At 46.0% G+C, this 72089-nt stretch overlaps 1 long non-coding RNA gene across 1 annotated transcript; it reads right to left on the reverse strand.

The window, feature by feature from the left end:
• Positions 1-13130: 13130 nt before the first annotated feature.
• Positions 13131-44481, reverse strand: LOC134921850 (uncharacterized). Its single transcript, XR_010177502.1, has 3 exons — positions 44237-44481; positions 26094-26319; positions 13131-13510 (listed from the first exon to the last, which is right to left on the reverse strand). It is a non-coding gene; the product is annotated as an uncharacterized LOC134921850 (long non-coding RNA).
• Between the last annotated feature and the right edge of the window lie 27608 nt (positions 44482-72089).

Genomic DNA, 72089 nt, shown 5'->3' on the forward strand with positions numbered 1-72089 from the left:
CTGGAGTCAGTTGTTTAACCTGCACGGGTTCTTTTGCTATTCTGTGAACCCAGCAGGTTTGCGGCTGTACTCTCAGACCTGCTTGCTTAATCCTCCCTCACTGTGCAGGGCGTCCAGGTGTCAGTTTAGTGGCAGTAAGCTGAACCTGTGCCCTGCAAGTGGGGTTTAGGATTGTGGATACTCTCCTTGTGTCTATATTTCTATCTCTGACCAGGGAGTTTATTCCCACACCCGTTGGTAACCCTTTGGGGTTTTTCCTGTTGCTCTTAGCAACATCATTTCGGGTGCTCCACATGTTAAATCACTACATCTCGCTTCATTGTCCGCTCTATTCCATCTGAGCATTCCTGACACTAGGGAGACACCCAGTTCCTGAGCCTTTGGGCTTCTCCGTTCACTTTGTGTTTATTAGTTATCCCATCACCTTCTGTGTATGTTATGTTATACTGTCTGTGAGTTCGTCTGCTTCGCATCCCTCTCTGTTCATACACCGGTATACTCCTGTTAGCACTGGTGTGCGTAACAGAGGCTTCTAATTAGAGATGAGCGGGTTCGGTTTCTCTGAAACCGAACCCGCACGAACTTCATGTTTTTTTCACGGGTCCGAGCAGACTCGGATCCTCCCGCCTTGCTCGGTTAACCCGAGCGCGCCCGAACGTCATCATGACGCTGTCGGATTCTCGCGAGACTCGGATTCTATATAAGGAGCCGCGCGTCGCCGCCATTTTCACACGTGCATTGAGATTGATAGGGAGAGGACGTGGCTGGCGTCCTCTCCATTAGAAATTAGATTAGAAGAGAGAGAGAGATTGTGCAGAGTCAGACAGAGTTTACCACAGTGACCAGTGCAGTTGTTGTTAGTTAACTTTTATTTATTTTAATATATATCCGTTCTCTGCTATATCCGTTCTCTGCCTGAAAAAAAACGATACACAGCAGCAGCCAGTCACACAGTGTGACTCAGTCTGTGTGCACTCAGCTCAGCCCAGTGTGCTGCACATCAATGTATAAAAGGCAAAGCTTATAATAATTGTGGGGGAGACTGGGGAGCACTGCAGGTTGTTATAGCAGGAGCCCCCAGGAGTACATAATATTATATTAATTTAAAATTAAACAGTGCACACTTTTGCTGCAGGAGTGCCACTGCCAGTGTGACTAGTGGTGACCACAGTGCCTGACCACCAGTATAGTAGTATATTCATTGTTGTATGTATTGTATACTATCTCTTTATCAACCAGTCTATATTAGCAGCAGACACAGTACAGTGCGGTAGTTCACGGCTGTGGCTACCTCTGTGTCGGCAGTCGGAACTCGGCAGGCAGTCCGTCCATCCATAATTGTATTACAATATATACCACCTAACCGTGGTATTTTTTTTTCTTTCTTTATACCGTCATAGTGTCATACTAGTTGTTACGAGTATACTACTATCTCTTTATCAACCAGTGTACAGTGCGGTAGTTCACGGCTGTGGCTACCTCTGTGTCGGCAGTCGGCAGGCAGTCCGTCCATCCATAATTGTATTATTATTATAATATATACCACCTAACCGTGGTTTTTTTTCCATTCTTTATACCGTCGTCATAGTGTCATACTAGTTGTTACGAGTATACTACTATCTCTTTATCAACCAGTGTACAGTGCGGTAGTTCACGGCTGTGGCTACCTCTGTGTCGGCAGTCGGCAGGCAGTCCGTCCATCCATAATTGTATTATTATTATAATATATACCACCTAACCGTGGTTTTTTTTCCATTCTTTATACCGTCGTCATAGTGTCATACTAGTTGTTACGAGTATACTACTATCTCTTTATCAACCAGTGTACAGTGCGGTAGTTCACGGCTGTGGCTACCTCTGTGTCGGCAGTCGGCAGGCAGTCCGTCCATCCATAATTGTATTATTATTATAATATATACCACCTAACCGTGGTTTTTTTTCCATTCTTTATACCGTCGTCATAGTGTCATACTAGTTGTTACGAGTATACTACTATCTCTTTATCAACCAGTGTACAGTGCGGTAGTTCACGGCTGTGGCTACCTCTGTGTCGGCAGTCGGCAGGCAGTCCGTCCATCCATAATTGTATTATTATTATAATATATACCACCTAACCGTGGTTTTTTTTCCATTCTTTATACCGTCGTCATAGTGTCATACTAGTTGTTACGAGTATACTACTATCTCTTTATCAACCAGTGTACAGTGCGGTAGTTCACGGCTGTGGCTACCTCTGTGTCGGCAGTCGGCAGGCAGTCCGTCCATCCATAATTGTATTATTATTATAATATATACCACCTAACCGTGGTTTTTTTTCCATTCTTTATACCGTCGTCATAGTGTCATACTAGTTGTTACGAGTATACTACTATCTCTTTATCAACCAGTGTACAGTGCGGTAGTTCACGGCTGTGGCTACCTCTGTGTCGGCAGTCGGCAGGCAGTCCGTCCATCCATAATTGTATTATTATTATAATATATACCACCTAACCGTGGTTTTTTTTCCATTCTTTATACCGTCGTCATAGTGTCATACTAGTTGTTACGAGTATACTACTATCTCTTTATCAACCAGTGTACAGTGCGGTAGTTCACGGCTGTGGCTACCTCTGTGTCGGCAGTCGGCAGGCAGTCCGTCCATCCATAATTGTATTATTATTATAATATATACCACCTAACCGTGGTTTTTTTTCCATTCTTTATACCGTCGTCATAGTGTCATACTAGTTGTTACGAGTATACTACTATCTCTTTATCAACCAGTGTACAGTGCGGTAGTTCACGGCTGTGGCTACCTCTGTGTCGGCAGTCGGCAGGCAGTCCGTCCATCCATAATTGTATTATTATTATAATATATACCACCTAACCGTGGTTTTTTTTCCATTCTTTATACCGTCGTCATAGTGTCATACTAGTTGTTACGAGTATACTACTATCTCTTTATCAACCAGTGTACAGTGCGGTAGTTCACGGCTGTGGCTACCTCTGTGTCGGCAGTCGGCAGGCAGTCCGTCCATCCATAATTGTATTATTATTATAATATATACCACCTAACCGTGGTTTTTTTTCCATTCTTTATACCGTCGTCATAGTGTCATACTAGTTGTTACGAGTATACTACTATCTCTTTATCAACCAGTGTACAGTGCGGTAGTTCACGGCTGTGGCTACCTCTGTGTCGGCAGTCGGCAGGCAGTCCGTCCATCCATAATTGTATTATTATTATAATATATACCACCTAACCGTGGTTTTTTTTCCATTCTTTATACCGTCGTCATAGTGTCATACTAGTTGTTACGAGTATACTACTATCTCTTTATCAACCAGTGTACAGTGCGGTAGTTCACGGCTGTGGCTACCTCTGTGTCGGCAGTCGGCAGGCAGTCCGTCCATCCATAATTGTATTATTATTATAATATATACCACCTAACCGTGGTTTTTTTTTCATTCTTTATACCGTCGTCATAGTGTCATACTAGTTGTTACGAGTATACTACTATCTCTTTATCAACCAGTGTACAGTGCGGTAGTTCACGGCTGTGGCTACCTCTGTGTCGGCAGTCGGCAGGCAGTCCGTCCATCCATAATTGTATTATTATTATTATAATATATACCACCTAACCGTGGTTTTTTTTCCATTCTTTATACCGTCGTCATAGTGTCATACTAGTTGTTACGAGTATACTACTATCTCTTTATCAACCAGTGTACAGTGCGGTAGTTCACGGCTGTGGCTACCTCTGTGTCGGCAGTCGGCAGGCAGTCCGTCCATCCATAATTGTATTATTATTATAATATATACCACCTAACCGTGGTTTTTTTTCCATTCTTTATACCGTCGTCATAGTGTCATACTAGTTGTTACGAGTATACTACTATCTCTTTATCAACCAGTGTACAGTGCGGTAGTTCACGGCTGTGGCTACCTCTGTGTCGGCAGTCGGCAGGCAGTCCGTCCATCCATAATTGTATTATTATTATAATATATACCACCTAACCGTGGTTTTTTTTCCATTCTTTATACCGTCGTCATAGTGTCATACTAGTTGTTACGAGTATACTACTATCTCTTTATCAACCAGTGTACAGTGCGGTAGTTCACGGCTGTGGCTACCTCTGTGTCGGCAGTCGGCAGGCAGTCCGTCCATCCATAATTGTATTATTATTATAATATATACCACCTAACCGTGGTTTTTTTTCCATTCTTTATACCGTCGTCATAGTGTCATACTAGTTGTTACGAGTATACTACTATCTCTTTATCAACCAGTGTACAGTGCGGTAGTTCACGGCTGTGGCTACCTCTGTGTCGGCAGTCGGCAGGCAGTCCGTCCATCCATAATTGTATTATTATTATAATATATACCACCTAACCGTGGTTTTTTTTCCATTCTTTATACCGTCGTCATAGTGTCATACTAGTTGTTACGAGTATACTACTATCTCTTTATCAACCAGTGTACAGTGCGGTAGTTCACGGCTGTGGCTACCTCTGTGTCGGCAGTCGGCAGGCAGTCCGTCCATCCATAATTGTATTATTATTATAATATATACCACCTAACCGTGGTTTTTTTTCCATTCTTTATACCGTCGTCATAGTGTCATACTAGTTGTTACGAGTATACTACTATCTCTTTATCAACCAGTGTACAGTGCGGTAGTTCACGGCTGTGGCTACCTCTGTGTCGGCAGTCGGCAGGCAGTCCGTCCATCCATAATTGTATTATTATTATAATATATACCACCTAACCGTGGTTTTTTTATACCACCTAACCGTGGCAGTCCGTCCATAATTGTATACTAGTAAACTATCCAATCCATCCATCTCCATTGTTTACCTGAGGTGCCTTTTAGTTCTGCCTATAAAATATGGAGAACAAAAAAGTTGAGGTTCCAAAATTAGGGAAAGATCAAGATCCACTTCCACCTCGTGCTGAAGCTGCTGCCACTAGTCATGGCCGAGACGATGAAATGCCAGCAACGTCGTCTGCCAAGGCCGATGCCCAATGTCATAGTACAGAGCATGTCAAATCCAAAACACCAAATATCAGAAAAAAAAGGACTCCAAAACCTAAAATAAAATTGTCGGAGGAGAAGCGTAAACTTGCCAATATGCCATTTACCACACGGAGTGGCAAGGAACGGCTGAGGCCCTGGCCTATGTTCATGGCTAGTGGTTCAGCTTCACATGAGGATGGAAGCACTCAGCCTCTCGCTAGAAAACTGAAAAGACTCAAGCTGGCAAAAGCACCGCAAAGAACTGTGCGTTCTTTGAATTCCCAAATCCACAAGGAGAGTCCAATTGTGTCGTTTGCGATGCCTGACCTTCCCAACACTGGACGTGAAGAGCATGCGCCTTCCACTATTTGCACGCCCCCTGCAAGTGCTGGAAGGAGCACCCGCAGTCCAGTTCCTGATAGTCAGATTGAAGATGTCAGTGTTGAAGTACACCAGGATGAGGAGGATATGGGTGTTGCTGGCGCTGGGGAGGAAATTGACCAGGAGGATTCTGATGGTGAGGTGGTTTGTTTAAGTCAGGCACCCGGGGAGACACCTGTTGTCCGTGGGAGGAATATGGCCGTTGACATGCCAGGTGAAAATACCAAAAAAATCAGCTCTTCGGTGTGGAGGTATTTCACCAGAAATGCGGACAACAGGTGTCAAGCCGTGTGTTCCCTTTGTCAAGCTGTAATAAGTAGGGGTAAGGACGTTAACCACCTCGGAACATCCTCCCTTATACGTCACCTGCAGCGCATTCATAATAAGTCAGTGACAAGTTCAAAAACTTTGGGTGACAGCGGAAGCAGTCCACTGACCAGTAAATCCCTTCCTCTTGTAACCAAGCTCACGCAAACCACCCCACCAACTCCCTCAGTGTCAATTTCCTCCTTCCCCAGGAATGCCAATAGTCCTGCAGGCCATGTCACTGGCAAGTCTGACGAGTCCTTTCCTGCCTGGGATTCCTCCGATGCATCCTTGCGTGTAACGCCTACTGCTGCTGGCGCTGCTGTTGTTGCCGCTGGGAGTCGATGGTCATCCCAGAGGGGAAGTCGTAAGCCCACTTGTACTACTTCCAGTAAGCAATTGACTGTTCAACAGTCCTTTGCGAGGAAGATGAAATATCACAGCAGTCATCCTACTGCAAAGCGGATAACTGAGTCCTTGACAACTATGTTGGTGTTAGACGTGCGTCCGGTATCCGCCGTTAGTTCACAGGGAACTAGACAATTTATTGAGGCAGTGTGCCCCCGTTACCAAATACCATCTAGGTTCCACTTCTCTAGGCAGGCGATACCGAGAATGTACACGGACGTCAGAAAAAGACTCACCAGTGTCCTAAAAAATGCAGTTGTACCCAATGTCCACTTAACCACGGACATGTGGACAAGTGGAGCAGGGCAGGGTCAGGACTATATGACTGTGACAGCCCACTGGGTAGATGTATGGACTCCCGCCGCAAGAACAGCAGCGGCGGCACCAGTAGCAGCATCTCGCAAACGCCAACTCTTTCCTAGGCAGGCTACGCTTTGTATCACCGCTTTCCAGAATACGCACACAGCTGAAAACCTCTTACGGCAACTGAGGAAGATCATCGCGGAATGGCTTACCCCAATTGGACTCTCCTGTGGATTTGTGGCATCGGACAACGCCAGCAATATTGTGTGTGCATTAAATATGGGCAAATTCCAGCACGTCCCATGTTTTGCACATACCTTGAATTTGGTGGTGCAGAATTTTTTAAAAAACGACAGGGGCGTGCAAGAGATGCTGTCGGTGGCCAGAAAAATTGCGGGACACTTTCGGCGTACAGGCACCACGTACAGAAGACTGGAGCACCACCAAAAACTACTGAACCTGCCCTGCCATCATCTGAAGCAAGAAGTGGTAACGAGGTGGAATTCAACCCTCTATATGCTTCAGAGGTTGGAGGAGCAGCAAAAGGCCATTCAAGCCTATACAATTGAGCACGATATAGGAGATGGAATGCACCTGTCTCAAGTGCAGTGGAGAATGATTTCAACGTTGTGCAAGGTTCTGATGCCCTTTGAACTTGCCACACGTGAAGTCAGTTCAGACACTGCCAGCCTGAGTCAGGTCATTCCCCTCATCAGGCTTTTGCAGAAGAAGCTGGAGGCATTGAAGAAGGAGCTAACACGGAGCGATTCCGCTAGGCATGTGGGACTTGTGGATGCAGCCCTTAATTCGCTTAACAAGGATTCACGGGTGGTCAATCTGTTGAAATCAGAGCACTACATTTTGGCCACCGTGCTCGATCCTAGATTTAAAGCCTACCTTGGATCTCTCTTTCCGGCAGACACAGGTCTGCTGGGGTTGAAAGACCTGCTGGTGACAAAATTGTCAAGTCAAGCGGAACGCGACCTGTCAACATCTCCTCCTTCACATTCTCCCGCAACTGGGGGTGCGAGGAAAAGGCTCAGAATTCCGAGCCCACCCGCTGGCGGTGATGCAGGGCAGTCTGGAGCGACTGCTGATGCTGACATCTGGTCCGGACTGAAGGACCTGACAACGATTACGGACATGTCGTCTACTGTCACTGCATATGATTCTCTCAACATTGATAGAATGGTGGAGGATTATATGAGTGACCGCATCCAAGTAGGCACGTCACACAGTCCGTACTTATACTGGCAGGAAAAAGAGGCAATTTGGAGGCCCTTGCACAAACTGGCTTTATTCTACCTAAGTTGCCCTCCCACAAGTGTGTACTCCGAAAGAGTGTTTAGTGCCGCCGCTCACCTTGTCAGCAATCGGCGTACGAGGTTACATCCAGAAAATGTGGAGAAGATGATGTTCATTAAAATGAATTATAATCAATTCCTCCGCGGAGACATTGACCAGCAGCAATTGCCTCCACAAAGTACACAGGGAGCTGAGATGGTGGATTCCAGTGGGGACGAATTGATAATCTGTGAGGAGGGGGATGTACACGGTGATATATCGGAGGGTGAAGATGAGGTGGACATCTTGCCTCTGTAGAGCCAGTTTGTGCAAGGAGAGATTAATTGCTTCTTTTTTGGGGGGGGTCCAAACCAACCCGTCATATCAGTCACAGTCGTGTGGCAGACCCTGTCACTGAAATGATGGGTTGGTTAAAGTGTGCATGTCCTGTTTTGTTTATACAACATAAGGGTGGGTGGGAGGGCCCAAGGATAATTCCATCTTGCACCTCTTTTTTCTTTTCTTTTTCTTTGCATCATGTGCTGATTGGGGAGGGTTTTTTGGAAGGGACATCCTGCGTGACACTGCAGTGCCACTCCTAGATGGGCCCGGTGTTTGTGTCGGCCACTAGGGTCGCTAATCTTACTCACACAGCTACCTCATTGCGCCTCTTTTTTTCTTTGCGTCATGTGCTGTATGGGAGGGTTTTTTGGAAGGGCCATCCTGCGTGACACTGCAGTGCCACTCCTAGATGGGCCCGGTGTTTGTGTCGGCCACTAGGGTCGCTAATCTTACTCACACAGCTACCTCATTGCGCCTCTTTTTTTCTTTGCGTCATGTGCTGTTTGGGGAGGGTTTTTTGGAAGGGACATCCTGCGTGACACTGCAGTGCCACTCCTAGATGGGCCCGGTGTTTGTGTCGGCCACTAGGGTCGCTTATCTTACTCACACAGCGACCTCGGTGCAAATTTTAGGACTAAAAATAATATTGTGAGGTGTGATGTGTTCAGAATAGGCTGAAAATGAGTGTAAATTATGTTTTTTGAGGTTAATAATACTTTGGGATCAAAATTACCCCCAAATTCTATGATTTAAGCTGTTTTTTAGGGTTTTTTGAAAAAAACACCCGAATCCAAAACACACCCGAATCCGACAAAAATAATTCGGTGAGGTTTTGCCAAAACGCGTTCGAACCCAAAACACGGCCGCGGAACCGAACCCAAAACCAAAACACAAAACCCGAAAAATTTCAGGCGCTCATCTCTACTTCTAATACTATGCTGGGGGAAGAGAGATGCAGATGCACACTCTTAGCACTAAGAACACTGATAATAAAAATAATTTAAATAAACCCTCACAATTAACATGGAGTATAATTGAAGTTCTTAGCACACATTTGCGCAAATATGCGGGCCCATGTACCGCGGCCAGGTGACTTCATCACATGGGTCCCTAACATCCCTAATATTGTCACATTCTATAAATTTATACAGGACTTACCTCTAAATAGGGCCTTATCAATGTGTGTTCTGAAATGCAGGAACCCAGCTAATTAAAACACCTGAGGGTGAATGAGAGGAGTGCCAATCCAGAGGAAGGAAGCCTTGCCTTCCAGTGTACAATATATACACAAATATAGTGGAAAAAAGGGGGGAACCTGGATTGCACATCCTATTACTAAAGATATCAAAAGGTGCTATCATGCTGAGGCTTCTAATACTATGCTGGGGGAAGAGAGATGCAGATGCACACTCTTAGCACTAAGAACACTGAGGGTTTATTTAAATTATTTTTATTATCAGTGTTCTTAGTGCTAAGAGTGTGCATCTGCATCTCTCTTCCCCCAGCATAGTGGCCAAAGACCAAAGATACTTTATGTTACATCTAGAGATGTGCTCCTGGCCATTTTTCGGGTTTTGATTTTGGTTTTGGTTTTTTCTTCGTGTTTTGGTTTGGGATTGGTTTTGCCAAAACCGTCCTTGTGTGTTTTGGTTTTGGTTTTAGTTTTGGTTCAAACTTTTTTTTTATCATTAAACTGCCAAAATCACAGAATTTGGGGGCGTTTTTGTTCCTCTAGTATTATTAACCTCAATAACATTAATTTCCACTAATTTCCAGACTATTTTGAACACCTCACAGCTCACAATATTGTTTTCAACCAGTTTAGGCCAAAAGATTGCAGCGAGGTAGCTGGATGACTATGCTAAGAGACAGAAGTTGGTGGCAAAAACATGTGGCACATCTAGGAGTGGCACTGCAGTGGCAGACAGGATGGCCGTTTTATAAACTATGCCCAAAAAATGCTCCAAAGAGCACATAATGGAAAGAAAAGAGGTGCAAGATGGAAATTGTTTGGGGCCTCCCACCCACCCTTATGTTGTATATTAAACAGTACATGCAAAGTTTAACAAACCAATCATTTCAGCGACAGGGACTGTCACTTTAAGTTGTGGCTGAAATGTTTGGTTTGTTTGGGCCCCCACAAAACAAGCTGGCAATGGACAGTGCAAAAACTGGCTTTAGTTTACATCCACAATGTCGTAGTTGTCATCATCATAATCTGATTCCTCACCCCTATCGATTCATTGTCTACATCCTCATCTTCACAGACTATTAATTCGTCCCCATTGGAATCCACCATCCCAGGTCCCTCAGTACTTTTTGGAGGTAACTGCTGGTAAAAGTCTTCCTCGTGCAATTTGTAATTAATTTTGATGAACATCATCCTTTCCACATCATGGGGAAGTAACCGCCTACGCCGATCGCTGAGAAGGTGCCCAGCTGCGCTAAAAACTCTTTCTGAGTACACACTGGAGGGTGGGCAACTTTATGCAAGGGCCTTCAAGTTGCATTTTTGTCCTGCCAGTATTCAAACAGACTGTCTGACATGCTTATTTGGATGCTGTCACTGAAATAATCGTCAATCATTCTTTCAATGGTGACAGCATTTTATGCAGTGACAGTAGACATGTCAGTGATTGTAGGCGGATCCTTCAGTCAAGACCAGATGTCAATAGTATTTTCTGACTGATGTTAATCACCGCCAGTGGGTTGCTTTGGAAAATTGAGTTTTTTCCTTGCAGCCGCAGTTGCCGGAGAAAATTAAGGAGATGTTTGCTTGTCATGTTCTGCTTGAGCTGACAGTTTTCTCAACAACAGCTCTTTGCATCTCTGCAGATTTGTGCCTGTTGGAAAAAAAGATACCACGTATGACTTAAACCTAGGATCAAGTACAGTCACCAACATATAGTGCTATGATTTCAAGAGATTGATGACCCTTGAATCCTGGGAAAGCGATTGAAGGGCTTGATATGCAAGTCTGACATACTTAGCAGTGCAATTGCTCAGTTTCAGATCCTCCTCCACTTTCTCCAGTGGCTTTTGCAAAAGCCTGATGAGGTGCAGTGGCGTAAGTTTATCCCAGTTGCCCGGAGGCAAGATAAATGTTGGTGCTCCCCCTATATTTAGATAAATATATGTATGTGTGTGTGTGCGCGCGTGTGGTGTTATTTTTTTTATCACACATTTCTTAGCAGTCATACCCAGGATTAGAACCCATGACCTGTTACACTGACAGCAGACACTTTACTGATGGAGCTATTTGCCCTTGAACAGTAAGCATGAGAATTGTAACTATATGAAGTAATGTGTAATTGTCAGAGAAGTAACTTCATATTACCGTAGTTAGAATTCTTATATTTCCTATCCAATGTAATGGGTTGTGATATCTAATCCTGGATATGACACTTGTAAAATGTGTATCTACAATATAATAAAAAGCGTGTGATTTGTAAGGTGCAGGGACCAGTGAGAAAGTCGGCCATTGAAGAGATAGCAGCAGCTATCAATTAACTTAATTCAATTGTGTCACAGAATGGGAGGAGAGGTGCCCCCTTCAGAGCAGGAGCCCGGCGACAGATGATTCCGTTGCCTCCCAGAGTTACGCCTCTGATGAGGTGAATTACCTGACTCAAGCTGGCAGTGTCTGAACTGGCTTCACATGTGGCAACTTCAAAGGCTTTGAGAACCTTGTACATGGAAATTAGTCTCCACTGCGCTTGACTCAGGTGCATTCCTGCTCCTTTCCCTATATCATAGGTGGACGTGTAGGCTTGAATGGCCTTTTGCTGCTCCTCCATCTGCTGAAGCATATAAAGGGCAGAATTCCACCTTATTACTACCTCTCACTTTAGCTAATGTAAGGGCAAATTCAAGAGTTTTTGCTGGCGCTCCAGTCTTTGACATGCATGTGCCAAATGGCAAAAATGTCCACAAATATTGTGGGCCACCAACAGCATCTCCTGCACGCCCCTGTCATTTAAAAAAATAATCAGTACTACCAAATTAATCCTTATTCTTTTTTCTCACCATTTTACTGGTGGTTTTCCAAAATGCAGATTGATACATGTTCAGACTTTGGGGGATATCCAACTATCCCCGGAAAAACATCGGGTCCGAAAAACTGCCATTTTCCGGACTTTTTTCCGATGTTACACCAATTTTTTTTACAGGCTATCCAGATGGATCGCCTGTAAAAAAAAAAAAAACCTTATCCCGAAAACACACAGGTACAGTGAAACCCCGTTTTCGGATAATTGGATACCCACTTTGTATTATTATTATTATTATTATTATTATGAAGAAGATTTTAATGTGGTTTGATATTTAGAAAATTGCATAAAAAGAGGCCAACAAATTGTTTAACCACTTGCCTGGCATGGTCGCATAAGATGCGACCATACCAGCAAGTGTCTTATCTGACCTGGTCACACAGGATGCGACCAGTCAGATAGAGAGAGTTTGCAACTTCCCTCCACTGCTGCTATTAGAGGGCCCTGAAGTCTAAACCAACCAACCTCCCCCCCCCCCCTTTGAAGATAAAGTCTTTCCCGAGCATGGGCTTGTTGGAGGGGGCGGGGGTTGGGTCAGCTCTCGCTCCAGTCAGAGAGACACCTCAGGAGGAGGACCAGGGTCGTGGCATAGTTGTGTCTATCTCCACTACAGTGAATGTTGCCTGAGATGGAATAAGACCACATGAGCCATGGGACATTTAAACTGTGATTGCAGGGGGAGGAGAACGGTTCAGAACATTGGACCCAAAGTCTAATATGGTGACCCAAAGTGTTCACTCACCATACTTTGGGCTCAGTGGCTCGCTCCGCTTCACTCGCCACAGGTTACAAAGGAATAGCTGATGATGATGATGCTGGTTATATCGATCCACAGGAGTACAAAGATGCCTACAAAATTGCATACAGGTGAGTGTCCGCATTTACTGTACTTCTGTATAAACAATGCAAGTGTAATTGTGTCTGACTTGACTTCATCGCTGCATTGGCCCCACTATAACAACTGTAGGAATCGCCTGAATTATCCTGCTGCTTAGACAAATCTGTTGCACTGTAATATTGTTGATCATGCAGATATTTATTTGTAAACAGTTTCCTCATACGCTGATACAGTTTCTCAGCAGAGCATCGTTAAAAGTTTGAGGAAAAAAACATGTTTTAGGAAAATTACTGTATGCAAATTAATCAGCATTTGAAATGTTTTACAAAGTTAAATTCCTGGTTAGGTCTCATCTCGTGTTCATTAGCGAATGTTGTTTGACAACTTTTGCTGCCGAAACCATAAATAGAAAACAGTTTCAAACCTGACAATGAAGAACAGGCCTTTAGGTTGGAACCTGGACCTATGACGTAAAGCATACTGACTGCACAAATGATGACTGTAACTGCTTGAGTCAAGTGATGGTTATAGCCATTGACTTTTTCACTTTTACTTAGAATATTTGCCCATTTGCTCCATTTACAGTGGCAGGAGTATATCACTAGGGAGGAAAACAAAAAACAGAAGAATTTTACATAAAATGATCCTTTAAAATGTAAAACTTTTCTCTGATCGGATTATGTGCATGAACACCAGTCCATCTGCATACCTCCAAACTTCTTGAACTCCTTGGGAAGGACATCTGCTCCCCAATGCCCCCCAAAACTGCAGCCCATTATTAAAAGAAAAGTGGTGCAAGATGGAATTGTCCTTGGGCCCTCCCACCCACTTTTATGTTGTATATTAAAAAGGACATGCACAGTTTAACAAACCACATCAGCGACATGGACTGGCTTTTTGTGGCTGAAGTGCTTGGTTTGTTTGGGCCCACACAACCCAATTTTTTGGAAGGCCTACTTCCAATCACTAATGAGGAGGTTGATGATGAGGGTGTCAATTACATTATAATTTTGTCAAATAAATTTAATGAACTCGCCTCAAATGATGTAACATGGAGGAGGTGTCTAGATGGTTAACATCTGTACCTCTACTTACTTTGGTCTCAAAATTTGAGCAGATGACTTCACAAACATTGTCAGGATTTGGGTAAAAATAATTCCACACCCAAGAAGTGGCTTTTTTGGTCTATGCCCAGGCATCACAATGGCTTTCTTTTTATCACGGGCAAGAACTGCTGTCACTGAAGGCTGACTTACACAAACAACATCATCAGCATCCTCATCCTCCTCAGTAGTGTCAGATAGTAGTAGTAGACAGGGCAGTATAGAGCCTGGCTGGGCCCAGGTACTTTTCAGGTGGCATAGCCTAATCACAGGAGGCGTGGCCATGCACCCTCCATGGGTAATTGCCTCCATGGCCACACTACAGCCCAGCACACAGCAGCTTGTGCTGGGCTGAGGGTAAGTGCTGCAGCTGCTGCTGCCATGTAAGGGGGAGGGGTCCCCAGGCCCCTACTGGGGCCCTCCTTCAAACCTAGGCCCAGGTAATTTTGTACCCTCTCCCATCCCCTCTCGACACCACTGGTAGTAGACAAATATACCCTTCATCCTGTTCCACTTCCACACTAGCAGCCTCAATTTATATAATGTCCTTATCATCATCTTTACTTGTACTGCTCCCCATACGTGCAGAAATGGTAGAAGGAGATGAAAGAGGCATCTCTATGAGGACAGTGTGAGAAATGTCAGACTCACACATAGCTAATGTAGACTCCACTAGACTAGCATTTGTGAACACACAGTTTGAGCCTTAGTGTTCTCTTTTTTTTCTTCTTCACTGTTTAAGGTGACACCTCTACCCCTTTTTTAACAGTGTGAACAATTTTGATCTTAGGTGCTCTTTTCTAAACTTTTTGCCCCCTGGACTACCTTTAGTAGATGCTGTACTATCATGACTGGCAGCATTTGAAGCTTTAGTATTTTATTGCTGCTCCCGCTCTTTTCTCGACTGGCCATTATCAATATCAAGGAACCCACACCAGTTGTACAAAAAATAATCATAGTATGTATTTATTTAAACTTTTTTTGCATACTCACACTGCAGACTGAACAGTGCTTATAATTTGAGAACGCAGTGGGATACAACCTGCTTAGTCACAGTACTTATATATTAGGGGAACGCAGTGGGGTAGGTCCTGCAGAGTCACAGTATTATATATAATGTGAACACAGTGGGTTACGGCACCTACACCACACATCAGTTGTATAAATAACACAATTATAGTATTAATTTACCCAAAAAATTGCAAACGTTTCTATTTATGTAAATGCAGTGAGGTACGTACAGCACACACACCAAGCTGTACATAAAAAAATTAAAAAACATTTTTTTTATTTTTAATCTTTTTGGATGGACACTGGATAGATACGTTAGCAGCATTGGAGTGGATGAACACTGGATCGCTAAGTTAGCAGCACTGGAGTAGATGGACACCTTATAGACAAGACAGCAGCACTGAAATGAATATACACTGAACAGGTAAGCAAGCAGCACTGGAGTAGATGGACACTGGACAGATACATCAGTAGCACTGGAGTGGATGGACACTGGACAGGCATGTCAGCTCAGCACTGAAGTGGATGGACACATTGGACAGATACTGTAGGTCAGGTCAGCAAAGTCGTAGCACAGTACAGCAGTCACCGGGATGTATTGACACATCCAGTGGCGCTGAGAGGTGGGAGAGGGGGTACTCTTTATATGGGCCTGTTGGAGGGGCCGGGAGGGGGAAAGGGGTCCCGGGTCTTGTTGCCCCCCTTCACTGTTGCAGACAGCGGCACTTGGAGCAGGGAGAGAGCAACTGCTTCTGCAGAAGCCTCACTCCCCAGCCCAGCACACACGCTGCTGTGTGCTGCGTTGAGGAGAGAGGTAGCTGCAGAAGCAGTGTCCTTTCTCTACTTGCATGATATGTGGAGGGTGAGCGATCACACCCGCAAATACCCCCACCCCCTGAGTGAATAGACACAGCACAGCAGCCACTAGAGTGGATAGACACAGCACAGCAGCCACTGGAGTGTATGTAGTAGATGGACACAGCACAGCACAGCAGCCACTAGAGTGGATAGACACAGCACAGCAGCCACTGGAGTGTATGTAGTGGATGGACACAGCACAGCAGCCACTAGAGTGTATGTAGTGGATGGACACAGCACAGCAGCCACTGGAGTGTATGTAGTGGATGGACACAGCACAGCAGCCAGTGGAGTGTATGTAGTGGATGGGCACAGCACAGCAGCCACTGGAGTGTATGTAGTGGATGGACACAGCACAGCAGCCACTGGAGTGTATGTAGTGGATGGACACAGCACAGCAGCCAGTGGAGTGTATGTAGTGGATGGGCACAGCACAGCAGCCAGTGGAGTGTATGTAGTGGATGGGCACAGCACAGCAGCCACTGGAGTGTATGTAGTGGATGGACACAGCACAGCACAGCACAGCAGCCACTGGAGTGTATGTAGTGGATGGGCACAGCACAGCAGCCAGTGGAGTGTATGTAGTGGATGGGCACAGCACAGCAGCCACTGGAGTGTATGTAGTGGATGGGCACAGCACAGCAGCCAGTGGAGTGTATGTAGTGGATGAGCACAGCACAGCAGCCACTGGAGTGTATGTAGTGGATGGACACAGCACAGCAGCCACTGGAGTGTATGTAGTGGATGGATACAGAACAGCAGCCAGTGGAGTGTATGTAGTGGATGGGCACAGCACAGCAGCCACTGGAGTGTATGTAGTGGATGGGCACAGCACAGCAGCCACTGGAGTGTATGTAGTGGATGAGCACAGCACAGCAGCCACTGGAGTGTATGTAGTGGATGGATACAGAACAGCAGCCAGTGGAGTGTATGTAGTGGATGGGCACAGCACAGCAGCCAGTGGAGTGTATGTAGTGGATGAGCACAGCACAGCAGCCACTGGAGTGTATGTAGTGGATGAGCACAGCACAGCAGCCACTGGAGTGTATGTAGTGGATGAGCACAGCACAGCAGCCACTGGAGTGTATGTAGTGGATGGATACAGAACAGCAGCCAGTGGAGTGTATGTAGTGGATGGACACAGCACAGCACAGCAGCCACTGGAGTGGATAGACACAGCACATCAGCCACTGGAGTGTATGTAGTGGATGGGCACAGAACAGCAGCCAGTGGAGTGTATGTAGTGGATGGACACAGCACAACACAGCAGCCACTGGAGTGGATAGACACAGCACATCAGCCACTGGAGTGTATGTAGTGGATGGACACAGCACAGCAGCCACCGGAGTGTATCATTCAGTGGTGACCTAATTTATTGATTTTGCACCTGAGAATTAATTTTGTTATGAGAAGCCTGTATGGGATCAGTAGCTGGAGGGAATGATGACCCTTTGAGTACCATATTGGAGAACACTGGGGTGCAACCAGGAAAGTTGGCTCTCAGTATAGAAACACATGAATATATGACCGAACGTGGAGCTATTAATATGTAGTGTAGGACCATCAGAGCAGAAACACCTTAACATCATTGGAGACTTACCATGTGTTTGCAAATGTATGTAACTGAGATCTCTTCATGTTATCACCAGGTAGGAAGCATGCCCCTTTTGCTGGCCCATTGTAGAGTGCTGAGAAATTTGTGACTTTTTTTTTTTTTGTAATTAATAATATGAAAACATACATCATTCAAACTGGGAAATAAAGCTATTATATAAACCACTTCTCAATCAAATAAATAGTGTGATAACTGTGGTGCAAATAATTTAAATACATTGGCCCTCATTCCGAGTTGTTCGCTCGCAAGCTGCTTTTAGCAGCTTTACACACGCTAAGCCGCCGCCTACTGGGAGTGAATCTTAGCTTATCAAAATTGCGAACGAAAGATTCTCAAAATTGCGATTACACACCTCATAGCAGTTTCTGAGTAGCTTCAAACTTACTCGGCATCTGCGATCAGTTCAGTGCTTGTCGTTCCTGGTTTGACGTCACAAACACACCCAGCGTTCGCCCAGACACTCCTCCGTTTCTCCAGCCACTCCCGCGTTTTTCCCAGAAACGGTAGCGTTTTTTCACACACTCCCATAAAACGGCCAGTTTCCGCCCTGAAACACCCGCTTCCTGTCAATCACATTACGATCACCAGAACGAAGAAAAAACCTCGTAATGCCGTGAGTAAAATACCTAACTGTATAGCAAATTTACTTGGCGCAGTCGCACTGCGGACATTGCGCATGCGCATTCGCGACTAATCGCTCCGTTGCGGAAAAAAAATAATGAGCGAACAACTCGGAATGACCCCCATTGTATTTTCACTTCAGCACTGATCTGTCCTATTTTGTTACCAAATTCCTGTACTTGATGAGTTACCAGAACCAATCTTGGCGAGGCCTTCTCGTGGAACGTTATGTGGTTACCCAAAGAACATCAACTTGAAGTACTGTAGTAATAGTTAATCGAGGGCAGCTTCACAGAAGTAATGAGAAAAAAAGATACCTTTTGGTACAGATGAGCTGGGTATATAGGGCAAAAAACAGATATCAAACAATGATGTGAATTAATAATAAATCACCTGCAGCTGCTTAAGGAACTCATCAGATTCCTCGGATATATACATAAAACAAGTAGCAGCGCTGGCTGAATCACTTTGCATTAACAAAAAAATTACACGTGAACAAAAGAATATAACCAAATACCGTATATTAGTCATCCAGGTAGCGTTCAATTGCAGAATCAAGGTCGCTTTGCAGATATCAGTCCAGGCAGCGTAAAGTGCGGAGTTGGAGGTCACAAATCAGTGCTACATAAGACACAATGGGCCTAATTCAGACCTGATCGGAGCAGCAAATCTGTTAGCGAATGGGCAAAACCATGGCACTCATTCCGAGTTGTTCGCTCGCAAGCTGCTTTTAGCAGCATTGCACACGCTAAGCCGCCGCCTACTGGGAGTGAATCTTAGCTTAGCAAAATTGCGAACGAAAGATTCTCAAAATTGCGAATAGAAATTTCTTTGCAGTTTCTGAGTAGCTCGGGACTTACTCTGCCACTGCGATCAGTTCAGTCAGTTTCGTTCCTGGTTTGACGTCACAAACACATCCAGCGTTCGCCCAGACACTCCCCCGTTTCTCCAGCCACTCCCACGTTTTTCCCAGAAACGGTAGCGTTTTTTCACACACACCCATAAAACGGTCAGTTTCCGCCCAGAAATACCCACTTCCTGTCAATCACACTTTGATCACCAGAACGAAGAAAAAACCTCGTAATGCCATGAGTAAAATACCAAACTTCTTAGCAAATTTACTTAACTGCGCATGCTTAAGTGTCGAGCTACTCAGAAACTGCTAAGAAATTTCTATTCGCTATTTTGAGAATCTTTCGTTCGCAATTCTGCTAAGCTAAGATTCACTCCCAGTAGGCGGCGGCTTAGTGTGTGCAATGCTGCTAAAAGCAGCTTGCGAGCGAACAACTCGGAATGAGGGCCCATGTGCACTGCAGGTGGGCAGATATAACGTGCAGAGAGAGTTACATTTGAGTGGGTTATATTGTTTCTGTGCAGGGTAAATACTGGCTGCTTTATTTTTACACTGCAATTTAGATTTGAGTATGAACACACCCCACCCAAATCTAACTCTCTCTGCACATGTTACATCTGCCCACCCCCCTCCTGCAGTGCCACATGGTTTTTCCCAATTGCTGACTTTTTTGGTTTGCTAACAACTCTGAATAACCCCGTCTTGCTGAAGGCTTCTACTGAATCAGGAATCAGAATGAGATCAAAATACCCCCCTCCCCCAGATGAGCAGAGTATGTACTGCATATAAAGGACATGTGACCACAAGTGTTAAGGATTTGTAGGGAGACAAATCAGTAGAGATGTGTGGCGGGCACTCTTCATGTTTTGGTTTTGGTTCTAATTCCACTTTCGTGTTTTGGTTTTGGCTTGGTTTTGCAAAAAAAAAAACACCCTTTCCTGTTTTGGTTTTGGATCTGGATGATTTTTGAACAAAACATAAAAACAGCTAAAATCACAGACTTTGGGCGTAATTTTGCTCCTATGGTATTATTAACCTTAATAACATTCATTTCCACTAATTTCCAGTCTATTCTGAACACTTCACACCTCACAATATTGTTTTTAGGCCTAAAAGTTGCACCAAGGTGGCTGTATGACTAAGTTAAGCGACACAAGTGTGCGGCACAAACACCTGGCCCCTCTAGGAGTGGCACTGCAGTTGCAGACAAGATGGCACTATTCAAAAACTAGTCCCCAAACAGCACATGATGCAAAGAAGAAAAAGAGGTACAATTAGGCAGCTGGATGGACAAGCTAAACGACACACGTGTGTGGCACAAACACCTGGCCCATCTAGGAGTGTCACTGCAGTGGCAGACAGGATGGCAGATTTAAAAAATGGGCCAAAAACAACACATGATGCAAAGAAGAAATAGAGGTGCAATGAGGTAGCTGGATGGCCAAGCTAAGCGACACAAGTGTGCGGCACAAACACCTGGCCCATCTAGGAGTGGCACTGCAGTTACAGACAGGATGGCACAAAAATAAACTAGTCCCCTAACAGTACATGATGCAAAGAAGAAAAAGAGGTGCAATGAGGTAGCTGGATGGCCAAGCTAAGTGACACAAGTGTGCGGCACAAACAGCTGGCCCATCTAGGAGTGTCACTGCAGTGGCAGACAGGATGGCAGATTTAAAAAATGGGCCAAAAACAACACATGATGCAAAGAAGAAATAGAGGTGCAATGAGGTAGCTGGATGGCCAAGCTAAGCGACACAAGTGTGCGGCACAAACACCTGGCCCATCTAGGAGTGGCACTTCAGTTACAGACAGGATGGCACAAAAATAAACTAGTCCCCTAACAGTACATGATGCAAAGAAGAAAAAGAGGTGCAATGAGGTAGCTGGATGGCCAAGCTAAGTGACACAAGTGTGCGGCACAAACAGCTGGCCCATCTAGGAGTGGCACTGCAGTTACAGACAGGATGGCACACAAAAAAAAAAAGTCCCCAAGCAGCCCATGATGCAAAGAAGAAAAAGAGGTGCAAGATGGAATTGTCCTTGGGCCCTCTCACCCACCCTTATGTTGTATAAACAAGACATGCACACTTTAACAAACCAATCATTTCAGCGACAGGGTCTGCCACACGACTGTGGCTGAAATGACTGGTTTGTTTGGGCCCCCACCAAAAAAGAAGCAATCAATCTCTCCTTGCACAAACTGGCTCTATAGAGGTAAGATGTCCACCCCATCGTCATCCTCAGATTCCTTACCCCTTTCACTCTGTACATCATCCTCACAGAGTATTAAATCGTCCCCACTGGAATCCACCATCACAGGTCCCTGTGTACTTTCTGGAGGCAAATGCTGGTAAAGGTCTTCCTGGCGGAATTTATAATTCATTTTGATGAACATCATCTTCTCCACATTTAGTGGAAGTAATCTCCTATGCCTATCACTGACAATGTTACCGGCTGCACTAAACATTCTTTTGGAGTACACACTGGAGGGGGAGCGACTTAGGTAAAATAAAGCCAGTTTGTGCAAGGGCCTCCAAATTGCCTCTTTTTCCTGCCAGTATACATACGGACTGTCTGACATGCCTACTTGGATGCTGTCACTCATATAATCCTCCACCATTCTTTCAATGCTGACAGAATCATATGCAGTGACAGTAGACATATCAGTAATCGTTGGCAGGCACTTCAGTCTGGACCAAATGTCAGCACTCGCTCCTGGCTACCCTGCATCACTGCCAGTGGGTGGGCTAGGAAATCTTATCCTTTTCCTTGCAGCCCCAGTGGTGGGAGAAATTGAAGGACGAGCTGTTGACGGGTCACGTTCCGCTTGAGTTGACAATTTACAAACCAGCAGGTCTTTGCACCTCTGCACACTTGTGTTTGCTGGAAAGAGAGATACAACGTAGGCTTTATACCTAGGATCGAGCACGGTGGCCAAAACGTAGTGCTGTGATTTCAACAGATTGACCACCCTTGAAGCCTGGAAAAATGAAGGGCTCCATCCACAAGTCCCACATACTTAGCGGAATCGCTCCATCTTAGCTCCTCCTCCAATTTATCCAGCTGCTTCTGCAAAAGCCTGATTAGGGGAATGACCTGACTCAAGCTGGCAGTATCTGAACTGACTTCACGTGTGGCAAGTTCGAAGGGTTGGAGAACCTTGCACAAGACGGAAATCATTCTCCACTGCGCTTGAGTCAGGTGCATTACCCCTCCTTTGCCTATATTGTAGGTGGATGTATAGGCTTGAATGGCCTTTTGCTGCTCCTCCATCCTCTGAAGCATATAGAGTGTTGAATTCCACCTCGTTACCACCTCTTGCTTCAGTTGATAACGGGGCAGGTTCAGGAGTGTTTGCTGGCGCTCCAGTCTTTGGCACGCAGTGGCAGAATGACGAAATTGGCCCACAATTTTTCGGGCCACCAACAGCATCTCCTGCACACCCCTCTCATTTTTCAAAAAATTCTGCGCCACCAAATTAATTGTATGTGTAAAACATGGGACATGCTGGAATTTGCCCAGATGTAATGCACGCACAATATTGGTGGCGTTGTCCGATATCACAAATGCCCAGGAGAGTCCAATTGGGGTAAGCCATTCTGCGATGATGTTCCTCAGTTTCCGTAAAAGAGGTTGTCAGCTGTGTACCTCTTAAGGAAAGCGGTGATACATAGCGTAGCCTGCCTAGGAACGAGTTGGCGTTTGCAGGATGCTGCTACTGGTGCCGCTGCTGTTGTTGCTGCGGGAGGCCATACATCTACCTAGTGGGCTGTTACAGTCATATAGTCCTTAGTCTGCCCTGTTTAACTTGTCCACATGTCCATGGTTAAGTGGACACTGGATACAACCGCATTTTGTAGGACACTGGTGACTGTTTTTCTGACCTCTGTGTACATTCTCTGTATCACCTGCCTAGAGAAGTGAAACCTAGATGGGATTTGATACTGGGGGCACACTAACTCAAACAATTCTCTAAGTCCCACTTAACTAATGGTGGATACCGGACGCACATCTAACACCAACATAGTTGTCAAGGCCTCGGTTATCTGCTTTGCAAAAGGATGACTGCTGTCATATTTCATCTTCCTCACAAAGGACTGTTGGACAGTCAATTGCTTACTGGAAGTAGTACAAGTGGTCTTCCGACTTCCCCTCTGGGATGACGATCGACTCCCAGCAGCAACAACAGCAGCGGCAGCAACAGCAGGCATACCACTCAAGAATCCTATGGAGCAATCCCGGTTAGGAGAGGACTCCTCAGTCTTGACAGTGACATGGACTGCAGGACTACTGACATTCCTGACTGAGGAGGAAGTTGACGTTGAGGGAGTTGGTGGTGTGGCTTGCAGGAGCTTGGGTACAGGAGGAAGATGGGATTTAGGTGTCAGTGGACTGATTAAGCTCTTCCCCAAAGTTTCACAACTTGACAATGACTTCTGATGAATGCACAGCAGGTGACGTATAAGGGAGGATGTTCCTAGGTGGTTAACATCCTTACCCTTACTTATTACAGATTGACAGAGGCAATAGATGGCTTGACACCTGTTGTCCGGATTTGTGGAGAAATAATTCCACACCGAAGAGGTGGATTTTTTGGTAGTTTGCCCAGACATCACAATGGGATTCTTCATCCCACGTCTCCCCCGGTGCCTGACTTAAACAAACCACATCACCATCAGAATCCTCATTGTCAACTTCCTCCTCAGTGCAAGCAACACCTATATCCTCATCCTGGTGTACTTCAACAGTGACATCTTCAATTTGAATATCAGGAACTGGGCTATGGGTGCTCCTTCCAGCACTTGCAATGGGCGTGCAAATGGTGGAAGGAACCACCTCTTTCTGTCCAGTCTTGGGAAGGTGAGGCATCGCAACTGTCGACACACTAGGACTCTTCTTGGGGATTTGTGATACCATCTCAGAACACACAGTTCTTTTCTGTGCTCTTTCCAGCTTAACTCTTTTAATTTTTCTAGCGGGAGGATGAGGGCTTCCATCGTCATGTGAAGCTGAACCACTAGCCATGAACATAGACCAGGGCCTCAGCTGTTCCTTGCCACTCCGTGTCGTAAATGGCATATTGGCAAGTTTACGTTTCTCCTCAGACGATTTAAAATTTATTTTTGTTTGTTCTTTTTACTGACCTTTGGCTTTTTAGATTTTACATGCCCTCTACTATCACATTGGGCATTGGCCTTGGCAGATGACGTTGATGGAATTTCATCGGCTATGTCATGGCTAGTGGCAGCAGCTTCAGCACAAGGAGGAAGTGGTTCTTCCTGATCTTTCCCTATTTTATCCTCAAAATTTTTGTTCTCCATTATTTTTTGGTTGTTATATAAGACAATATGCGGCACAGGAATGACTGGAATGACTGATGGACAGGACACTACCACTAGTCTGATGCAGCACAACACAAAAACACTGTAAGGGACTTGTGGTTGTTGTTATTATTATTATACGGCAGCAGTGGACATATAGCAGCAGCGTATATTGTCACTGGAATGACTGATGGACAGGACACTACAACTGGTCTTATGCAGCACAACACAACAACACTGTAAGGGACTTGTGGTTGTTGTTATTATTATACGGCAGCAGTGGACATATAGCAGCAGCGTATATAGTCACTGGAATGACTGATGGACAGGACACTACCACTGGTCTGATGCAGCACAACACAACAACACTGTAAGGGACTTGTGGTGGTTGTTGTTGTTATAATTATTATACGGCAGCAGTGGACATACAGTATAGCAGCAGCGTATATCATCACTGGAATGACTGATGGACAGGACACTACCACTGGTCTGATGCAGCACAACACAACAATACTGTAAGGGACTTGTGGTTATAATTATTATACGGCAGCAGTGGACATATAGCAGCAGCGTATATCATCACTGGAATGACTGATGGACAGGACACTACCACTGGTCTGATGCAGCACAACACAACACCACTTTATACAGCTACACTGGATATATGGCAACAGAGGACACCAACACTGTGACTGGCTGGACTGATGCAGCACAATACACTGATTACACTGGACTGGACAGCACAACACAGCACCACTTTATACAGCTACACTGGATATATGGCAGCAGAGGACACCAACACTGTGACTGGCTGGACTGATGCAGCACAATACACTGACTACACTGGACTGGACTGAGCAGCACATCACAGCACAAGACTCGCCACCCCACTTTCCCGCCCCCAGACAGACACTGAACACTGAGGACACGTCCTCTCAATACACTCTCCAAGACTGGAGTGAAAATGGGCATGACGCCAAAATCCAACGAGAATCCGACAGCGGGATGTTGACGTTTTGCCGCGTTCGGGTTTCTGAGTCAGGCAGGAAACCCGAGCCTGGCTCGGAACCGAACTCGGAAGGCAAAGTCCGGTAGGGTTCGGTTCCCTGAGAACCGAACCCGCTCATCACTGCAAATTTGGACCACAAAGCTACTGCAGTGATGTTTTCCCTAAAATACCAGTATGTACCTGGCTTCAGGTTATTTAAATGTATAAAATTCTTATTGTTGCAGACAATTGTACTTATTATAAATATCTTCTTTTCACTCAAATAATTACAATTATTTTTACATATTGATAAGGAATGCACCCATACTTGTTATTATTTTGAAATAATGTTGAAATAATGTACACAATATAATGAAATTATTCATGCAGTAATTATTTCTAATACTGTTAATCTCTGTAGTGTAAAACTACCATAAATCTTTCCTGTGTACTATCCTCTCTTCTTTTTCCCCTTTTATTAAAAATACCAGTCACTGTGTGATACGTTATATTTTGATAGGCACTCATATTGTATTATATTTAATGTTCACTTACTGATGAATCTATGCATTTTATTGCCTTCAGCTGTTGTGACTGTCTCAATAAACTTTATATTTAAAAAAAAAACTACAATAAATGCAAATTCCAACATAATAAAATGCTGACAAGTAGCTTTTCTAGCTCTAATCCCGAAGGGGGAAAAAATTAGTGAACGCAGGAAATATTTTTAGTCAATAGATGAAAAATTAGCAAATTAACGAATATCAAGATCAATTTGGCTACTAAATAAAATGATTGCAGTTCCACTCACCTCTATGTATTGTTTTGTTCTAAGTCAAGGTTTGTAAAAAAAACATTCACCAGTCAATTACTGTAGGTCCGTTCTGCCACCTCCCAACCCTCCACAAACTGCAAATGGCCTACCAGTCTAGCAGTGTGACGTTTTATGCCATTCGCAACTTCTGCTCAGTATTTGGGAAGGGACATCTGAGGATGCTGGCTCCTGCTTGGCTTCCATAGTCCATTGGGTTACCCAACTGTGGGGATTAAGGGGGAGATATATTAAGCCTCGAAGAGAGATAAAGTGGAGAACTGGCTTAAACCAAACAATCAATCAGCTTTAGTAAATCATTATTTAAACTGTGCTAGAAAAATTATAGCTGGGTCTATAGAGAGAGAAAGGAACGGGTGCTCGCCCACCATAGACCTTGCATAAAACTTCTTAAGGTGAGGCTCAGATATGAGGGAACCTAGTGGCTGCACACAATGCTGGATGAAGAACCCAATCCCTCCAACATGACCCCTTCCATCAGGTACAAAATGCTCCACTCCTGGGTTTCCCTCTTACTTTATGATTGCCATCAGGTGGCGAAACACCTTTCTTATCAATTAACTAGCTCAACATAGGTGTTAGCAATCATAAATGAAGAGGAACGCCCAGGAGTGGAGCCTTTTGTACCTGATGGAAGGGTCATGTTGAAGGTCCTGGAAAACCCCCACATCAGTCATGCTAACCCTAAAATCATGTGTCAACAGTATGGATGTCGACATTCTGACAATGTTACTGTATGTCAGTCCGAGGCGTAACTAGGGTTTTCGGAGCCCAGGGCAAGATGGAAAATGGTGCCCCCCCAAAAAAAACAAAAAAAAAACACCAAAAGAAGCATGTGCAAAAAAAATGGGCGTGGCCACACACCAGAAGGGGTGTGGCCACTGAAAATAGCCTACAGTGCCAGTTACATTGCCCCACAGTGCCAGGTACATGCCCCACAGTGCCAGTTACAATGCCCCACAGTGCTGGATACATGCCCCACAGTGCCAGTTACATTGCCCCACAGTGCCAGTTACATTGCCCCACAGTGCCGGATACATGCCCCACAGTGCCAGATACATGCCCCACAGTGCCAGTAACATTGCCCCACAGTGCCAGATACATGTCCCAGAGTGCCAGATACACAAGTCTCTCCTCTCCCGCCCCCCCCGTCAGTCACCCACCGCTGCGGCGCTATCACTCTGCTATGTGAGGGGAGGAGAGCGCAGCGCAGCGCCTCTCCTACCCCTCACCGCTCCAGGTCTCCGCTGGCGGCTGTGTGGCGCCGGTTCGCTAGCCAATCAGAGCTCGCGGACTGGCAGCCAATCAGGAGCCGGTACGCAAACTCTGATTGGCTAACGCCGGCGGAGACCGGACTAGCGCTGCTAGTGCTGGCAGCGGCGGTGAGGGGAAGGAGAGACGCTGCGCTCCCCTCCCCTCACATTTTGGCATGACGGGGGCGAGTGGGGCATGATGCCCTGGCCGCCGGCAGCGCCCCCCTCTCCTGGGCCTGCCAAGGCGCCCAGGGCACGTTCCCCACTCGCCCTACCCTAGTTACGCCTCTGATGTCAGTGTCATGATTGTGAATGTTAAATGTCATCATTTTGATGTAGAATTTCTGAATGTCAACTTTTTTTTTCCCCACGCATGTTCTGAAAGGCCACAGTCTACCTGTCCTTGAGGGTGTTAGAAAGGGAAATACTGTATGCTACAGATGAGCAGCCTTTATTCCTGCCTTTACTTCAGCAGGTCCTGTTTTTCATCCTGACTCAGCGATTAGATCAATAACATGCCACTTTCACAGAAGATAACCTGTAGCCTGTAACATTTCTGAAATTACATCTACTGTAGCTGGTAAAAATCTAAAATAAATTCTGGAATGGGATGAAGATTTGGACTATAGCAATATATTTATTTCTAATTAAAGGCTTTGCTCAGTGAATAAATTCTTAAGCCTATTTAGTCCCTCAGGCAGAAGAAGTCAATCTCTCGATACTAGCTGGTACGAGCTGTGTCTCTACGGGATTACTGACAGTTGAGGTCTGTGTTAGCAAGGTTGCATTGTGCTGCAGACTTTCATTTGTCTACAGAACTGTAGGTAAGAAAATGAAACTTATTAAAACCAAAGTATCCTTGTGGAGTAGCTGGTACGATGAGCTATCTGTCACACAGACTTCTTTCATGGATCTTTTCCATTCAACACATTTCTAAGGTATCCGTAAAAAGGACGACAGTCAATAGGTCGAGCACCAATGGTCGACTTGCATTAGGTCGACATGTTCAAAGGTCGACGCAATCACTGGGTCGACATGTAAAAGGTCGTCGGTGCTTATAGGCGATGGGGCCAAAAGTTCAACAGGCACAAATGGGCAACATGACAATGGGCGACACACATACATTTTTTTGCATTTTTCTCAACATTTTCATACTTTACCATCCACATGAAATACGATTGGGAATACTAACCTGTGCCGAATGCAGCCGAAGCAGAGCACCTTGCCCGCGGCAATGCTGTGTCGACAATTTTCCATGTCAACCTTTTCATGTTGACCTTTTGAACCTGTTGACCTTTTCCATTGTCTACGTTTTAACTGTAGAGTTTTTGAGCCTGTCAACTTTTCCATGTCAACTATATGGGGTCAACCTATTGACTGTTGACCTAATTGACTGTTGACCTAAGGACCCATACCCCATCCCCATTTTTAAAACCTAGTTTTGCTTTTCAATGAAAGTATGTTTCAAACCCTATAAAATTAGACAATCTATGTGGGGTTCAACTCCCAACCAAGGCACTAGCTGAGCAGAATTTGTGGGGGAGATTTATCAAAACTGTACTGGCAGATTAATTGGCGTCTGACAAGACGAATGATGTGTGTACATTTTGATGGAAATTAATATTGTAAACTCCACTGGGGCAGAGACTGATGTGAGTGACTGAAATATTCTCTATAAAGATCTGCAGAATATACTGTATGTGCGCTATATAAATAACTGTTAACAAATAACTGTATCATACAGAAAGTATTAGCAAATACAGTAGTACATAAGCACCTACCTACTTGTTCAGGCCATTCTTCTGGAGATTCTAGAGGTGGAGTATGTCCTGGTGGGAGGTGCAGGAATGTATCACCTTCTAATGTACTTTGAAACCACTGGAGGGTGTGCATTTCTTTTATATTTTGAAGGTGGCTACTGCCTTCTTTTTGGATCTGTACCCCACGAAGAGGGGGGTTGATGGGGACAAATATCCCCATTTGTCACATGAGGAGCCAAGGGGGGCCATGCCTCATAATGCTAAATTTAGTAATAAGAATTAACTATTTCCTGTTTAAGATATAAAGATATAGATAGATAGATAGATAGATAGACATATATATACACACATATATATACACTATGTATATATATATATATATATATATTGTCATGACTGTAATTTTGTGAACCTGTGTTAGTGCAGTCTGTGCGGGCAGCTGGAGAACTATGTGAATATTAGGCTGGTCTGTAGGAATCAGTGAGAAGAAGGAGCAATCCCTGACCAGGGATCGAACCCGGGCCTCGGCAGAGGAAGCCGTATCCTGACCACTGGATCACCAGGGACTTTGATAGCAGGATGAATGTATAGGTGAGACTGTACTGGATATAGTGTCACAGGAGTAGGTGCTTATGTACTCGAGGTTACTGGCAAGATAGTAAGACGGACTGGTTACTGGTGAGACTGGGATGCAACTGTAATGCGTGCTGGTACCGGATATAACTGGAAACGCAACTGAAAGTAGGACGATGACTGTGGCTATAACTCTAATACGAGGCTGAAGAACCCTGCGGCTGTGATGGTAGAACACTGCAGCTGTGGTTTCCAGTTGAGACTGTGGAACACTGCACCGTGCCTTTAAGATGAAACACTGCAACTGTGCCTTTAAGTGGAGACTGCGGAACACTGTACTGTGCCTTTAAGATGAAACACTGCAACTGTGCCTTTAAGTGGAGATGGTGGAATACTGTACTGTGCCTTTAAGTGGAGATGGTGGAATACTGTACTGTGCCTTTAAGTTGAAACTCGTGGAAATACTGGATATCAATGGCAACACAAATGTAATCCAAACTGGGTAACAAAGAAACAGAGTTTTTACAGGAACTGAAGTACAAGGGTTACCTTTAGGGAGCTCAGCTTCAAAGCTCACACAGAGCTGTGTGTGACACGAGGAACTGGCCCAGTTTCCAACTCAGTCTCCCGACTTATACTTTCTGGTCCTTGGTGATTGGTGAGCAGTGTCAGGTGATGCAGAGAGTCTCAGGCTGGCAGAGGATTGGACAGCTCTGGGTCAGGTGAACAGTCACTGTCATGTGAGTACTCTAGACTAGGCTGTGATGTGGAGTGAGGCCTAGCAGGCCGAGATAACACTGAAGCCTGAACTTCTGCAAACATAGGATGCTGGCTTTTAGGCCTAAACTTCAGATTGCTGAATTCAGACTCACACAGGAGATCACCACAGGTGGAGCTCGTTAACTGTTACCTTCCAGGCAGAGAACTCTGGAAACTCATGGTGCTGACAAGCTGTTTATCTCAGTGAGCAAAAAGGCACAGGATCCGGGACAGATGGCAGGGGTAAGTCACCAAATACGAGAACTACAGTCAGGATCGTGACAGTACCCCCCTCTTCAAGGGTGGACTCCGTACACCCATCTTTGGTCTTAGAGGAACTTGATGAATAACTTGTACACAAAGATTCAGAAAAGTGGAAACCTGAGGGTCCAGAAACAAAACTTAAGCTGAATTCTTCAGAAGTCTTCCTGATCTTCATCTTCTGAACAGGTAGACCATCCATCATTGACAAAACTGGAATTTCCTTCATCTGAAAGGACTGAAGAATAAACTGTAGAAGGTTCCTTTCCTAGATTAGTAGTACAAGAGGATTGTGCTTTTGAAGCTAGCACTCCACTAAGGCTTAAATTAAATCTTGTTCTATAACGAGGACTTTTCATACAGAGACCTGTAGAGTTTTTTGGTAATTCTGGAACCACTTCCTGCGTTAAAGCATAACAGGAATGAACGGGACCTCCCAGAAAAGGAGTAGCATCATAAACTGGATCAAATTCAGAGTCTGAGTCCAAGTCTATTGGAAGATACCAGTCTTCTTTGGGAGTAACTACATCCGTTTTGTAAGCTGCATTAACAAGTTCAGAACACCACAAGGAACTTGGAGTGGAATCCATGGAAACATAATTAACTCTTAAATCAACAGGCTGTTGTCTTTGTACTGTTTCCCAACTCTTGGCATCCCTGAAATTCCTAATGTATTGGTTCATCAAGGCATTATCTAGCTCAGAAAGCGATGGGTCAGAAAATGGAGCATTGGCTGAATGTTCTGAAGACTGAGTGGAGGATGAAATTGGACTCAAGGAAACAGATGCCACTGAAACATTAGACTGAGGTACACATTCAGGCATTAGGTCAATAGTCTTGGTATTTTTCTTGACTTTAGATGCTACAGCAGAATTATCCCGACATCGATGAGAAAATATCCTTTCTGAAGTTGCCTCGCTGGAATCCTCAAATGAGGCTGAAAAGTCACTTGAAATCTCATTCTGGATGGAGATGCTAGTAATTTTCCCTGAAGCTGCGACACTCGCGCCTGCGACTGAGGCAAATGACTCTGATGACTGGATTGAGGAAGCAACATCAGTATCCTTCTCAGCAATATTAGTCTGAAGTCCTTTATCCGAATCAGCAGATGGAACATTAGGTTGCTCAGACAAGCTTAGGGACAAAGCTGAGAAAACTGTACTCAGATCGGTATCCAGCTCTGTAGCACGTTCAGACTTTAAGTGAGTAGCCTTGGGATTTTTCTTGACTTTGGCGGCTACAGCAGAATTATTCCGACATTGATGAGAAGAGGTATTAGATTTCCCTGCAGAAGCTGTGGACTCAATGCTGGAACACGAGGAAACAGAATCAGAGACAGACTGAAGTCTAATTTTAGAACTAGATGGTGAAAGTCCTTTACTCGGACCAATGCTTGGAATTGGTTTGAGTCCAGATGAGCTTGAACAGACTGAAACTGGAGAAATCTTTGGCTGGACGAGTAGGACTGGATTGGATCCAAGGATACTTGAATTGGCTGGACCCAAAGGAGACTGACCAGGCTGGTCCTGGAGTATCGCTGGGCCGGATGGAACCGGGACGGACTGACCAGGTTGGGCCTGGAGTTTTGCTGGACCGGCTGGAACCAGGACGGACTGACCAGGCAGGGCCTGGAGTATTGCTGGACCGGCTGGAACCGTGACGGACTGACCAGGCAGGGCCTGGAGTATTGCTGGACCGGCTTGAAACCGGGACGGACTGACCAGGCGGAGCCTGGAGTATTGTTGGACCGGCTGGAACCGGGACGGACTGACCAGGCTGGGCCTGGAGTATTGCTGGACCGGCAGGAGCCGGGACGGGCTGACCAGGCTGAGCCTGGAGTATTGCTGGACCGGTTGGAACCGGTACGGACTGACCAGGCTGAGCCTGGAGTATTGCTGGACCGGCTGGAACCAGGACGGACTGACCAGGTGGAGCCTGGAATATTGCTTGACCGGCAGGAGCCCTTTCTTCACGGGGCTGAACTAAGGCAGGAGCCCCCTCTTCACAGGGCTGAACTGAGGCAGGAGCCCCCTCTTCACGGGGCTGGGCTGAGGCAGGAGCCCCCTCTTCACGGGGCTGGGCTGAGGCAGGAGCCCCCTCTTCATGGGGCTGGGCTGAGGCAGGAGCCCCCTCTTCACGGTGCTGGGCTGAGGCAGGAGCCCCCTCTTCACGGGGCTGGGCTGAGGCAGGAGCCCCCACTTCATGGGGCTGGGCTGAGGCAGGAGCCCCCACTTCATGGGGCTGGGCTGAGGCAAGAGCCCCCACTTCACGGGGCTGGGCTGCACTCTGAAGACTCTCTGGGGCTGGACCCTCTGAACCCCTCACTGGGGCTGGACGCTCAGAACCCCTCACTGGGGCTGGACGCTCGGAACCCCTCACTGGGGCTGGACGCTCGAAACCACTCACTGGGGCTGAAGACACGGACGCCCCTCCTTGGGATGAAGACACGGACGCCCCTCCTTGGGCTGAAGACACGGACGCCCCTCCTTGGGCTGAAGACACAGACGCCCCTCCTTGGGCTGAAGACACGGACGCCCCTCCTTGGGCTGTAGACATGGATGCCCCTCCTTGGGCTGTAGACACGGACTCCTCTGTGACTCTAAATGGCTTGAACATTCTTCTCTGGATACCCAACTTGGAATAAGGTCTTTTAATCACCGGACCCCAGTCATAAATTTGAGTCACTTTCAGAGTAGCCTTCTTGATACCCCCCGTCAGCAGTAGCAGGATCGGCTACTGTGGATGACTTGTAGACATGAGCTCTATGATACTGAGATTTGTCACCATTTCCTGGCTTGCGAAGAATGCAATCTTTAACAAAATGACCGGAATTTCCACAGTAAAGACAGAGGTGTAGCTCCCTACGCCGCTGACGTTCAGCTTCAGAGAGCTTGGGCCGTGGATAGCTCTGATGAAAAACTTTTCCTTGCACAGAGGAAGAGACTCTATTAACTGGATGGGACAAAACAGGATCAACAACATTGGTAGTATTCCTGAAGAGATCAGGCATCACAGAAAGAATACTAGACAAAAGTTCTTGTAACTGTAATAACATCTGGTAGAAAATCTGCAGTTGGTCAGGAGTCTTAGTGCAGAAGGTCAGAGAATCTCTGGAGAACGAATTCCGCTGCAGACACTGTGCCAATTGATGCTGAGTAGACTCCAAACCCTCCAATCGTCCCGCAATATTGCTTAGGAGGTCCTGCGTCAGACAAACACTTTCGGTCGGGTCCATGGGGCCAGTTCCTACTGTCTTGACTGTGATTTTGTGAACCCGGTGTTAGTGCAGTCTGTGCGGGCAACTGGAGAACTATGTGAATATTAGGCTGGTCTGTAGGAATCAGTGAGAAGAAGGAGCAATCCCTGACCGGGGATCGAACCCGGGCCTCGGCAGAGGAAGCCGTATCCTGACCACTGGATCACCAGGGACTTTGATAGCAGGATGAATGTATAGGTGAGACTGTACTGGATATAGGCCCTCATTCCGAGTTGTTCGCTCGGTATTTTTCATCGCATCGCAGTGAAAATCCGCTTAGTACGCATGCGCAATGTTCGCACTGCGACTGCGCCAAGTAACTTTACTATGAAGAAAGTATTTTTACTCATGGCTTTTTCTTCGCTCCGGCGATCGTAATGTGATTGACAGGAAATGGGTGTTACTGGGCGGAAACACGGCGTTTCAGGGGCGTGTGGCTGAAAACGCTACCGTTTCCGGAAAAAACGCAGGAGTGGCCGGAGAAACGGTGGGAGTGCCTGGGCGAACGCTGGGTGTGTTTGTGACGTCAACCAGGAACGACAAGCACTGAACTGATCGCACAGGCAGAGTAAGTCTGGAGCTACTCTGAAACTGCTAAGTAGTTAGTAATCGCAATATTGCGAATACATCGGTCGCAATTTTAAGAAGCTAAGATTCACTCCCAGTAGGCGGCGGCTTAGCGTGTGTAACTCTGCTAAATTCGCCTTGCGACCGATCAACTCGGAATGAGGGCCATAGTGTCACAGGAGTAGGTGCTTATGTACTCGAGGTTACTGGCAAGATAGTAAGACGGACTGGTTACTGGTGAGACTGGGGTGCAACTGTAATGCGTGCTGGTACCAGAAATAACTGGAAACGCAACTGAAAGTAGGACGATGACTGTGGCTATAACTCTAATACGAGGCTGAAGAACCCTGCGGCTGTGATGGTAGAACACTGCAGCTGTGGTTTCCAGTTGAGACTGTGGAACACTGCACCGTGCCTTTAAGATGAAACACTGCAACTGTGCCTTTAAGTGGAGACTGTGGAACACTGTATTGTGCCTTTAAGATGAAACACTGCAACTGTGCCTTTAAGGGGAGATGGTGGAATACTGTACTGTGCCTTTAAGTGGAGATGGTGGAATACTGTACTGTGCCTTTAAGATGAAACACTGCAACTGTGTCTTTAAGTGGAGATGGTGGAATACTGTACTGTGCCTTTAAGTGGAGATGGTGGAATACTGTACTGTGCCTTTAAGTTGAACTCGTGGAAATACTGGATGTCAATGGCAACACAAATGTATCCAAACTGGGTAACAAAGAAACAGAGTTTTTACAGGAACTGAAGTACAAGGGTTACCTTTAGGGAGCTCAGCTTCAAAGCTCACACAGAGCTGTGTGTGACACGAGGAACTGGCCCAGTTTTCAACTCAGTCTCCCGACTTATACTTCCTGGTCCTTGGTGATTGGTGAGCAGTGTCAGGTGATGCAGAGAGTCTCAGGCTGGCAGAGGATTGGACAGCTGTGGGTCAGGTGAACAGTCACTGTCATGTGAGTACTCTAGACTAGGCTGTGATGTGGAGTGAGGCCTAGCAGGCTGAGAGAACACTGAAGCCTGAACTTCTGCAAACATAGGATGCTGGCTTTTGGGCCTAAACTTCAGATTGCTGAATTCAGACTCACACAGGAGATCACCACAGGTGGAGCTCGTTAACTATTACCTTCCAGGTAGAGAACTCAGGAAACTCATGGTGCTGACAAGCTGTTTATCTCAGTGAGCAAAAAGGCACAGGATCCGGGACAGATGGCAGGGGTAAGTCACCAAATACGAGAACTACAGTCAGGATCGTGACATATATACACATTATTTAGCAGTTGGAATATTCACAGATGTATTATGTACAGCTCAATGCGTTTCAGTGCACCTGGCAACTTCATCAGGGGCAGTTCACAATTTATGGTTATATTACTCTTACAGAGGCACTCACAAGTCCAAAATTTTAGCACATATTTTAATTTCCTGTACTTTTCAAAAATACATTTTAACAAAAAGTTTTACAGGTACATTTAAGGAACAGCAGCAGGAAAAAACAGCACTATGATTTAAAAATGATCTTATTATCAATTGCTACAGTACATAGCATTGAAAGAAAAATGCGGTGAAAAGACCTTTGTAACTTATTACAATCAATATGAATGGACTAGTGATGCAATTAGGTAGCACAAATACAGTATGGCATTATGTAACGAGCCGTTATTCCAAAATACCCACAGGAAATCACTCACCCTTAACCTGCTTTGTAATACCAAACGGATACATGGAAATTACATGTTCATCTTTGCATTATAACTTAACATTACAATTAATTATTGGCAATATAATTAGGATACAGGAAAAAGTTTGTGTAAAATCACTAACAGATCACTAACAACTGAAATCAGCAATTATCTCAGAACTGGAAAGTTTGGCACCCAGATGTCCTTAAACTGAAAAGATATTGACCTCAATGTCATAAACATGTCAGTTTCAAATGGAAAGTTGTTGGAAAAATCTCTAATTTATACAATATGCCGCTTGATTGACATGTTTAATGAGAAAACAGCTGTGGTACTCTCAAGGGGGATGGCTAATTTTGAAGAGATCAGCAGATACCGTCTTCTAGATAGTTCTATAAAAATATAGTCTTTAGATGTTTTGTGCATCCTCCAACTGTCGGTTATTGGTGTGTTTATACTTTTTCCTTATATCATAACGGTGGGACTGAGGTATTTGTTAAACCAGTGGAGCGAAGCATTTTGTGAGATATTTCATGCCAATAACAACCACAAATAAACACTTTTAATTTCCCTGATGGTTTAGTAGCATTGCTGTCTGAGGTCTTGCGTTGTGTCTATATTCAGAGAGACGGGGGTGGCAGTGGCTGTCAATGACATGGAGACAAGCCAACTGGCAGAGTCTCCTGAGACCTTAGGCAATTTAACATAACACAGATTAAGTCTCAAGAGCTGAGATGTTCGGACAAGGAAAAAAGTTCTAAGGTTAATTACATATTCAATATTTTCAGCATTTTCTGCCACCAGAAATCATTGTTGTTCTCTGTGGCACCCATTGGGATATCATGGGTTAATCTCATTCTAGTGCAAAGGCCAGTGATTAAACCTTTGATGCTATGCATAAGAAATTTAGCTACGCCAGAATTTTCATTAAGCTGTATTTTTCCTTTGAATAAATTGAAATCAACTGTTCAGTTCTGTAACTAGTTATTTTACTTTGCTGAATGTATTCTTTTATCCTGTAGGTGAAAATAAGAGCCCATTTCTCAGCCCTCACCTGACCTACAGGAACACGTTGCAATACTTTATAAGTGATCTACAATTAATTTAGTTACAGTACAGTGTTATTAAAAGAAAAAAAAGTTTCTGCATTTTGTATGTTGTTTGTGGAATTAAAGTGCTATAAATGATGATTTTTTTTTAAATGATAAGTTAAAGGCAGAATTAAGTTGCTACTGATATGTTAAAATCAGAATGACGTTACTGTGCTAGGTGTCAAATCTGAAAGACAGCATTTTCACCTGACATGTTACATTCTGCTATCGAGAATGCTCTTCTTTGAATGGAAACATAAACTGTATTTGACAGAAACTGTATTTGTCCACAGTGGAGGACACATTGAACAATGGTAACGCTATTCAAGTGAATGCTGTTCTTTGAATAGAAATATAGTAAGATTTTGGCCACAATGGAGGACACATTGAACAACTGCAATGCAATTGAAAATGGTGTGTGTGTGCCACTTAAAAGGCTACTTACAGGTAGGTCCGCAGCAATAAGGGAAGCACTGGCACAGCAGGAGTTAAGTGTTGACCCTTGTCTGACTACGTAGTCTTGATACTGATGGCTGATTGGGCAGGGCAGCCTGGGAGCAGAGGAGCCTTGTGAGAAGAAGAAAGAGGAGTCTGGAGAAGTGACTGGAGGTGCTGGACGCATGCTGAGTGAGGAGCAGAGCGGGAGCTGAGAACGGATGCCAACCACAGGGTTAAGCTAGGCGGTGAGAGCAGCACATCAGAGTAGAAGCAGTAGGGTGATACTGGAGAGCCAAGAGCCAGGCGAGCGAGCATGAGACATCTCAACTGGACACCGCCAGGCCTAGTGAAAGGTGCAGACGCTGTGGCCATCTTGTAATAGTGAGGATCTGTTGAAACTGGTCCAGCAAGTGAATACCTCCGTCCTGAAGTTCTGAGTGAGTACATTGAGACTGATTGTGACCCAAGCCACCCAGCCTAAATATCCAAGTTATCACATGTTGTGCAGTGTAAAGGGTGCAGCTATCATAGCACCATATCCACAAATTAATCCCTGTTTAGGGGGCAGTAAAGGTAACATCCCCCTGCTTTAGCATTGTTGGGACACAAAGAACTGAGCGGTTGATACAAGTGCACGTGAGATATTCAATTTAGAAATGTCTGAGACATTTGTGCAAATGAAAGTAAGATCTTTTAACTGAAAGAGACTGACTATATTTAACCAATAGATCCTCATTGCCCACTGAGTTATATTTGTCAGGAGACACTATATTCCCTTCGCTAGCTAAATCCTCTTGTGAATAGAACTGAGATACATTGACATTATTATAGCCTAGGATTAGTTCTATAATTGTGTGCCAATTCCCCTATTGCAACGCTGTGGCACCACAGACTTTTTACAAGCGCTCCAACATTATTTGCCTGTGAAGATCAGTACACCTTAGCTAGGGAAAGCTAGAAATGTTGTCATTGTCATTGTCAAATGTGTTTTGTATCACTCTCATCACTACCACATTATAGATTGTAATTATAATTCTTATATGCCAATATCTGCGATTTAACTGATTGTCTTTTGCATTTTTGAATGATCCAATGTAGTGTGAACTGTAGGCAGTTGTCTTCTCTTTATTCTTCTTTGATGCCCAATTCTTCTTGTGATTATCTAAATTTAATGGCAATAAATCAATCATCATCTTCGATCCAGAGTTCATTGTGGCTCAATAAAAAAACATCCTGTTGGAATTGCTCACTCACTCTTGTTTCGTATTAATCAATCAATCCTACCTCTATGAAGATGGTACTACAGAACAAGGTATGGGGAGAAACATTTCAGGGGAAAGGTCTGTCCCATAGCTACCCTACACCTGTGATACCTCTCTCAACCACTTAGACATACCCACCAACCCCGGGGTGTTACAAATACCATACCGGCTTTTCACAAAGTGCTTGACAACACCTCCCGCTGACCTTCATGCCATCTTAAACTGTAATCCCAGGTCCTTCTGTGTTGTTTACATTATATCACCATCCTTTCTGCAGTATACAGAAGATTCTGCTTTTGGATTTTTGTGTCCCACTTTCATTATTTTACATTGTGATATAACAAATTTAAGATTCCTAATTTCAGCCTGTTTGTCTATTTTCTCTCACTCAATCTGTATTATTTTACTTTATTTCGGAGTATTACTCATGATACAAATCTGCATAATGGGCCTGATTCAAAGAAGGACGCAGTTCACATTACTGCTGCATCCAAACATGCTGCAGCAATGCTAAAATATGCTAATGTCAAAGATGGCATCTTGTGTTAAGCGGCGACTCCTGTTGGCTTATGTGATCCGCTTTTGCGTCCATAGACACAGCATTGGATCACACTACAAAAACATCGGCCACTAAGTGAGCCTGAGGTTGCTCATTTGGCTGTTGCAAGAAAATCTGCGTCAAAAGTCGCAGATCCTGGCCTCTGCACTCCCAGAAAATAGGGACAACATGCATCCATTTTTGAGAATGATGGACATCCCCACCCCTAGTTAGACCCCAAATGACCCCTGTCAATCAGGCTGTGGCTTTGGGGATCTGCGAGAGTTCTTGCTGTAGAAGACAGCGCATGCTCAGTACAGATCCTGTGAATGCACCAATTTCTAACATCAGATTGCATGCTGCTCTAAATAAGGCCCAATATCCCTAAAGAATAAATAAAGAAACCTGGACTTAGGACAAGTCCCTGAGCTATGCCATTTGTTACCAGTCCATCATCAATAAACCTTTATCCATTACATTTTCATTGAGGCAAATCCAAGGATTTTCAGTTTCTAAATTATTTTTTTGTGGGATATCAGATAAAAAAAATATAATATATATGCACTGATAAATCCATAAATATGCTGGGAGTTTAATTAGCACCTTAGTGTGCATGTGAGTCCATGTGAAAGGAACTATAGATTGTAAGCTCCCCTGCGGATGTGAATTCCTAAATATTGTTGAAAGAGGATTGTGCTACTGCGCAGACTGCAGTCTACCTGTCCTCCAAAGAGTCTTCATGCCCTATCCAAAGAAGGCCGCAGAGATCACTACTGAGTATGTGCAGCGGCCAACTTGTCTCCCAAGTATGCAAGACTGTATAATGTGACATGGTGCGAGACGTCTCCTGCTTAGCTCATATAAGACCCTTGGTTAATACCTGCAAATGAAGCTAATCCAGCATCCCTGCATCACTCCCAACCATTTGCAGCATACACTCACCAGCTGGTGGACTGTATGAAACGCCTCTATGCTCAAGCCCAGCTCCATCAGCAGTGTACATGTAACAGTGAGTACGGCTGTACCTGCTATCGGCATTTGCTGATGTGTGCCTATATAATTCTGAAAAATCAACACCAGCTCATGCGTAATTTCTAACAGGTTATGGGCAGAGGCACACAAGGTGAAGTACTGTACTTATAGTTAAAGTACACAAGCCCCAAGCTACTAGGATGCCCAGGGCAGCATACAGAGACCATCTTAAGCATATGTGAAGTGCAGACTGCAGAGTGAGGACAGCACATATTGTTTCCCATGCACTGTGGTCGCACATAAGCTAGTCAGTACACAGTAGTTACAAAGAAAACAGAGTGAAGAAAGCAGAGTGTTTCCAGTGCAGTGTAGTAGTGCAGAAGCTGTTTAGTGAACAAAGGCTGCATACCGTAGTTATGTCTGTAAGAAGCATGAATACAGGAGCTATACCCATAAAGGTATTTATCAAACTAAAACCTGGAAATGCAATTGAAGCATGAAAGATTGTGGAAGGTTACAATAGATAGATCCTGGTGCAGACCCAAGCCGAGATGAGGGTCAAAGGTACTATTGGTTTAAGTGTGGAGTAATATGTATACACTATTATACATGGGAAGACATGTGGATAACACTACAGGCAGCATACCAAGATGGAGGTCTCATGAGGAGAATACATTTAAGATGTGTATTGTATAACACAATATTTAGTGAATTTAGCAGTATGAGTTACTGATTACATAGACTAAATGGAGTCTGTTTCTCAGCAATTAACATCTGTTGGAGTCAAAATAGATGATGAAGAGATTGCTACAGCAGTGTTAGAGAACAATACTTGCCAACTATTGTTCTTTCCTCTCCAGGAGAAGCCCAGAGAGGAGTTGCAGGTGGGCAGATATAGTGCTGGTTATTCGCATCATTTGGCCACACCCATTAGCGGCAATATGCAGCAAATTGCGCATATTTAAATAAGGGACAGGGCCAAAATGATCCGATTACAATAGAGTTGCACCACAAGGCCCCACCCCCTCTGCAATGACTGTGGATTACTGGTATTAATCTCACCATTCTGCCCATTTCATTAGGTAGTGGGCAGTATACGGGAGGGGTACCCACTCTTTTGGGGGTATGGAGGACTACCTGAAAATTCATGTGTTTCCTGCAGGATTCGGGAGAGTAGACAAGTATGTACAGTACAGAACTTGATGCCTGGGGTTGTCTTCCTTGTTGTGGCGTTGGAAGCAAACACAGCTAAATTAACCATAGATAGTCAGAGCAAAGTTACTACACTTCCAAACAGGGCTGGCAACAGAATTATTTGGGCCCGGTACAGGTGTCCCCTTTGACCCCTCCTGTCGCAGGCCCTGCTTCCAAGAACATGTGCCCTGTAAGACAATAGCTGAGACTACTGCATTGCATAGAAAAAGCGAAAAATTAAGAAAATTCAAGTGCAGGTACAGTACTACAACTGACACAAGATAGGTCACAGAGCAATTGAGTGCATACACAAAATTGTGAATCTTTTGCATAGGAAGAAATACAATGACAAAGATTAATTAGCCCTGAGTGTTAATGGTGCTATAAGTCTCATTAGTGTACATCATCTGGACTCCAAGACTTATCTATAGAGATATAATAATAATAATAATAATTATTATTATTATTATTATTATTATAACAATAATAATAATAATATTGCTTTTCTGCACCAAGGGACACTAATATTAATTATATACTCCAATTATATAGTGTAAAATAATATGCTGATGCTATATAGGGAAATGTTAATAAATAAATGGGATAAAATATCTCACATTGCAAATTCTAAGATTAGAACAAGTTACCAAGAAGCAGTCACATGCACACTACTTTTAAATAGGTCACAAAAATCTAAGGTGACTTTTAATATCCATGTCTATATAATTCTGTCAGAAGGACTGTCCTGTCTCCTGTGTACGCCCCAAGCATTCCAACTGCTAGGAAAATGGGCCAGATCTAGGAGAGAAGGCTGACCACAAGTGACGTGTAAGTATGACAGCAGGCGGGGGAAGGGAGGTTGGCAGAAGGAATTCGGGGGGGGGGGGCAATTTGAGGTTGGAACTGGATGCAGGGGGAGACAGCACGAGTAGCTGTAGCACTGTGGGGAGTGGAGCAGCAGAAATATGGGAACAGTGCTAGACATAGCGTGGGCAGTGCATGGGGCAGAACGAGGTGACCCAGGTCCAGTATAGGCGCGCGTCAAAAAATAGGAGCATGGCTTCGTAGGGAAGCGATGTGGCCACAGTTATGCCCCTGTAGTTAATGCCCCCGTAGTTGTGCCCCCTGTAGCTGTGCCCCCAGTAGATGTGCCCCCTGTAGTTGTGCCCCCAGTAGTTTTGCTCCCTGTAGTTGTGCCCCCTGTAGTTGTGCCCCCTGACTGCGGCCAGAGGCGTCTGAATGGGGGGGGGGGGGCAGCTCGCTCCCCCCTAACATGAGAGAGGCGCCCATAGTACTGGGGGAGAGGAGCGAGCGGCTAGGTGAAGTACCGCTGCCGCACATATGAACGCATGCAGTGACGGCTGGAGAGCGGGGACCGGAGCGAAGACTCCCAGCCAGGACACAGTCACTCCTGAGCTTCACCATTCCAGCAGCACTGCAGCAGGAGCTCAGAGTCGCGCATGGTAGTGGGAGGGGGCGGATGCATCCATTAATAATCATTACTGAACGGGGAGGTTCGAGACACAACAACTTAAGCGTACCCTGCAGCAGAACCCCCTAGCCCCTGGCTGCTGCTGGATGGCTCACCCCGCCCTTGTCATTAGCCCCGCCCACTGTCAGCTGCGATAGAATCCAGGAGAGAAACACCCCGCCCGCTGATAGGGAGACCTGGAATTGTAAGCGCTTCTTCTCTGACTGGCTGTGGGGGGCTGTGGGCACCAGTCAGTGTGAGGGATGGTGGGCACCAGTCTGTGTGAGGGATGGTGGGCGTCAGTGTGAGAGACGGTGGGCACCAGTCAGTGTGAGGGACAGTGGGCATCAGTCAGTGTGAGAGATGGTGGGCACCAGTCTGTATGAGGGATGGTGGGCACCAGTCTGTGTGAGAGACAGTGGGCACCAGTCAGTGTGAGGAACTGTGGGCATCAGTCAATGTGAGAGATGGTGGGCATCAGTCTGCGTGAGGGACTGTGGGCACCAGTCAGTGTGAGGGACTGTGGGCACCAGTCAGTGTGAGGGACTGTGGGCACCAGTCAGTGTGAGGGATGGTGGGCATCAGTCAGTGTGAGGGATGGTGGGCATCAGTCAGTGTGAGAGACAGTGGGCATCAGTCTGTGTGAGGGACGGTGGGCATCAGTCAATATGTGAGGAACTGTGGGCATCAGTCTGTGTGAGGGACTGTGGGCATGAGTCTGTGTGAGGGACTGTGGGCATGAGTCTGTGTGAGGGACTGCGGGCATCAGTCTGTGTGAGGGACTGCGGGCATCAGTCAGGGTGAGGGACTGTGGGCACCAGTCAGGGTGAGGGACTGTGGGCATCAGTCAGCATGAGGGACTGTGGGCATCAGTCAGCGTGAGGGACTGTGGGCATCAGTCAGTGTGAGTTAGGCTAGGTGAAGTACCGCTGCGGTACTCAGTGCCTGCCCAATCATCACATTCACATCCCATCCTCCCCTATGCTGTGGCAGTAACCCTGTGTACTAGCCTTTGCCCCTGCTCACAGCCTCATACCGGCACTGGGAGCACTGGACAGTCACCGCTGCCGCGCGTGAGGACATCAATTTATCCTACTCCTTCCACCATGTTCTACGGCTCCCCCTCCATCGACTGCCTGAGACACGCAGGCCGTGCATTTGAAGTTCCGCCAGAAAGGAAGCAGCAGAGGTATGCTGTTGACCGAGGGAAGCATATCCTGCTGCTTGGACTGGCTGTACGGAGGGGTGGACGCTGTGGACCCCAGGCCAGCAATGGGATCCCGGAGTGCGCGTCCTTCCTGCCCGCAGGGGAGCGCCTCAGTGAGAGCCTGGTCCTGCTGCTGGTGTCATGGCTGGAGAGTGGTCTTTTGCTGCGGAGGATCGCTGGGGGAAGCTGGGTGCAAGGACCTTGCCAGCAGACGCTGCCCACCTGGATAGTCTGGGCAAGAATCTGCTGCTGGTGGTGCTCTGCCTGACATTTGAAGTGGAGGTTGGATTGAAATTTGCCACCAAAATTGTGATATACCTGCTGAACCCGTCATGTGCTCACCATGGTTGCAGGTAATGCTAATAATACAGTAATGATGCACCAACACATATGGTTAGCATGTCACCCACTGTCGCAGTGTGCTGGGAAGCTAGGGGTGCCAAACTGAAATTATATCTTGCCTCCCCCCCCCAACCTAAAAACGTTCTGACGCCCCTGGCTGCGGCGCCCCGGGCAAAAGTCTTTCTTGCCTGCGGCAAGAGCCGCTCCTGACTGGCACTTAACGTCGACGTCTGGTGCTGACAGTGCAATTGCTTCCCGTACCGGAAAAAAGCGACCGTGGTGTCTGTTCAAATTTGGCACCAGTCAATAGCCAATCACGGCCGTTCAGCCATGGAAGAAGCTCTGGTGGAAGAAAGATGAGCAGGTTCCACTGGCTAGAATGGGCCTGTGTCCAAAGCAAGAAGATGAGGACCAGACAGTGGTGGAAAGAAAAAGAGCTAAATGAAGCTCTCCACTGCAGACTCTCCCAGCATCACAGTAGGTGGTTTTGTCCACCTTAAGTTATTTAACCCTCGCTAGACCTCCAGGGTTGTCAGGCACTAGGCATTTGGGCGAACCAGGCCTCAGGCCTGTGATGCATGTTAGGTGAGCCTGTGCCCTGGTAAGTGACCCTGGGCATCAGGCCCTCCTCGTCACTTTGTCAATATTTTGAAATATAAGTTAATTTTTCTAAAAGAAAGTATATTTCCTATTAAGACCTGCAAGAATGGACAAGTGTTCTCTGACAACGTGTTTGTTATCTCACACTTGTAAAAGTTTCATTCCTAGAACCCTCTTATGAGTTAACACTTCGTGCTGAGAGCCAGGGACAACGTATTAAGAAGTAAGATTTATGCACATGGGGTAAAGCAGAACATTAATACAGACACGAATGTGTTCAATGGAAATAACGTCTCATCTCTCTTCTGCTATAGATGAAGGTTCCTTGGGCCTATTCGGCGTCGTGCCGGAATACATTATTAGGGCAGTAATAGACAGTGTCTCCACTGAAATTCATTAGAGGGCTTACAATCATATGAAGAGTGTCACTGTAGCTTTCATATTGTTTTGGCTTTGAAATTCTCTGAGCTATGCAAATTATCCCTTCCCTCCCAATGAAGTATTCACTCAGTATTCCGCAAACTCAAAGAAGCAAGTTGACAAGGGAGATCGGAGGTAGAAAGTAAGTAAGTGGTTTTAATCTTCTTCATAAATGCCACATACCTCAACTGGTCCACTCCTGGTGAGACATATTTAATTATACATGCAAAATTATGCAAGAGAAATATTTACATATTAAAACCTGGTTCCTTTTCATTTTGTATGTTTTGCTAATACAGTTATAAAAGCACTGAACTGGAAATTCAATATAATTATACTTCTTTTGTTATTGTTTCACTTTCTAATATAAGGCATAGTTCTATGCTATTTGTGTGGCCACTATATTATGTAAGGATACTACCAACCAAAAACGTCATCCTGATTATTCTCCATTTGCATACCTCCCAACTGTCCCGCATTCAGCTGAACAGTCCCATTTTTCTAGGACTGTCCCGTTGTCCCTGGCCTGCAGTGCCCCGCAGTGGGGGGAGTTGGAGGGAGCACACGGATGCACATATGCACAGCATCAATTCAGTGATGGGAGAGCCTGCATCTATTCAGTTTCAATAAGTGTCGGCATCGGGGTAAGCTCCGGTTTATCAGGGCTAAATTTCTAAATGGACACCGCCCTAACAGCACGCCACCACAGTTATGGGAATGGGAGTGCCATGAAGATTCTCCCCCTTTCCCCCGAAGCTTTGCCCCCTTTACAGTCACTCACGCGACTTGGGTCGCGCAGGGACCCACTCCATGAACCACCAATGTTAGGTGGCATGCTTATTACTAGATTATCATTATTACTACACTACTACTAGATTATTACCCATTGCCCAAGGACGCAGGGTTGAGCCCTAGAATACCTCCCAACTGTCACAATTTTCGCGGGACACTCCTGTTTTTTTGGGACTGTCCCACCCGCGGGCCTCAGTGTCCCGTGGTGGGGGGGGTTTAATTGGGAGGCTCCTGAAATAGACACTGTGAAAATATGCACAGAGTCTATTCACGGAGACAGGAGGGACAGGGGGCATGCCAGCAGTTCACAGAGCACTGGCCATGCCCCCATAGTGACGTGAAATGGGGGCGTGTCTCGCGATAGCAGCTTTACTGTGAGGCCATGCCCCCTTTTCTGAGGCTACGCCCACTTTTACCGGCGGGCGTGGCTACGCCGTGCAGGGAGTCCCTCTTTCTACCTCCCAAAGGCTGGGAGGTATGTCCTAGGGCTGCCTGCAAGGGCTAGTTTTCCCTGGGGGGGTTACCACTTTTATCCCTTAACCACTTAACTGACAATTTTGTCCCCACAAAACCGCTCAGAAATTGTCCTTCTTTTTATTAATTGCCTAAGTTGAAAAATAGTTTATTTTAACAAATATGTGTTTTACACCCCCTAAATATATCCTTCCCCCGTGTCCATAGACTCTCATTATAAAATTACTTTCCAACCCCCCCCCCCCCCCTCTTCCCAACCCCATTGGAAAAAGATCCCCCAGTGGTCTTAAATTCTAATAATATTACCCCCCATACCCAGGGGCGTAGGGAGGGAGGTTCGAGTTCCAGGCGCCCAAGACAGTACAGGGCGCTGCAGGTCGACTCCGCCGGAACCTCCGCCTGGCCGCAAGCAGCTCGCTGCCGCAGCTGTCAGTCACTGACAGCTAGAAGCCCGAGCTGCTTGAAATCTCTCCCTCCCCTCACCTCCATCCTCCGGTCCGTGACTTACGTGTGATGTCATGCGTCACACGCACGGACGTCTGACGGGCGGAGATGCGGCCAGCAGCAGTCGGGAAGCAGGAGCGGGGCAGGTGAGTTTTTTTTTTTGTGTGTGTTTGCGGCGCTACCAGGGGGCACACCTACAGGGGCCACAATTACTCTGGGCACAGCTAGAGGGGGCACACCTACTGGGGGCACGGCTACAGGGGGCACAACTACTCCAGGCACAGCTACAGGGGGCACAAATACTCCGGGCACAGCTACAGGGGGCACATCTACTGGGGGCAAATCTACAGGGGGCACAACTACTGGGAGCAAATCTACAGGGGGCACAAACCAGGGTGCACAATTACTCTGGACATAGCTACAAGAGGCACACCTACTGGGGGCACAGCTACAGGAGGCACACCTACTGGGGGCAAATCTACAGGGGGCACAGCTACAGGGGCACAAACCAGGGTGCACAATTACTCTGGACACAGCTACAAGAGGCACACCTACTGGGGGCACAGCTACAGGGGGCACACCTACTGGGGGCACAGCTACAGGAGGCACACCTACTGGGGGCACAGCTACAGGAGGCACACATACTGGGGGCAAATCTACAGGGGGCACAGCTACAGGGGCACAAACCAGGGTGCACAATTACTCTGGACACAACTACAAGAGGCACACCTACTAGGGGCACAGCTACAGGAGGCACACCTACTGGGGGCACAGCTACTCCAGGCACAGCTACAGGGGGCACATCTACTGGGGGCAAATCTACAGGGAACACAACTACTGGGGGCAAATCTACAGGGGGCACAGCTACTGGGTCCACAACTACAGGGGGCATAACTGTTGCCACGCCCCTTACCTATGAAGCTACGCTCCTATTTTTTGCCGCACGCCTTCGGCACGCACTATGCTTAACCTATAGGGGGGGGGGCGACAAAGGAAACTTTCGCCCTGGATGCCACAAGGTCTGAAACCAGCCCTGGTGGCCATGCCCCCAATTCAGTACAGGGGAGGGGGGCGCCGAAACATACCTTGCTCCAGGCACCATGACACCTTGCTACACCTCTGCCCATACCCCCTTAGTAGTAATAAAATTAAAACATATTAATAAATGATCCCCCCATTAAAAGACCCTTTTTCTATAACCACACACACACACACACACACACACACACACACACACACACACACACACACACACACACACATTTCACTGAGACCAGGGTATTTTCTGTATTATTATTATTATTCCACTCTCCCTGTGATTCAAGTGGTCAAAGTATACAGCTCCATTCTGGCCAGCCTAGGATTGGTTACAGAATGGATGGGGGGGGGTCCACCCCACCCCACACACTGCTATATGGTCACCCATACCTGAATGATTCAGTGTGGTGATGGTCATTGGAAAATTCCAGAGGACTACAGACCCTTTTTTTTAACCCTGATGATTCCACAATCAGCCTCGGCTTAAGACCTATTGATGGTTGCCATTTTGCGGGGTGACCCCACTCATTTATTTTTGATGTGTTTTATTTTTGACCCAAAAAATATATAGAAGGTAGAGATGTGCACCGGAAATTTTTCGTGTTTTGTGTTTTGGTTTTGGTTTCGGTTCCGCGGCCGTGTTTTGGATTCGGACGCGTTTTGGCAAAACTTCCCTGAAAATTTTTTGTCGGATTCGGGTTTTTTTTCTTTCAAAAACCCCTCAAAAACAGCTTAAATCATAGAATTTGGGGGTAATTTTGATCCTATAGTATTATTAACCTCAATAACCACAATTTCCACTCATTTCCAGTCTATTCTGAACACCTCCCACCTCACAATACTATTTTTAGTCCTAAAATTTGCACCGAGGTCGCTGGATGACTAAGCAAAGCGACCCAAGAGGGCGGCACAAACACCTGGCCTATCTAGGAGTGGCACTGCAGTGTCAGACAGGATGGCACTTAAAAAAATTGGCCCCAAACAGCACATGATGCAAAGAAAAGAGAAAAAGAGGTGCACTGTGGTCGCTGGATGGCTAAGCTAAGCGACACAAACACCTCAATATCACAGGAATTATTCATTATAATCAATGGTATTAATGGTCCAAATCACTGGCAGAAAATGACAAAATCACTGGAATTATTTGTTCTAATCAATGGTATCATTGGTCCAAATCACTGGAAGAAAATGACAAAATCACAGGAATTATTAGTTCTAATCAATGGTATTATTGGTCCAAATCACTGGAAGAAAATGACAAAATCACTGCAATTATTCGTAAACATTTGTAGAAAGTCGCTGCTTTCTGATTACAGAAATGCTCAGATATTCCTGCGAATCCACAATCCCTTCCCAGAGGAAAAAGAAATTGAGAAACCGTTGAGAACGTTTGTTCTCTTGCCCTTACAAAGGAACAAACCACTTTCCAAGAAGACTGACATTTTTGGGATTATGGAGACATAATGTTTTTGAATATAAATCCTAAAGCAGGTGGTGTATTAGAGCAAAAGAGTGCAAGAGACCAGCCATGCAGTTTCTGAAATATTATGACAAAATGTTACTGTATTTCATAAGCACTCATTCCTAACTCTGCTAAGTACTGTTTGGTATACTGTATCTGGCTTCCATGAGGTAGTTGTCCATTATTCCAGCTTCCATTGACCTTTTTGAAAGCGGTAGAAGTTATCGATTCTTTTTTTTATTTTTATTTTCCCCTATTTTTAATTTTCTCCAGCATAGCCCAGTAAAATGTTGCAATGTTAAGTATTGACTTGTGTCTTCTGGGAGTCCACTTCTTCACCAAACCCAGCCAAATCTCATCCTAACCCTCTGTTCCACGTTCTCTATGTACCCCATCTGTGTCACCCGTGTCTGTCTACCCCTCCCCTTTAGATTGTGAGCTCTCACGAGCAGGGCCCTCTTCCCTCATGTGCTTATCCTTTGTCTTACTTTAATACTCTTCAACTGTACCACATCCAGCAGTCTTCTGCCACCTGATACTTATTCCAGTGTCATCTGCTGATGTAACTATGTGTATTTACCCTGTACTTGTCCTATACTGTCATCAACTGTAAGTTGCTGTTTTCCTGTTTGATTATTTATGTACTCTGTAATTGGGTGCTGCGGAACCCTTGTGGCACCATATAAATAAAGGAAAATAATAATAATAATATAGGGAGTATAATCCCCAGGTGTATCTCACACATCACACAGTACAGTATATAGGGTGTATAATCCCCAGGTTTATCTCACACATCGCTCAGTACAGATTACAGGATGTATAATCACCAGGTTTATAACACACATTGCACAGTACAGTATATAGGGTGTATAATCCCCAGGTGAATCTCACACATCGCTCAGTACAGTATATAGGGTGTACAATCCCCAGGTGTATCTCACACATCACACAGTACAGTATATATGGTGTATAATCCCCAGGTATATCTCACACATCGTTCGGTACAGATTACAGGATGTATAATCACCAGGTGTATAACACACATCGCACAGTACAGTATATCGGGTGTATAATCCCCAGGTGTATCTCACACATCACTCAGTACAGTACACAGGGTGTATAATCACCAGGTGTATCTCAAACATTGCACATTACAGTATAAAGGGGTGTATAATCCCCAGGTGTATCTCACATATCGCTCAGTACAGATTACAGGATGTATAAAATCACCAGGTGTATAACACACATCGCACAGTACAGTATACATACTGGTCACAACAATGCAGCAGATATTGAGCACTGATCAGGATACTAGAAGTGACACAGAGCTGCAAGATACAGCAATGGCCTACTGTACTGTACTATATGTATACTGCTGGTCACCAAAATGCTGCACTGTCCTACTATATACTGCTCACAATAATGCAGCACAGAGATAGTATACTTGACACAGAGCTGCAAGATACAGCAATGGCCTACTGTACTGTACTACTATAATTATATACTACCACAATGCAGCACACTGAGCACAGATATTTGCAGCACACTGAGCACAGATATTTGCAGCACACTGAGCACAGATATGGAGCGTTTTCAGGCAGAGAACGTAGATATTTTCAGCACACTGAGCACAGATATTTGCAGCACACTGAGCAAAGATATTTGCAGCACACTGAGCACAGATTACGGAGCTTTTCAGGGAGAGAACGCAGCTACGTCCTCTCTGTTCAATCTCCAATGCACGAGTGAAAATGGCGGCGATGCGCGGCTCTTTATATAGAATACGAATCTCGCGAGAATCCGACAGCGGGATGATGATGTTCGGGCACGTTCGGGTTAACCGAGCAAGGCGGGAAGATCCGAGGCTGCCTCGGAACCGTGTAAAATAGGTGAAGTTCGAGACTTCCGGTTCCGGGTCGCATGGAGTGAGACGCTCGCAGTAGGAGCTCTGTCCCGCCGCCCGCCGCGATAAACCTTTTAAAGGCTATTACAGCCTCCACGTTCCCCGGACCACCCTCGGCAGTACCCGCGGTCAGCATGGACCGCTATGTGACTCCCGTAGCCGTGGCTCCCCAAACTCCCGCTGGCGCTAACGCGAGGTTGGAGAAACGCCACGCGGGCAGCAACATGGCGCCTGGCGCCGGCCCTGAGGTCACCTCTCCTGCCTCCAAGAAGGCCGCGGCGGAGGGAACCATTACCACTGGATCACAGGTATGCCGCGATCCTGAAGCCCCGGTGACATACGGGGATGTAGTGGCAGCAATAAAAGCCACCATGGCCCCCCTGTTATCACAAGCTGTATCTGACATAACCACACAGCTGCAGCACCTACAGCAGAGAGTCTCTCATACTGAATCACAGCTGCAGGCAGCTACACATGACATAGAGGGGCTGCATCACTCAGTGAAATCTCTTACTACGGAGAACTATCAAATCTGGAATAAGCTTGATGATGTAGAAAATCGCTCAAGAAGAAATAATATCAGATAGGTGGGGTTGCCGGAATCACTTAAAGGCACGGCACTGGCCCATTTTGTACGTGTCACCCTTCCTGCAATTTTGGGCATAGAACGAGACTGTAGTGACCTAGTAATTGAGAGGGTTCATCGAGTGGGTCCTTTCCCCACCCCCAACAGACCGCGCCCACGTGTAACTCTGTTCCGGTGTCTGAATTACCTTCATAAACTAGTATTCTGGTCCGCATCCTGCAAAGTGAAGGATATCCAATGGGAGGGTAATAAGCTCTTCATATTCCAGGATTATTCGGTGGAAATGACCCAGGCCCGTAAGCTTTTTCCCCTATTTGCACTCAACTTGTCTCAGAGGGTCGCAAGTTTGGCCTACTCTACCCCACACGCTTACACATTTATGAGGGTACCTCCCACAAAGACTTTCTGTCACCTGCTGATGCTGCGGCCTATCTCCAGAATGTCTCCAGAGAAGACACCACAGATATCACTGACCTACCCTCAGCGGCAACTTTACAACTTTTTACATAGGTTTTCTACCATTAAATGCTCACTGCATACCGCTTCTATTATGCTGTTCATCAGAGTATACTGTATCCTGTTTATTTTTTAGGGTTTCCGGGTGGGTATTGTTAATTACACTAGGGTGGTGGGGAAGGGCTCCTCCTTTCCTGTTGGTGTATACCACTCATCACCCGCATGCAGGACCACTATCATTGGTACTCGCCCATGCTAGCTGGCAGGAGGTCGCTGGCCCTTGGCGTATTGGCTGTTTTTAATGTGTTACTTCTTCGATTGTACGGCCTGTTATTCACTATTGCCTTCTCTTTCTCTCATCCCCCTTTTGTTTTGTCACTTCCCTCCTCCCTCTCTCCTACCCCCCCTCCAACAGGATGTGGTTATGCTACCGCCTCATGTGAAGATAGCAATGTATGCATCCATTTTGCCTTCTTCCCTGCAACATGCCTGATCTGAATATTGGATCTTGGAATGTAGGGGGCTTTAACTCCCCAGCAAAGAGACGAAAAGTGCTCCTCTATCTTGGTAAACAACACGTTGACCTGGCATTCCTCCAGGAAACACACCTGACTCCAGAGGAGACGGCAAAATTGAATGCTTTAAACTGGCGGGTATTGGGTTTTAGCTCTTTCAATTCTAAGGCCAGAGGGGTTGTTATATTGATCAAACGTCATATCCCCACGGAAGTATTCTCTACTGCCATTGACCCTGATGGTCGTTATGTAATGATCTCTGCTAAGATCAATGGTAGAATTTATTCACTGTGTAATATATATGCACCTAACATCTACACCAAGAATTTTTTTCAGTCTTTACTGGCTAAACTGATTCCCCTCCTCACAGACCCCTTGATACTCTGTGGAGATTTGAATCTTATCTCCTCCTCCTATTTAGATAGATCTCATCTGCCAACAAAACCCCTTTCCTTACCCAAACTTTGCTGGCGGAAAGACTGCAGGTGGTAGATATTTGGAGAGCCCTACATCCCATGGAGAAGGAATACACCTGCCTCTCTGCAGCCCATCACACACTATCTAGGATAGACTATATTTTACTATCCCATTGTCTTTTACCGCATGTATCGGACTCTCAAATTGAGGCGATATCCCTATCGGATCATGCCCTAGTCACTGCGACCCTTCACTTTCCAGACATTTCCTCTTCTCCTAAATTGTGGAGATTCCCCTCATATATCGCACACTCCTTAAAATTTCAACAAAGACTGGAATCCTCTTGGGAAGCTTTTAAAACCAATAATGCATCCCATTTGGATGAAGACCCTATTCTGTTCTGGATGACCGCAAAGTCGGTCCTCCGGGGGGATATTATATCCTACGCTTCAGCCACTAACAAGAAATATGCCTCTCAGTATCTAGAGTTTCAGCGACCCCTGTCAGCAGCCTATCAGCAATACAAATCTCTTCCCACTCCAAACAATCGTCTTATATACATGGAGGCCAAAACGCATTTTGATGAATTCATGTCATCCATGGGTAATAGATTCTTGTTTTCAGTGAATTATAGGTTTTATAAGTTTGGCAACAGAACTGGAAAATTGTTAACGACACTTCTCACCGGTTCCCGCATGGTTACTCATCCCTTACGTACCTCTACTGGCACACTAACTAACAATAATCAGGAGATCTCTGATGTTATGAAATCCTTTTACAAAGACCTGTATTCCTCTTCCTCACGCTCTTCTCCTTCCACAGCTCCCACACCTTCGCCATGGCCCAATGAGTTTTGGGACAACCTTCCTGTCCCTCAGCTTCATTCCTCCATGGTTCAATCATTGCTCAAACCTATTTCGTTAGAAGAAGTCCAGAGTGTCATTGGTCAGTTTGGTAGGGACAAAGCACCGGGCCCTGATGGCTTTAGTGCCGATTTTTATAAAATTCTACTACCCCGATTGGGGGACACCCTGGTGTCTGTCCTGAATGCAATATTGTCTTCTGACACTCTACCTAGGCACTTTAATACTGCTATCCTCCAAGTCATCCCAAAACCTGGTAGAGACTTGTCCCAACCGGGATCGTACTGTCCGATCTCGTTATTAAATCTTGACTACAAGCTACTCACTAAAATATTGGCAAATAGAGTAAAACTAGTACTCCCCCCTATCATACATAAGGATCAAACGGGATTTATCTGGGGTAGACACTCGGAGATTAATGTACGGAGAGTATTGACTGCCATTTATGCTTCTTCTTCTCTCTTCTTCATCCACCCTTTCCTCTCTTCCAGTCATCATCTCCCTTGACGCTGAAAAAGCGTTTGACATGGTGGACTGGGACCATCTTTTCTCTACCCTCCTACACTTTGGTTTTCCGACTGATTTTGTAAATCTTCTGAAACTTCTCTACACAGTTCCACAAACGCAAATATCCTGTAATGGGGTACTCTCCTCATCATTTGAGATTCAGCGTGGTACCAGACAGGGCTGCCCCTTATCAACCCTATTATTTGCAATAGCACTGGAACCTTTAGCGATTGCCTTACGCCAATCGAGCGTGTTTAAGGGAATTAAAATTGGAAATATCGACCTCCGTCTTGCTCTGTTTGCCGATGATATGCTATTATTTGTTTCAGATCCATCGACCTCCATACCGGAGATCCTTGGATTGATACAGGCATTCGGAGTAAGGGCGGGATATAGGATTAATGTGACTAAGTCGGAACTTTTGCCCTTAGGTCCCTCTACCCGTACCATGTCCAGTATCCTCCCTTCTCTTTCTTTTAAAATTGCCCACACGAAAATTATCTATCCTGGGATCCAAATCCCAGCAAATCTTTCCAGACTCTATGAGGAAAACTATACACCTGCCCTGGCACGTGTAACCTCGTTGTTGGATAGTTGGAGACTCTTACCTCTGTCTTTGTTGGGGAGAATTGCTGTTTTACAAAGCATAGTCTTTCCAAAATTGTTTTATCTTATGCAGATGATTCCGGTCCGCCTTCAGAACCATGACATTCAATATCTATGGAAGATCATGTCAAAATTCTTATGGAAGGGGAAAAAAGCGTTTATTGCATTAGATAAATTGATGGCCCCTAAGTCTGCAGGTAGCTTCGGTGTTCCTTATTATGCGTCCTACTCAATGGCAACTTTATTCCGATGTGCTGCTGACTGGCTGTTTGACAGGGAACACTTTACGGATTCTGCTCTAGATGAGGCCTTATTTACTCCATACTCTCCGGGGGCACTGCTCCTGTCAAACCCCTCCCTGATCCCGACTCATATCCTCCACAACCCCCTTTTTCATGATATCTATTACAACTGGCACTCCTTACATAAGAAATTTAATTGCAACCCTGAGGTGTCCATATGCACTCCATTATGGGGCAATCCTGCCTTTCCCCCATCTCTCATTAACTCCAATTATCGGCTCTGGAAAGAGAAGGGTCTATCTAACTCCTCCAAAGTATTTGACCCGGGGGGCTCTATGTACTCATTCTCTGTACTTCGAGAGAAATTTGACTTGCCTCATTCTCATTTCTTCATGTATCTTCAGACCCGACACTACATAGACTCACTCACACATATGCGCACTACACCACGTGACTCTCCCCCTTCTTCTCACCCTCTGATAGTCTCGCTTAATATCCATAGGGCTGGCCCGACACGTATTAGACAGATTTATACCATCCTGACATCTAGTACAGAGGAGGGTAGGTGGGATAAACTACTCGCCAAATGGCGTAAAGATATACCCAGCCTGACTAGTCACCATCAGCTTAGTGATCATTACGTTTCTACCCTAAAAGCTCTGGCTTCGCCTTACTTGCAGGAGGTTCACCTCCGCACTCTACAGAGAGCCTATATCTCCCCAATCCAACATGCTAGATTCAACTCCACAGAATCGGGGGAATGCCCTAAATGCCATATTCGTACAGCCTCCTTCTACCATATGTTTTGGGAGTGTGGTCTGATCCGGAGATTCTGGCACAAATTAATGGCCTACATTAATCAACTATTAAACATACGGGTATCAGCAACACCTCTTTCTTGTTTATGTGCAAATTTTTCTGAATGGAATCTAGGGCAGGGGAAACAGCGAATTATACCGTTTCTCACCATTTTAGTAACAGTCTCAAGGAAAATTATTCTATCCCACTGGTTAACATCCTCTTCCCCTACATTAGTAGAAGTTCATGGTAAATTATTGCAGATTTTATATTATGACAGGAAATCGGCTCAAGTCAATATAGAATCGGGAGTTAAATCTTTCTACAAAAAGTGGGGTCTTTACATTGATTCGCGGGATCGGACCACACAGACCCAAATATTTAAGGTGTTTGAACATACTGAATGGTTCCTCCACAGGAAGATATTGGAGGAGTCCATGTCATGAAAACCATTGCCCCTACCTTCTGATAAACTCTGGGACTGAGATCTCAAGCTCTTTAACCTGATATTGATGTATTTGTTATGCACACCAGTGCCTGCAGGAATGTACTGGTGTCTGAACGGATAGGGATGCAAAACAAATGAACTCACAGACAGACTGGGGAATATGACATTACGTACACAGAAGGTGATAGGGTAACAAAATAAACACAAAGTGAACAGAGAAGCCCAGAGGCTAAGAAACTGGGTGTCTCCCTAGTATTAGTAATGCTCAGATGGAAAAAGCAAGATGTTGTGTTTTAATACGTAGAGAACCCGAAATGCTGTTGCTAAGGGCAACAGCAAAACCCTAAAGGGTTACCAACGGGTGTGGCAGTAAACTCCTTGGTCAGAGATGGAATGATAGACACAAGGAGAGTCTCCACAATCCTAATCCTCACTTGCAGTGCACAGGTTCAGCTTACTGCCACTAAACTGACACCTGAACACCTTGCACAGTGAGACAGGATTTAGGCAGGCAAATCTGAGAATACAGCCGCAAACTTGCTAAGTTCACAGAGTAGCAAAAGAACCCCAGCAAGTTAAACGACTGACTCCAGTCTTACTGCTAGGTCTGGATTGGCAGAGTGTAGTACCAAATCCCCAGGCCTATTTGCAGTAAGCAACAACAAATACAAAGCTACACAGTACTGGCTAACTTTCAGGAACTGACTAACCAACAAAGATTCAGCAGCATCTGCTTAACCTGAGAAGAGGCTTTATATAGCAGGTGCTGTCCACGCCCCACTCAGACCTCACAGACTGTGAGCACAAAAACCAGCACCGGATCCCCTGCCGTGCACAGAGCCTGTAACCACTGCACAACAAAAGACCCGAACCGGAGTATCAGCTGCGCTCAGGTTACTCCACTAGCACTTGTCTGCCGGTTGCCATGACGACGTGGCAGCACAGGGCAGGAGACCCTAACAGTACCCCCCATCTGACGAGGGGTCAAAGAACCCCTACCACCGGGTTTATCGGGGAACTGCGAGAAGAAAGAGCGTATCAGTCTGGGGGCATGAAGATCACAACTGCGCACCCACGACCGCTCCTCCGGGCCATACCCCTTCCAGTGCACCAAAAATGACAGCCGACCCCGAACCATCTTGGAGTCAAGAATTCTTTCAACAAAAAACTCCCTCTGGCCACGTATCAGAAGAGGGGAAGGTCTTCCACTGGAAGAAGGATTACTAATCTCCCGTTTTAAAAGGGAACAATGAAATGTTTTATTGATACCCAAAGAACGGGGCAGATCTAACTGAAATGCCACCGGATTGATAACCCTGGTGATCTTATAAGGGCCAATGAACCGGGGGCCTAATTTATGAGATGGCTGTCTCAACTTCAAATTCTTGGTAGACAACCAGACGAAGTGGAACGAAGTGCGCCATCTTCGAAAACCTGTCAACGACAACCCAGATGGCTGTCATCCCCGAGGATTTGGGCAAGTCCACCACAAAATCCATTGAAATGTGGGTCCATGGCTTAGATGGGATAGAGAGTGGATGTAATGGGCCAACAGGAACCCCTCTAGGAGTCTTATTTCGGGCACAGATGTCACATGCCCGAACCCACTGATCCACATCCTTAGCCACCGAGGGCCACCACACCGCCCTAGACAGCAACTCCCGAGTTCTGGCAATACCCGGGTGACCTGCCGACTTCTTGGCATGGAATTCCAGGAACACTCGCTGTCTTAACCTAGGAGGCACAAACAAAAGACCTACCGGAAGGTCTGAAGGAGCCTGCTCCTGTGCTCTAAGGACTAATGATAAGAGGTCCTGGGTAATGCCCACTTTAATACATGATGGGGACACAATGGGCAACGGCTCCTCGGTGGTCTCCTGGATTGGAGCAAAACTCCGCGAGAGCGCATCAGCCTTGATGTTTTTTGACCCAGGGCGATATGTTATCAAAAAATTATAGCGAGCAAAAAACAAAGCCCATCGTGCCTGCCTGGCATTGAGACGCTTAGCTGACTCTAAATATGCCAGATTCTTATGGTCGGTGAGAATTGAGACCACAAACTTAGCCCCCTCAAGCCAGTGTCTCCACTCCTCGAGTGCATCCTTAATAGCCAACAATTCCCGGTTACCCACGTCATAATTCATCTCGGCAGGCGAAAATTTACGGGAAAAGTCAGCACAGGGATGAAGGCGATTATCAGACACTCCCTTCTGAGAGAGCACTGCCCCAATACCCATCTCAGAGGCATCCACCTCCACCACAAAAGGACGCTCTGGATCTGGGTGTCGCAGCACCTTGGCCGATACAAATGCTCTTTTGAGACGGGCAAAAGCCGCTTTAGCCTCACAAGACCAGTGAGCAACATCCGCCCCTTTCTTAGTGAGTGCCACCAAGGGCGCCACTATAGACGAAAATCCAGCGATAAATCGTCTATAAAAATTCGCAAAGCCCAGGAAACGCTGAAGCGCCTTCAAACTACTGGGCTACACCCAATCCAGGACTGCCTGTACCTTGGAACCCTCCATTTGGAAACCTTCTGGGGAGATAATATATCCTAGAAATGCGATTTGCTGAACTTCAAATTCGCACTTCTCCAGCTTCGCCCCAAGCCGGTGGTCTCTGAGTTTCTGGAGGACTAAGCGTACATGCTTCCGATGTTCCTCCAGGGAATGAGAGAAGATTAGGATGTCATCTAAGTATACAACTAAGAATCTATCCAAATATTCCCTGAGTACATCATTCATGAAATCCTGGAAGACTGCCGGGGCATTACAGAGCCCAAAAGGCATCACCAAATATTCATAATGCCCTGAGTGGGTATTAAAGGCAGTCTTCCATTCATCCCCCTCTCTTATTCGGATTAGATTGTACGCACCGCGTAGGTCAATCTTAGAAAAAATGGTGGCAGTACGAAGCTGGTCAAACAAGACCGAAATGAGAGGCAGTGGGTATGAGTTTTTAATCGTGATACGGTTCAATTCCCTGAAGTCGATGCAGGGTCGCAACGAACCGTCCTTTTTACCCACGAAGAAGAACCCCGACCCAACTGGAGACTGTGAAGGTCTGATAAATCCCTTAGCCAAGTTATCCTGAATGTACTCTGCCATAGCCTGAGTCTCAGGACGTGACAGGGAGTACAACCTGCTCTTGGGAAGCTTAGCATTTGGCAACAAATCAATGGCACAGTCATAGGGGCGATGGGAAGGTAGTACCTCTGCAACTTTTTTGGAGAACACGTCCGCAAAATCTGCATAACACCCTGGCAATCCTGGCAAACTTAGCTGCGAGAGCCTGACTGGAAGGCTCAAGCAACTCCTGAAACAATCAGTACCCCAACTAAGAATCTCCCCAGAGACCCAGTCAAATTGAGGATTGTGGGCCCTTAACCAGGGTAACCCCAACACCAATGGGGCAAAAGTACAGACAGTCACATAAAAGGACAATTTTTCAGAGTGTGTGGCTCCAATAAACAAAGAAATCTGGCTAGTGCAAGAGGTAATTTTACCTTGGGATAATGGTTCCCCGTTTAACCCACAAATCTCAATTTCCGATGCCAAGGGTACTAAGGGAACAGAGTGTTTCAGGGCGAATTGGCGGTCCATAAAAACCCCGTCGGCCCCACTGTCCACAAAGGCCACAGTCTTGACAGATTGACCGAGGATCTTCAAGGTCACCGGAATGATAAAAGTCTTCTTGGGAAATTCTGACTTCTGGCCTGACAGGATATTTCCCATCACCCTCAGGCCCTGAAGTTTTCCGGCTTTTCTGGGCATGATACTACCACATGACCTTTATTCCCACAGTACAAACACAACCCCTGCTGTCTCCTCCGTGTCTTCTCACGCGAGGAGAGGCGGGTAGCCCCAATCTGCATAGGCTCCTCGGAAAATTCCTCAGAGTCTGAGGTTCCCTTGGGAAAGAAGGAAACCTCGGTCTCCCTTTCAAGCCTACGCTCTCTCAGCCGTCTATCCACCCGGATGGATAACTGCATGAGCTGATCCAAGCTATCAGGCAAGGGATATTGTACCAGTTGGTCTTTTATCTGGTTAGAAAGACCTCTTCGGTACTGGTGTCTCAGGGCTGGGTCATTCCACTGGGTATCATGGGCCAACCTCCAAAACTCCGTACAGTAAACCTCAACTGGCCTTCGCCCTTGCTTAAGGATCGAAATCTGAGCCTCGGCTGAGGCCGTCTTGTCAGGGTCATCATACAACATGCCCAGTGCCGTAAAAAAAGCATCAACACTTTTAAGCGACGGACAGTCAGGCTGCAACCCATATGCCTAGACCTGTGGGTCTCCTTGTAGCAAGGAAATCACTATGCCCACCTGCTGAATCTCCGACCCAGAAGACTGAGGCCTAAGCTGGAAGTATAGCTTGCAGCTCTCCTTGAAACAAAAGAACTGCGAGCGATCTCCAGAAAAACGATCCGGGAGATTTACTTTCGGCTCCTTAACCCCTGAAGGTGCTGCTGCTGCGGGAGCTCCGCCAGCAGCCTGGGAGGTGTGCATTTTAATAGACAAATCATTAAATTGTCGACCACCTGTTGCAACGTATTTTGAGGGGTATGCTCCATATTCCCACAAAATTTCAACAGTATTATTAGGCTGCTGAATATGATATGCACACCAGTGCCTGCAGGAATGTACTGGTGTCTGAACGGATAGGGATGCAAAACAAATGAACTCACAGACAGACTGGGGAATATGACATTACGTACACAGAAGGTGATAGGGTAACAAAATAAACACAAAGTGAACAGAGAAGCCCAGAGGCTAAGAAACTGGGTGTCTCCCTAGTATTAGTAATGCTCAGATGGAAAAAGCAAGATGTTGTGTTTTAATACGTAGAGAACCCGAAATGCTGTTGCTAAGGGCAACAGCAAAACCCTAAAGGGTTACCAACGGGTGTGGCAGTAAACTCCTTGGTCAGAGATGGAATGATAGACACAAGGAGAGTCTCCACAATCCTAATCCTCACTTGCAGTGCACAGGTTCAGCTTACTGCCACTAAACTGACACCTGAACACCTTGCACAGTGAGACAGGATTTAGGCAGGCAAATCTGAGAATACAGCCGCAAACTTACTAAGTTCACAGAGTAGCAAAAGAACCCCAGCAAGTTAAACGACTGACTCCAGTCTTACTGCTAGGTCTGGATTGGCAGAGTGTAGTACCAAATCCCCAGGCCTATTTGCAGTAAGCAACAACAAATACAAAGCTACACAGTACTGGCTAACTTTCAGGAACTGACTAACCAACAAAGATTCAGCAGCATCTGCTTAACCTGAGAAGAGGCCTTATATAGCAGGTGCTGTCCACGCCCCACTCAGACCTCACAGACTGTGAGCACAAAAACCAGCACCGGATCCCCTGCCGTGCACAGAGCCTGTAACCACTGCACAACAAAAGACCCGAACCGGAGTATCAGCTGCGCTCAGGTTACTCCACTAGCACTTGTCTGCCGGTTGCCATGACGACGTGGCAGCACAGGGCAGGAGACCCTAACAGTATTAATCGCTTTTATTGACTGATCCACCTTCCCTATTTACCCTTATGTGTTTTCCTACCCCCCCCCCTCTTTTTCTCTATATCTCTCCTTTCTCCTCTTTTCTTATTGACAAGTGTTTTATATAAGGTCTCTACTGTTAAAATTCAGGGAGTGATACTTTTTGAGGGCTACCTCAGTTCACTCTCGCACATGTGTCATGAGGTACATACCTTATTTTACTTCCATATTCATATATTCTCAAGGGTACTTCTTTTATGGTTGCCTCATTCCTATGATATTATGGCTAGTTCTTCGAATACTAGATGTACCAATTTTTTTTCTTTTCATGTCATTGACGGTGATAGGAATCCAAGGTATGATGTAACTACTGGTACATCACGTTTAATCCACTACTCCGAAGATGTCATATGTTCTCTTCCTGATATAGATTGATGTAACCATCTTTGTTATTTCACTATTTTATTCTTCAGATATCTACTATTTGTTTATGATTGGCATTGTAACCCATGAAAATCACAATAAACAGATTTAAAAAAAAAAATAGGTGAAGTTCTGGGGGGTTCGGATCTCGGAGAACCGAACCCGCTCATCTCTAATAGAAGGTCTCACGGATCCTCAGTGGGATGTACAAATGCGTCCTCATGCATCTAGCCTAAATGCCACATGCAGCGTGAGATGTCTGGCGTGAGTGATCCGCCAGGTCCACTGCAACTCTGCTAACGTGTGGCTGAGTCTATGGTGGTCATTCTGAGTTGTTCGCTAGCTGTTTTTGGTCGCTGTGCAGCGATCAGACAAAAGAAGGCACTTCTGCGCATGCGTATGCTGCGCAATGCGCACGCGTGACGTACTTTCACAACAGCCGAAGTAGTTTCATACAAGGTCTAGCGACGTTTTCAGTCGCACTGCTCGCCGCAGAGTGATAGACATGAAATGGGCATTTCTGGGAGGTAACTGGCCGTTTTCTGGGAGTATGTGGAAAAATGCAGGCATGTCAGATACAAACGCAGGCGTGCCGGGGGAAACGCAGGCGTGGCTGGCCGAACGCAGGGCGTGTTCATGACGTCAAAACAGGAACTAAATAGTCTGAAGTGATCGCAAGGTAGAAGTAGGTCTGGAACTGCTCAGAAACGACACAATCTTTTTTGTTGCAGCCGCGCTGCGAACCCTTCATTCGCACTTCTGCTAAGCTAAGATACACTCCCAGAGGGCGTCAGCTTAGCGTTTGCACGGTTGCTAAAAGCAGCTAGCGAGCGAACAACTCGGAATGAGGGCCTATATATGGAGCAGAACAGAACTTGTATTGGAAAACAGCTGCGGCTGCTACGTTGTAGCACTTCCTATACAGATTCAGAGACTCAGTCACACAACTGTCATATATCAGATTAGTCAGTGCAGTCTCCTTGTGTATCCTAGCCACATTGTGTTGTGAATAAGATGCATTTTCGGCAACAAAAGAAGCAAAAATACTCCCAATGCTAGAAGATTCCTTCTCACGCAACCTGGCATGCCAAGATGGACTGTTTGGCATGATTGCAGCAAAGACGATTGGGGACACATCTGTACCAGGGCCATAACTACGTGTGTGCCAGGTGTGCCTAGCACACAGCGCAGTTGCCCTGAGGGCGCAATGGCTAGCGGCATGTAATGAGTCAAATTGACTCATTACATGCCGCCTCTGCTGTGTGCCGTGCGCCGCGCTGGAGAGAGAGCAGCGCCGGGCAGCGGAGAAGGAGGTGGAGGGAGGGGGACTGGAGCCACAGCAACGCTATGTAATTGGTAGTAGCGCCACTGCAGCTGTCCCCTCTCCTTCCGTATTGGCTGCCCGGCACTGCTGTGAATGCTGGATGCGGTTCCTCCATCCCAGCATTAACAGCGGCGCCGGGCAGCCTATACGGAAGGAGAGGGGACTGCTGCAGCAGCACTACTACAAATTACATAGCGCTGCTGCGGCTCCAGTCCCCCTCCTCCTTCTCCCCTGCCTGCACCGAGGGAGCTGCCAGCACGAGGAGCCTGACTGCCAGCGGGGAGAGATGGTAAGTGTCTCTCTCTCTCTCACTCTCTCTCTCTTTCTTTCTCTATCCTTTCTGCCGCAATGTGTAAAAAGGGGGACACCGTCTGCCTTAATGTGTAAAAAGGGGGACTGACTGCCGCAATGTGTAAAAAGGGGGAAGCTGTCTGCTGTAATGTGTAAAAAGGGGGACTGACTGCCCCAATATGTAAATAGGGGGACACCGTCTGCCGTAATGTGTAAAAAGGGGGACTGGCTGCCGCAATGTGTAAAAAGGGGGACGCTGTCTGCCGTAATGTGTAAAAAGGGGGACGCTGTCTGCTGTAATGTGTAAAAAGGGGAAGCTGTCTGCCGTATTGTGTAAAAAGGGGGACGCTGTCTGCCGTACTGTGTAAAAAAGGGGACGATGTCTGCCGTAATGTGTTAGAAGGGGACGCTGTCTGCTGCAATGTGTAAAAAAGGGGGACGCTGTCTGCCGTAATGTGTAAAAATGGAGGACGCTGTCTGCCGTAATGTGTAAAAAAAGGGGATACTGTCTGCCGTAATGTGTAAAAAAAGGGGACGCTGTCTGCCGTAATGTGTAAAAAGGGGGACTGTCTGCTGTAATGTGTAAAAAGGGGGACGATGTCTGCCGTAATGTGTAAAAAGGGGGATGCTGTCTGCCGTAATGTGTAAAAAGGGGGACGCTGTCTGCCGTACTGTGTAAAAAGGGAGGACGCTGTCTGCCGTAATGTGTAAAAAGGGGACGCTGTCTGAGGTACTGTGTAAAAAAGGGGGACGCTGTCTGCCGTAATGTGTAAAAAAGGGGACGCTGTCTGCCGTAATGTGTAAAAAAGGAGACGCTGTCTGCCGTAATGTGTAAGAAAAGGGGACGCTGTCTGCCGTAATGCGTAAAAAGAGGGATTGTCTGCTGTAATGTGTAAAAAGGGGGACGATGTCTGCCGTAATGTGTAAAAAGGGGGACTGTCTGCTGTAATGTGTAAAAGGGGCTCTACCTGGTGTAGCGGTGCTACTGTGCAGCGTAATTTGAATAATGGAGACTACTGTGCACCGTAGTCTGAATTGGTATTATTTTGTAGCTGCGCCCCATCCCCATGAAGCCATGCCCCTATATATTTCACTGCCGCTGTCTTGCATGTGGGGGGGGCACCAATGCCATTTCTTGCACACAGCGCTAAAATGCCTAGTTACGGCACTGATCTGTACTAATACTAAAATGCAATCAAACCTGTGAAAACTGCTGTATTTATAGGCTTGACCACATCTTCCATATGTTTCCAGTTCCAGAAAGCAGAACTTTACGGAGGATGTATCTCATAGTCAACGTGCAGCCACAGTAATACTCCCAAGTCCTCACAGCGGAAAGGACAGCTTTTATCGGAAGAGCAGTCCCTTGAGTAAATATTCTGAATTTCATTAAATTGTATGAATGTATCAATTAAGGGAAAGAGCTTGCGAGAAAACTCTGTCCCTGCAATGCCACACTCCATCCCCAGAGGGCACCAGATTGCCAATCACTGTCTGTTGCCATCCTGCATCCTTTGTGGCAGGACCCGTTTTCACAAGCACAAAGGCCCTCAAACTGAGGCAGAATTTCCCCCAAATGTGGTGCACCTGTATTGGGGGTGCTATCGGGGAGGGGTGGTGGGGGCTGCTGGGACTGCAGTCCCAGGCTTGGGCAGGTAAAGGGGCCCTATGACCTATGTTGTTCATTTTAAATAACATAAAGCCTACAGGGTCAGATTCCTATCAGTCAGTTCCCCGGCATGTGAAAGTATCGCAATGCTGCAGCCAGGTTGCCCTTGCAGCAGTGCCAGCTTGAGGGCACTTCAGACAGAGTGGCCAAACGGGGGTGCAGTGCTGCTGCCGCCATTGACAGCCTACCCAGACTCCGAATAAGAAGTTCTTCTTGTCTCCAAGCCAGCATCCAACCACAGCGCATCTTCGCTCTCAGTATAGCAGCAAGCCCTCCACAGCCTCTCAACCAAGTCCCCAGAAAACCAGAGACGGGCCTTCAGCTAAGACCATAGAGGTCACAGGAAGTGCAGCACTCCAACATGTGGGCGCGCTGCGCCTCAGGCACCAATGCTGACCCTTTTGCTGTTTGGCCACACTTCCATCATATGACATCTATTATATGTTTACCTGGAATCACATAGGCAATAGGCTGCTTGTTTTTGGGAACTTATTATTACCACTCTAAGCAGAGCCTGCCACTTTTGCACACTGCTGCTTATTAATCAGCACATATACAGTACTCTTCTTTTCCTCTTCTCTCTCACACATTTCCCCTTATTCCTTCTCTCTCTCCCATTTCCCCCAATTCCTTCTCTTTCACTCCCTATCACTCTCCTCATTTCCCCTTATTCCTTCTCTCCCTGCCCCTCCATTTCCCACCTATTCCTTCTTTTTATCTCTCTCTCGCTCTCTCTCTCTTTCTCTCTCTCTACACCTTTTCCTTCTCTCTCCCATTTGCCACTATTCCTTCTCTCTCTCTCTCTCTCTCTCCCATGTTCCCCTAATTCTTCTCTCTCACACCGTCTTCCAGTTTTCCCTATTCCTTTTCTTGCTCTCTCTCCCATTTCCCCCTATTCCTTCTCTCTCTGTGTTACTTCTCCCTCTCTCTTCCTCCTCTCTCCCATTTTCTCTGCTTCCTCCTCTCCCTCCTCTCCCTCTCCCATTTCCCCCTATTCCTTTTCTCTCTCCCATTCCCCTATTCCTCCTCTCTCTCCCATCGTCCTGTTCCTCCTATCTCCCGTCTCCCCTTATTCATCCTCTCTCTCTTTGCCATCTTCCCATATTCCTCCCCTTTTTCCTATCTTACCTATTCCTCCTCTGTCTCCCCTGCCTATGTCTTCTGTTTCTCTCTACCATTCCCCTCCATTCCTTCTTTTTCCTCTCTCACTTTTGATCTTGCTTCCTCCCTCTCCCTACTGGTGATGGGGCACTAGTGGAGCCCGGCCTATTTTGTCAGTCCCTGGCCGCACAATTTCTGACGGCATCCCAGACCTGCAGGCTGCTTTGCTGTCACCGTTCTATCCAGGTCATCCCATCCATTGTGCACCCTTAACAGGGTGATACTGTCACTAAACTGTCTTTTTGAACTCTGTAATTTAGGCATAATGCTCCCACCAATCTGATATCATCAGGTTGGGAGTGCTGATTCTATCACTTTATGTGTCACTCCCAATTAAACCAGTTGAGCTTCTACATGAACTATAGTACTCTGGCTTTTTGACCAGTGTGTGTGAGATCTTCTCTTTTATTTGACTTAGCTTTTCTGATGGTCTACACTATTGTTGCATACCAAGCCAACTTATCTGACCATACTGGTTTGCTTATAATCCTAACCCATCAGCCAGTGCACACCTTGGACTATTTACCATTCTTTTTCTTGCCAGCAGCCACATAGTGAGATTAGACTAAGGCAGCAGCCATAGTTGGTTTCCAGCTATGAAGTCCATCAACCTCTTGCAGGGGCCAGTAATGATAACTGCAGGTCCTATTCATTATGTGCCACCGATCAGTGGGCCAACATCTCACCTCATAATGACAGCTGGTACTGCTGTGCGGGCTAGGAGAAATTAATGCACACCTGGGTATTAGAGAGTCAGTGTGTTTAGTAGAAGCAGCATTAAGATTGAAGATGGAATTTAAGGATTAGGTTTTCTTTATTATCACCAAAAACATATTGTAGATTAAGGGTTATCATGTCGACCATTCAGAATGAAGAGTTTCTGATTATCGACACCAGTTTGTTGACATGGAAACTTCATTGACAGACAAAAGTGGACAATCACAATGTTGACATGGACATAATATCTTCATTGTCATACTGTAATGTTGACATTGTGACTGTCGGCAGGATGAATGGGCCTGATTCAGATGTGGTTGGAGTTGGTATAGATGCTGCTTACATAGCAGCAGCAGCGATAGCACTAAAATGGTGATGCAGCAGGAGGTGTCATGCCGCCGACATGTATTACTGATCCGAGCTGCATACTAGGACTCAGTATCGGATCTCCTGTGACACCATTGGCCTGCTGCATGACTCATGGCTTTACGCAAGCCGGCCACCGCAGATACATCAGGAGGGCTGGAGATCTCCGGCCTCCATTGGAGATCCTGGCCTCATCCCTCTTCCAACAATGTGTTACGACTGACGAATCTTCTTTCCAAGGAACTTTGGAGATCTTCTGGTCAATAACCCATGTACACTCCGGATTAAGACTCGTAGAACTCGCCAGCAGGTCTTCTAGCCTATAACAGACATTTTTCCCATAAGGCATGATGTGCCTACCAGTACTGGGATGCCACCAGGACTTTTGAAACTGGTGGTAGTACGAGCTTAACCCTGAGTGACTTGAATCAATGCTGGTAGGAAGGAGGACCCAAGATAAAGATAAGAGAAAGAGATAAACACTACGGTGCCAGGGAAATTTGGAAGAGCCAAAGACGTAAAGACAGGAGAGTCCCAGGCGGTGACAAGTCTGGTGAACCTATAGGTGGAGCTATAGGTAGTGAAGATACGGAAGAAATGCAGGAGGATTTGAGCACATAGGAGACACATAACTACATAGCAAATGGATGAGATATAAAACTGACAGAAATAATAAATAATACATGTGACAGATTATGCAGCTGACACGTAGCTGGACACAGGAACACTGCAGTGGACTTTAGTAGGTAACCAGGTGAGGAATCCACAGGCTAGGACTAGTACCAAAAGACAAGGGCTCCCGTCGCAGCCAGGAAACTATGACCAGCAGGGAGTGAGAGACAAGAGCCAATGAGAATCACAGCACAGCCAGCCTCTACTAATTAGCAACTCACTGCAGCTATGCTGCTGCATGTCTACCAGCCTCCTATCACCTTCACTGGGGAAGCTTCCCCGCTGCCTGGTAACCATGACCGCCACAAGCGCCCGGCATTCTGGATGCCATGGAGCTGAAGTTCAGGAGCGTGCCAGTTGCCTAGCGATGACCAGATGCTGTGAGCCTCGAGCCGCAACTTGTAACACAATGGCGGTGACTTGTCTACATTTTAGGAAACAGAAACCGTCGCTGCCCCCTCCTTCTCCTAAATGGTATCAGACTGTCATGTACTGCACAGTATACAGGTCAGATGCATGCACCCTGGCTGTGTTAGGGTTCAGCTGTGTTTAGGTTAAGCTGCATTTAAGGTTAGGGAAAGGCTGAGTTTCCGGATAGGCTGTGTTTAGGTTTAGGGTTAGGCTGCAGTTAAGGTTAGGGTCAGGCTGCATTTAGGATTAGAGTTAGGGTGTGTACACACAATGAGATCCTTGCTATGCCCGATTTTCACTTGTGATTTCCCTTGAACTCCCTGGAGCCCAGATAGCACAGATTTTGACTAACTTTTCTTGAGATATGGACTATGTGTGCTTACGATTTTAGCTTATGTGAGATTTTGGCTTATGTGAGATGTCATTGACATGTGAGATGAACTAGATAGTACACCGATCTAGCAAGGATTGACTTGCCTGCACAGTCTATCTTTTCTTGCGATGCCGATCTGGCGGGACCGCGCATCGGGATCGAATCGGGATCGCAAGGTGACTTTCACCTTGCGATCTGCACTAACTTTTCTTGTGATTTTGACTATATAGTCAAAATCGAAAGAAAATATCTCACCGTGTGTACACACCCTTAGGCCAATACTAAAATCCACTGACAATGCTATGTCGACATGCCAACTGTCAACATTCCTGCAATGTTGACATTATGTCAATGTCAGCATTCTGAATGTCAACATTTTGTGCCACACCTGAATTAAGGGCCTGATTTGATGTTGCGTGCAGGTCAGAATGTGGGCATGTTCTGCAAGCAAATGGCTTGAAAACAGAATACTAATACCGTCCTTGTAGGCACGTGCTAATCCATAGTGCATCATAATACATATATGTAATCGCACCTCCCCATCTGTCATCATAGTCCTCACAACTTACACCTAACCCATGCTACAGTAGGTCAGGCAATCCATCTGAATTTGCGTCTGTGGTGCACGCGTATAATGAGTAGCTCTGGCTGCATGCCCAAATTACACCCCAGCACACCCACTAGATGGTTATCTTGTGAGCGTTCACTATGTTTTCTTTCAGAGATTCCCATTTAGCATCCAGAGAAACGACTGAGATAAATACTACCCTGAATTGCGCTTACATTTGCAAAACAGGTATGCAAAAAAATCGCTATTTGCAGCCGCATTCACACCTAACTGTGGAGGTCATTCCGAGTTGTTCGCTCAGTAAATTTCTTCGCATCGCAGCGATTTTCCGCTTAGTGCGCATGCGCAATGTTCGCACTGCGACTGCGCCAAGTAAATTTGCTATGCAGTTAGCAATTTTACTCACGGTTTTTTCTTCGTTCTGGTGATCGTAATGTGATTGACAGGAAGTGGGTGTTTCTGGGCGGAAACTGTCCGTTTTATGGGTGTGTGTGAAAAAACGCTACAGTTTCTGGGAAAAACGCGGAAGTGGCTGGAGAAACGGAGGAGTGTCTGGGCGAACGCTGGGTGTGTTTATGACGTCAAACCAGGAACGACAAGCACTGAACTGATCGCAGATGCCGAGTAAGGTTGAAGCTACTCAGAAACTGCTAAGAGATGTGTAATCGCAATTTTGAGAATCTTTCGTTCGCAATTTTAAGATGCTAAGATTCACTCCCAGTAGGCGGCGGCTTAGCATGTGTAAAGCTGCTAAAAACAGCTTGCGAGCCAACAACTCGGAATGAGGGCCCGTGTGCCTGATTCAGGTTTGTTAGCAAAGCAAAATAGCACACAAGTGGGCAAAACCATGTGCAGTGCAGGCAAGGGCGGATCCAGACCAGAAGAAAATGATAGGGGGGGCACCATGGAAGGGGCAAGTACATTTGCGTGCGGCTTTGGTGCATGTGAGGTGGCGCTTCTTATACAATGCCCACAGTTGTAGCGCTCATTATGCAATGTCCACTGTACTGATAGTACCCCTTATATAGACCCCATAGTAGTGGTGCCCCTTATGCAATGCCCGTATTGCTCCCAGTAGTAATGTTGTCTGTAGTAATGCCCCCAGTCATTATGCCCCCAGTGGTAATGCCCCTGCAGTTATGACCCCAGTAGTTTACCCCTCCCCCCCTTTAGTTTAGCCTCCCAGTGGTAATGCCCCCAGTAGTTTAGCCACCAGTAGTAATGCCCCCCCTGTAGTTTGCCCCATTGTAGTTTAGCCCCTGTAGTTATGTCCCCCTTGTAGTTTAGC

Source organism: Pseudophryne corroboree, chromosome 1 (assembly GCF_028390025.1).
Source record: "Pseudophryne corroboree isolate aPseCor3 chromosome 1, aPseCor3.hap2, whole genome shotgun sequence".
In the NCBI taxonomy this organism is placed as follows: Eukaryota; Metazoa; Chordata; class Amphibia; order Anura; family Myobatrachidae; genus Pseudophryne; species Pseudophryne corroboree.